Source organism: Protopterus annectens, chromosome 7.part0 (assembly GCF_019279795.1).
Source record: "Protopterus annectens isolate FY-2018-M chromosome 7.part0, PAN1.0, whole genome shotgun sequence".
NCBI classification, from domain to species: Eukaryota; Metazoa; Chordata; order Ceratodontiformes; family Protopteridae; genus Protopterus; species Protopterus annectens.
Genome location: NC_056739.1, coordinates 263,958,144 through 264,030,232, shown reverse-complemented (window position 1 = coordinate 264,030,232; position 72,089 = coordinate 263,958,144).

The window sequence follows — 72,089 nt, the reverse complement described above, 5'->3', positions numbered from 1 at the left end:
AAAACAGCGTAAGAAAGAAGTATGGCAGATTATCTGGAAAAAAACACCTAATTCTCTAATATTCCTGTTATGGCATGAATATAGCAGAACTGAGTCATACAAGAAAAAATGATCACCCTTTTTATACTAACCCCTGAAAATATCTAAGCACTTCTCAAGCAGCATTTATTTCAAGTTAAAAGCATGGAGGACGTTGACCTAACTAAAGGTTCATTTTTTTCTTCAAAACCAAAGTTGTAAAGTTAATTACTTTTGAATGTCATTGTTGTATAGAACTAGGGTAATTGTGATAAAATTTCACTGTAAGTGAATCAAGATTTTTGTTGTTCAACTGCACAAGCTATTATTATTAGTAGTATAACCATAAAGGGGGCACTTCCTTGGTCAAGTCATCATTTTAGCTTAATTATCCACAACTAATTAATAACATTTGTCATTGTACTTTAAAGACAAGATTTTGACTCACTTTCACAGTATTGATTAGAATAAGACTGCATGAACAGTAAGTGAATGTTTCTGCCTCACTAACATTTGAAGAAAAAACTTAGTTTGCTCAGATTATCACCACAAGATTTACTATTGGAACTAAGTTTAATCTAGGCATCAAAACTCACACTAGGTGATTGTTACAACTGGTCTGCATAACAAGTGAAATTCTCAATTGAAATCTTGCACCATAATAAAGTGCAGTTAAGGAAAATTGATTATGGCTGTGAGATGGTAGCCAGCTGCTCCTTGTAGTTCTGGACTGATTGCCTCAGTCTTCATTTTCCTGCTGTGACTCTGAGAAAGGTCAATAACTGGGTAGTGCTTCTAGTTTGCACCTGAAAAGGGATACTTGTTTCCCGTGGTTTACCTGGTTACAGATAATTACAAAACATCCCAGTATGCACTATATTTATAAATTTTCCTGCAGAAAACTTCATAGGATCATAGGAGGTTACTAGGCTAATGGCCCTAGGTCCATTACAAGCCTAGCCAAGTTCAACCTGTGTTCCTAAGGGTGTTTGGTTCAAACAGACACCAAAATCATCACCTATTGTCCCTGTCCAAGAGGGACACAGGTGGAACCCCTGGGGAGAATTTCTGTTTACCCATCTAATCCTCCAAATTACCCAGGGCCAATGAGGGGCTTTTTTTAACATGAATAGGAAGCTTGTTCTAAAGGTGGAGCAACCTCTGAGACAAATCAGTCTCTCCAGAATGTTCTGTTGATGTTACATACCAGGTTAAGGTCCACTGAACAAGTGACTCATTTGCCATTTGACTTGCGAATGTACAGAATTTCCATTAAAGCTGGGTCAGAGTTTGCTCTATATGCAAGGCATAGGTCACCTCTGGGCAGTCTGCATGACACAGTAAAGTAACAATGATTTATGTCTGTCCACATAATGCAGATCTTGAAGACCCTGACTTTTCTTTGTAAGAAACCTTTGTGGTCTCTCCAATTGCTGCAGGTGACCTTTGTGGTCTCTCCAATTGCTGCAGGTGTTTGGAAAGGAACATATCAAAGTGAGTGTTGTACTTTATTATTGGCCTAATGAGGGAAGAGTACAGGGGAGGGGGTTATAACCTCTTTTGGCTGGAGGCAATGCCCTTATGAGATGACCAATATAAAATGCCCTTATCACTGTGGAGACATGGTGATCAAAGTTAAGGTTGCTGTCAGTCTGTGTGCCCAGATCTGTCACCACTGGCAGTGTGCTTAGGATATTGCTATAGATGATATTGTCTGTAGGAAATCACCTTTGCCAAAGGGGATGCATTTTTTTGTATTAAGTTTAAGACCATGACTTTGGCACCAGTCATTATTCTGTGTAAGACCTTCTTGTAGGATGTTGGCATCACTAGGGGGTTCAATGATCACTCCCAATTTGCAGTCATCCACAGCTAGAGGGTGTGGCTTTATTGGCCTGAAATTGCCCATAAATAAGCTTAAAAGTAAAGGTCATGGACATTCAGAATTGCCATTTAGCTGAAACACCTGATAGCCTTAAAGGGTAATTTGCGTATATCCCATGTTGCCTCTGATGCAAGAGGTTTAAGGTATCACACGGTGGAAAGTCTAGCTTTGCTAGATTTTTCTTTTTGTGTTTCTAACCAATTAATTTTCCTGTGTGACCTTTTTACTCGTCTATTAGTTGGGATATTTTGTAGACACCCTAATGTTTATGGATATCAGATGGGTATAACAACCCTGTGTTTTCAAAAGTCAAGCATTCCTCTTATACTGTACTGAACATACTAGAAGAAGGCAGAAATAAGCATGTCCCCCAGCTAGAGGGTTTGGATTTATTGTCCATAAATAGACTTAAAAGAAAAACTCATGGACATTCAGAGTTGTCATGTAGTTGAAATACTTCAAATTCTTAAAGGGTAATTTTCATATATCCCATGTTGCTTGTGCGACAAGAGGTTTAATTTAGCATAGAGTGGAAACTCTAGCTTTGCTAGATTTTTCTTTTTGTGCTTTTTAACCAATTAGTTTGCAGTTATTAGCAAACTTTGTCAGCCACAGCCCTTTAGTTGTAGCCTGTATGTACTTAAACCGATCCCTGTGGAACACCACTGGTTACAAGTCTGCTGGAGGAGGTACAGTCCCCTATTCTGTGACTGTATGACTTCTATCAGTGAGTGAATTTGCAACCCACCTGACAATGTATGGGTTGATGTGCACCTGGGTGTGTTTATCAATGATGCCTGATTGGTGAATTGTCAAAGGCCTTGGTTAAGTCTAGGTAGGCCATATGCACAGATTTGCCCTCATCTAGGGATCTGGTGACTGTCTTGAAAAAAGTCCACCAAGCTTAACAGACATCTCCCCTTGACAAAGCCAAACTGGGTGGATCAATTATAAGATACCTATTTATAAAGGAAACTAGAAGTTATCCAAGCCATGATTCTACACAGTGAGATGCTAAATGATGTATAGTGAAAGCCCAATAAGATCATCTGCATAAAACAGCATAAAACTAGTGTGTTAAGACAAAGGTGACAAAAGCCCACTTAGGAGAAATGGCACCATGCTTAAATATCACACATTAGACCTTACATTACACCTTAGTGTACTGTTTGTTATAAGTATGAATGACATTTCCAGGTTTTGTATTAAAAGATTGATGTTGCACTGTCTGAGATTTATTCTTTCCCTGATCACATTCTCAGGTTTTGCAAAAAGTTGCAGAGGTTACATAGATAGAATGTTAACTGCATTTGGAAAGAGGGCTGCTACCCCATCCCCCAAAGTATGTCAGATCTCAGTACAAACAAAAGCCTGATGTAATGTATTTTATTAATTGTTGCTGTGAAACTGCTACTCTGCCGGTTGCTGACATCTATAAAATAAAGAACACTCAACGTTTTCAGATTTTTTTACATAATACATACAAAACTGCAAAATCCTACACTACAAAGTGCCTTATTTTTAATAAATAAATAAATAAATAAAACTACATCTACAAATGCCAACCTGCTTTATTGTGACTACAAAACACCAGGAGATGGAACATCCTCAAAAACAAAATAAAAAAAAAAATAACTGTACATACAAGTCAACTCTTCAACAAATTAAAGTTCTAAGTATTTCATTTTCAGCTGTAGATGGCCATGTCTTTCTCTGTAGGTAGATTGTAGAAATCGCATACTATTTTCATATTTATTTCTTCTTTTCATGTCTTCTTTATTCTATACCAGCTTTACACTGATTACCTTTTTTACACGAGTGCTCTAGTACTTCTGTACATATAGTAAAATAAAAAATGAGAAGAAAATGCTGCTATTACTGTTGACCAAGATATGACTAGCTTCTGCCTTGTTTGGGACATAAGTTCATAGGTAAGTAGTAGACAGTCATTCTGGTAGAAATTACAAGCCTCGCCACAAAAAAGAAATACAAGTTCCTTTCAGCCTCAAAGAGGGAAAGACGAGAAGTTAGACTGCCCATCCAATTATCTAGGTTTATCATTTAGTGGAAGCTTGTTCCAGAACTGAAGGATGCTTTGGGATATCGCTCTCATGCCAGCATGTCTTAATCTGTGGTGTAAGGTATAGCTCCTTTAACAGAACATTTGAGGTACCATTACTTCTGCAAAGGAATAGGAGTTCAGATAGAGTTGGACCTTTCAAGGTTCCAAAGGCTAGACAAAGCTCTCCACAGAGTAGTCTGTCAGAGACCAAGTACAGAGAAATGGCTGCCAAAGGTTTTTGAGGCCACTGATCTTTTCAGGTATGAATTGCTGCGGTCTCTCATGTTGTGTGATGTGTCTACAAATACATATCAAAAGAAGAATTGTATTCAATAATAGGTCTCCTAACATATGAGTAAAGTGGAACTGAGACTTTAGATCTAGTACAAATGCCTTTAGAAAAGAGAGGAGCCGGATAAAAGGCTTTTCTAACAACACTGGAGACATGATGGTCAAATAGTTGGAAATGCTGGACAAAAGTCCCTAGATCCCTTACAGCTGTGTCTGATTAGAGGAGTGCAATGCCTGTATGGTAAGGGAAATTTTGTTTACCAAAATGAACTATGCTACATATTTTTTAGATTTACTTTTAGACTATTTTGACTGTGCTGGTTCTTAACAGGGTCTAACCCATGCTGGAAAAATTGTGAATCAAATGAAGATTGAAAACGGCACCCAATTTACAGTCTTCTGCAAACTTAAACATAGACTTGGAGTGCTGGTTTGAAAGTTTAAAAAATAGTTGCCAACTAGGAGAGGACCCAAAACTGAGCCCTGTGGTATACCGCTGGCAACTTTTTACCTCTCAGAAGTGGCATATGATACCTAAGCACATGCATTCTGTCTGATAACCAGTTGGCTATCCACTGTACAGTGCAAGGATTTATATTCAGATTTACAGGTCTATTAGTGATGCAGCATGGGCAATAGTGCCAAAGGCCCTGGCCAGGTCTAGATGTGCTGTATGCACTGCATAACCACTATCCACTGCTTCTGTAACTTTTTTCAAAGAAATTAATGAAATTAAAGAGGCAAGACCTTCCTTTGACAAATCTGAATTGATGAGGATCCAGGATTAACATATGTCCAGCAGAGTTACTGATGCAACAGGTAGCATAATTCCCTTTGGTGCAGAAGGCAGTTAGTTCTATTCCCACACCAAGTAGGTATATTGCTGATACTACAGTGCAGCATGGGGGGGGGGGGTGCTACACTCCTGAGTTTCTTTCCAACAGTCAACATGGTTTCAGACCTTCACACAGCACTACCACTGCCCTCCTTTCCTTTACTGATTGCATAAACAGTAACCGTAACCTTAATCTTTCCTCTGCACTATTTATCGACCTGTCTAAAGCATTTGATATGGTAAATCACCAGATTCCTATAAACATACTAAAATTCCTGTCATTAGATGCCCTTTCCATAAAATGGTTCCAGTCCTACCTAGATAAAAGACAACAGGCTCTATTATGGCGTAACACTCTATCCACCCACTCACCCATTACCCTTGGTGTCCCTCAAGGTTCCATACTAGGACCTCTCCTCTTCTCCATATTTATTAATGACCTTCATCTAGCCATCTCCCAAGCCACATGCATACAATATGCTGATGGCTCCACACTGATATGCTCAGCCACATCCACCTCTGACCTTCAGTCTCTTACCCAGAAGGTATTTAACACAATTGAACAATGGTTCACACAGCGTTGCCTTCTCCTGAACCCCCAAAAAAACAAACTCCTCCTCTTCAATCCTACTCACAAATCCTCTCCTTTTGATTTCTCTGTTACATCCACCAATGGTACCATTATATCACCAAGACCCTACTACCAAACTATTTGGTATCACCATTGACAACAATCTGAACTTTGCCATCCATATCAACCATACTATAAAAACTGTCAACAAAAAACTTGGCACTCTCTATAGGATTAAACCCTTCCTTTCACCTACAGCCAAAACAACTATAGCTCACACTCATCTAATCTCTACACTCCTCTATGCTTCACCCATTTTTACTAATCTATCTAAGAATAACCTCAGCAAATTGGAAATGTCCTACAATAACATTGCCAGATTTGCTACAGGCCACCCATATAGAACCCACCATTGCATTAAGCAGCTAGGATGGCTAGAACTACAAAACCTGATTAAATTCCACTAACTAACCACTGCCCATAACACTCTTTATAAAACTTCCAATGCTCCTATTCTATCTACCCTCATCACCCCCTATAAAAATCTGAAGTCCTTACGTTTATAACACAGACTTCTTGTACACACATCTAAACCTAACAACAGGGCTGGGGATTCTCTCTTCTCTAATGCTGTTGGAAAATCCTGGAATCTTCTCCCCAGTGACCTTTCCTCACTTGCCTCTTTATCACTCTTCAAAAACAGATTGAAACTTTTCCTCAAAACACACTGGCTATGCCCCTGTACTAAACCTGACTAGTCATCTATCTCTTGAAACTTAGCTCTGCCTACCCCATACTTCTCAATAACTGTTATACCTTCCTAGTAACTATAAAGTTCATCTCTCTCTAAATTACATTATTTCCAACCTCTGTGGATACTTATCAAGAGAACCCTTTATTAATTTTACTATACAATTAACTCCCTTCCTTTTTTATTATGTACTGTACCTGTATGATGTATTGTACCTGCATTTTGCACTGTTATGATTCCTGCCCTCACTGAACTTTCTGTTTTAACCTGTATGATGCATTGTATTGACTGTTATTTGCTATTTGTTGTTTTATTTTTTGTTGTTCCCGGGCCTCTACTGAAAATGGACATATATCCAGTCAGACTAGCCTGGTCATCAAATGTAAAATAAAATAATTGTCATCCTTCAGATAAGTACATGGGATTTTGATTTATCGTCTCAAGTTAGTGGTAGCTTGGGTGGATGTAAAAGATTCCATAGCACCTATTTATTTAGCATTTTCAACCAAAGTCTTCATCAGAATAAAAAAAAATCCTTTCCATCCACACCTAAATTCTATTTCAATTAACAATACCCAATGAAAACCTTCATAAACAATTCAGGGAACATCTTAAAATTCACGTGTCACCCTGCACAGATAACATTTATAAAAGCATTTATTAAAAAACATTTAATACATATGGTTTCATTTAAACCAGGATTGTTATCAGCCTGTATTCTTAATTGCTATAAGGTCTCCCTTGTTAACATAGATTTCTTGTAATCACCGCCACACAAATTTGTAGGCACTTTGTAATGCAGAAAACAATTTTTTTTTGTAAACATCACATGTTAAAGTATACTTATAGGTTCATAGGCGTGTACTAGGCTAATAGCCTTGGAGCCTTTACAAGCCTATAAACTGCATTATTGCTGTCTTTACTTCCTGTAGAACATTGAAGTGGCCTTCGAGTCGAATAAACGTGATGGACTTCCTGTGAGATTCTGACTGCGTCTTTCTTGTCTTCATCTTTGTGTTCAATTAGTTTTTTGGGCAGAATCCACGTTTTCTGAGCAAGGGTTGGCGTGGGCACTTCTGAGAGTTCGTTCTACAGCTGAGTAGTGTGGGTTTGGTCCTGAGTTTGCTGTTTGGAAACAATAATCTGTGTCTAATAAGCACACTCTCTGGTGCACCACATTTTAAAAGCCCTGTTACACTGCAGTACCACCACAGCACTGCTTCCAAAGGGGTATTACTAGTGGCATTCCTGTAGAACATAAACGTTCTTTAATTCTAGTTTTTAATTTTCTTGTGACCATGCCTACATAAAATGAAGAACATCCTGAGCATATAGCAATGTAAATAACCCCTAACGAGTCAGTTATAATGCCCTTTCACTTCCAACACACGTTCAGGACTGTGAAAAAATATACTAGGACCAAAAAAATGTAGGTACACACATCACAAAATCCATATGGAACCATCCCTTTATTTTTGTTTCCACATTGCATATATACTCCAGAATGGTCTCACACAGACCAGTGACTGCTGTATTAGTCACAGTCTCAAACTGAATGCAAAGAAATGCATCATCATTCCCTTTGGCACAAACAATGTCCCTTCACACTATCAGATCAATAACAATAACCTAAGAACCCACAGGCTGACAGCTACCTTCACTTCGACCACCACATGTCTACCATTGTAAGGAAAGCATTCAACTTAGCTCACTTGACAAAGTTATGACCCCCCTATCATATAGACTTCTTAGGGGAGACTTATGCCTGGCCTAAAGAGCAACCCAAGACCCAAACCTAATGAACTTACTGCATATGCATAAATCAAATGATTCTAGGGCTACCAGTTCCAGGAATTTGAATATGGCCTGCGACTTAAATAGGACAAGCTGGAGGGACAAATTTATCTCCCAGTGACTGCCACTTCTTTGGAACAGGCATACCAACTCATGTGAAACAGAGCACCTCTATGACACAGTTGAAGAGAAACCTGGATAAGTGGATGGGGCACTGCAAATTATTACTGGGGATAGTGCCCACAACCCTCCTGGACATAGGCAGTCAGCACTAAATGCAACCTTGGGTATTGACTAGTACCTGTATGGTATTGCATGGGTTTGAAACGGCTAGGATTAAAATGACCTCTGGATCAATAACCTATTAATCTCCTGTGATCCTATGATGTGAGTGTTATCTGTCTAAAAATATTGTTTTTATAGATGTGGCCTTTTTTACTATAAACTGTGAAGGATTTCATTGGATATTGTTAACTGAAATGGGTATTGTGGCTAGAAAAGATGTTTTTTTTATTTTGATGAAGACTTTAGTCAAAAGCACTAAATAGATATTTCTTCACTGCATGATTGTCTTTGGATGTTTTTGGTTGGGATCTGTACTTTATGCATCCATGGGATTTGGTGCTTTTAAGTCTTGATAATCCAATAGCACCTACTGAAGAGAGTAGTGAAATTTCTCTCCCTGTCCAAATTTGCTCTAGTACAAATATCACCTCAGGTGTCCCCTGAAAAGCTGGCAGTAGTGTAATGAAAACCTGGTCAACAAAGGATAAATAAAAATACATAAAAACAAATAAGCTGTGGATCTTATCTCAGACCACATTATTCTTTACATATGTGGCTAGTGAGACTAATGGGATTAGCTATCCCGGTCTGTGGTTGGCCCACACTTGAGTAAGCATTACAGTTTTTGTTTTCCAGGCTTAAAGTATACAGCCAATGCAAAGGCTTAGATTAATGAGGTTTAGTAAGGGTTCAAAATATTTGCCACTGATAATCAGGCAACCTGGTGTGTTATCAGGGCCCAGGAATGAAGTATTTTTTTTCAGTTTTTGAGACGGCTGAGGGAACCTGTTCCATAGTAATGAAAGGGTTGGCTGGGACTGTAGAACCTGTTGAATAGCTATAACTGTGGCTGAATTAAATTTGCACTAAATTTTTAGCTAGGATATTGGCAATTTTCTTTGGGTTAGAGTGCAATATTATTGTGGGCTATCTCTGTACATTGTTGGTTGTTACTTTAACTATGTCAGGAAATTAAGAAGGATTTGTATCTATTGTAAGTTAATAAGCAGCTTTCAGCATCCTAATGGTTCCTTTAAGATCTTTTTAGTTTAACTGTGCTTAGCTGTATGTCCCTTCCAGGTTATAGACATTGTTTCAATTTATAAACAACTGATATGTTTTTAATGATCCTCCCTGCTCAATGCCAAAAATTCTTCTTGGGTATACATCCTCTCCATGTTTAAACCTGTTATTAGAATTGCTCTATTTATCTAGAAACCATTTTATTGTATTTTTTGTCTGTGCATATTTAAGACAAACACATCTAGCTTTTGTACCTTTTAATTAATGATCTCTAAACTGTAATGAGAAGGAGACACAGTGAATGTTTTACTGCATAGACCTGTATCAACCAAATGGACATTGAAATATATGTGTATTCAAGTAAAATTGAGGCACATTAATGCATGCTACATAATTTGTTCCAATACATAACAATACTAATATTTAAAATTGCCTAAACAGCACATACAAAACCACGTATTGGTTCAGCATATTTAATCCTGCATTATGGTTTATTTAGTTTTAAATAACAAGATGAAAGCACAGGACACACTGGCCGTTTTAATTATGATTACAAGGTACCTTTAGCCACATTGCTGCTACTAAATGCGTAGTACAATATATAGGTAATGACAAATGAATACTACAATGTGCAAGTAAGAGCATTAAACAGATCACACTGAACATGCTCTCCATGCAAACCACTGTTCCTACTATACAGGAAACAGAAAATTAATTGCATGTATGTATGCTCCACTATTCTCGGCATAAATTTTAGTCAACACAAAACTAATCCAAAGTATGTAACTGCCAACATGAATATCTGCCTCATTGCCAATGTTACAACTTAGCAACACAATGGGTGTATTCAAGTGTGTCCTAGCATGTCTCCACATAGTTGCATCAGTCTGATAAATGAGTAACAGCTCTGTAAATTCACTTGGCAGCTGTATGAGACCTCCCAATTTGAAATTTACAGTAAATATTGGAACCTGCATTTGCAAGGTTTTTGTGCTTGTATACAGCTCAGCAAGCTCCTGCCTGGTGCCCTGCAGAGTTCTACAGCAGCAGCAGAGAGACAAAAGAGAGACTTTGGAGTGATTAAGTATCATTTTTCTGCATTTTCTTGCTGCCTTTGGTGAATTCTGCCTAAAACGCCAATTTTTTTTAGAGTTTCTGTGATTTAAAAAGCTTGTTTTAGCTACATATTGAACTTATTTTACTGCCAGCACTTTAACAAAGTTGTTTTGTGTTTAAATTACCTGTTTAACTGTTGTAGGCTACACACTCAAGTGTGATAGCCATTTCTGTGCATTTAAAGTGTTTTTTTTATTATTGTATCTGCTTTATTTTCTGATAAAACAAAAAAAAATACTTGTTTTCCCACCTTTCTAAGCTAGTATAGTCCAGTTTTCAGGTTAGTGCCAAATTCAGGGCTGTGTTACAAGTTTTTGTGTTTGCCCATACCTTACTTGGATAGAAGGAAGTTTCTCTGTTCACCTGTGAGAGGAGTGCTTTGAGCAGCCTATCTGTCCCTGGAGGAGTGGTTTCAGCCCAGAAATTATCAGTTGGCCATTTTGGGCTAATTTCTATCTCTTTCATTTCCCTGCTATAAAACCCATATTAGTGTGGTTTTGCATGCCGGTTAACTAGGGTATAACTATTCCTGGCTCCACAAAGTCTAATCTTCAATTTTTCCCTTAAGACAAACTTTGAACTTAAGCACTCAAACCATTCACTTCTTAGCCCAGCACTTGCTCAAAACTCATAGCAAGCATTAATAAACCTTGGCACTAGACCCCCCCCCCCTATACTGTAAAGAAGGACAAGACTCTCTATTTGACCTTATCAGCCAATCAGTAAAACAGCTCACTGTACATATCCAGGCATGTCCAAAGGGGAGTTTCAGGTGTACTCTCCGGTCCATCAAACACAAATCCCCTGAATCTGGATAAAGTAACCAATGATAAAAGTATAATGTTCCAAAAAAGCCACCAACTCATTGGAATACACACGGCAAAACAATACTTTAATAAAAAATAGTAAAGATATATAAAACATGTGAGCACTTTCACAGAGCCCTCTCGGCTTCCTTAGACATACTACAGTAACCGCTGCTCTTGTTTAAATAATGATACATCTATGTCAAATCCAATCAGTTGACAGTATCTTGAAAATAAAAATTAAAAAGACATACACTATATAAACAATCAAATCATATAAATAATGGACTAAAAATGTATGTAAAAAAATTGTAAAAGCTTGCTCTATAGAGTTAGATAGTGTTAAAACTGTAGAATATATGCATAGAAGTTAAAAGATGTGACTAAACATAATAATCAATGTTTCAAAGCCCAGTTCCTGAGAAAAGTTTTCAGTGAAACCTTACTATTTAGTCCAGGTGGTCTGTCAGCCTAAAATCTAATTATCCATTCTTGTTCTGAGGCTTCGGTCTTATTGTTCATGTTCCCACCTTTTATTTTCTTGTATAATGTGTAACGCTAGAAATTTGAAGATGTGTGTGGCTCCCTCCTTTATTACATGCATCACTAATGCACTTGTCTCTCTCCTTTATTTTTAATATCCCTTACATGTTCTAGGACCCTATCTTTGAGTAGCCGATTAGTTTTGCCTACATAGTAGGCTGGGCATTTTGTACAGAGACCAAAATATATGACATTCTTACTATGACAGTCTGTATAAAAGTGTGTATCAATGCTGAACTTTCTAGTCGGGTGTGTATACTTCCCCCCTCCAAATATGAAGGGTCCAACTGGTGAATCTGGGCATTTTGGGGCAATATTAGAACTGCCTCAAGTACACAGACAACCCTCTCCTACCACCAAACACTAATACATGCGAGAGATGCAATTATACAGCCAAACTGGAGGCTAAGCTCTCTCAACTCAAGACTGAACCAGACAGTCAAGAGGAGAAGGGAATTACTTGCATAACACCACCAGTCTCACATAGACATATGAAACTAGCAGCAGCAAAAAACACACACAAATATGCAAAACATACTTGGAGGCTCTAAATAAAAAAAAAGCAGACATTCAAGCAACCTCCACACCCCCAACACAAACCATGAAACACATACTTCACAAAACCAGTGTGCCACACAATCACAGCCCTTAAGGCAAAATAACATACCCAACACACTAGTAATAGGTGACTCTATAGTCAGGCACACTGACGTCCCACTCACTAGGCTGAACAAGGAGAAGGTTACTGTTAGCTGCCTGTCAGGTGCCAGGATCCTCCACATAACACAAGCACTCAGGTCACTCCAGAACAAGTACAAATACGACTTTGTCATTGTCCATGTTGGTGTGAATGACCTGAGCCATACCTCCCTGGACTACATGAAAAGAGACATGGAAGAGCTCTCTGATCACATAGCCCAGGCCGGTATGACCCTGACCCTGAGTATCATCCTGCCCTCACCAAGAATGATACCATGGTATAAAGAAAAAAATATCAATTTCAACAATTGGCTAAGCTTCTGGTGTCATTCAAAGGGGATCCAGTGTCTGTCAGCCTGGGATGACATGCTCGACAAGCCATGCTGCTTCGCTAGAGATGGCTTGCACCAGTTACCCTTAGGCTTTTGAATACTGGCCAAGGCTCTTGCCACCCCCATAGTGCCTTTTTTAGGCAAGGCTCAAAAGATGAACCCACCACCGTAAATAGCACAAGTAACAAAAAACTGAGAGTAATGCTACTCAATACCAGAAGTCTAAACCTCAAAATGCATGCATTCGAGGCACTCCTCGGTATGGACAAAATCGATATATTTGCAGTAACAGAAACCTGGTTTAAGGCTCCAGAGAGTACCCCAGCACTACCGGGCTACAACTCATTCCATACATTTTGGCCACAAAACCCGGACCGAAATACAAAAGGTGGAGGTGTATCCATATTCATCAAGGATACCCACTCCTCCAGGTTAGTGGCACAGCACGATACTTCAGAGATCATCCACATGCAACTAACAACTGGCAGAACTGCAATTCAAATTTTAGCTTGCTACATATCACCCACCATGTCCCAGGACCCCCATTCCGCATTTCTGGAAACACTGGGAAACAAAGGTCCTACCAAACACCCTGATATCGGGTGATTTAAATTACCCAAACATTAACTGGGAGAACTACTCAAGTACTAACTCCCTTGCCCAACATTTTCTAGAATTTATAAACTCACCCTGGATCAACTGGTCAACACCCCCACCAGAGGTGACAACATATTGGACCTGGTCATCACCAACATGGGCGACTGGTGTTCCACACCGGAGGTCAACCCCCTCACTGGTTAGACCTGACCATAAACTAATCACTCTGGATAGCCACATTCCACCCCCACCCCTTGTCAAAGAAACCACCGTGAAAGACTTTTTCAAAAGCAAACTTCACGTTACTTAAGACTGAGGTGGAAAGTTTAAAATCCCCCATTCTAAAGGATAAAGTTGCCCAAGCTGCAAAATCATTTACTAATGCACTCTATGGGCACTTACAAGAATGCATGGATCATGCAATCCCAAGAAAAAACAAGACTCTCACTCCTCCAAGAAAAGGAAACCAGTCTGGTGGACCCCTGCCATAAACAAGCTATACTATAGAAGGAGGAAACTAAATCCAAGAGGGGAAGACATCCCTGATCAGTATCAGAAAGTAACTACGATCCCTCATAAAATCATCCAAGGCTAGCTTCGAAAGAAAAATTGCCAAGGACTCCAAAGATAACCACAAGGCATTATTTAGCTATGTCAAGAATCTAAGTGGCAATTCTCAGATCTGCTCGGAGTTTGTGGAGAATGGCACAAAATACACTGAACTGACTGATATCACCAACATCCTGGCAGACAGGTTCATTGCAAACTTCACCCCAAAAGAGTCCATAACCATAACAGAAGAATGTAGTGCCCTTGAAATCACAGACACTCTGGTTAAAACAGCCCTCTCCAAAGCCAAAACCACAGCATCAATGGGACCAGATGGTGTCCTAGGCTGCATCCTACATGAGTTCAAAGATGAACTAACCCCTCACCTAAAAACACTGTTCAAACTCAGCCTCTCCACAGGCTACATGCCCATAGAGTGGTGCACAGCAACGGTTATTCTGCTCCGCAAAGGTGGAGCCACAACAGACCCCGGGAACTATAACCCTATAAGCCTGACTAGCTAGGTTTGCAAGGCTATGGAGTGCATCATCATGGATATCATTAACAGAGACCTTGGGAATCTCCAAACACTGGACCCTACCCAGTTCGGCTTTGTTAAGGGCAGATCATGTCTCCTAAACCTGGTGGACTTCTTTGAGACAGTTACCAAGGCTATAGATGAGGGAAAGGTGGTCCACACAGCCTACCTAGAACTCGCAAAGGCCTTTGACACCATTCCCCATGCTGGTATAGACAAGCTCACCAGCCTGAACATAAACCCCTACATCACGAGATGGGTTGCCAACTGGCTCACAGACAGAGCCCACATGGTAAGAGTTGTGAGAGCTAGGTCTGACTCTAAACCAGTTACAAATGGCACTCCCCAGGGCTCAGTCCTAGGACCCCTCCTGTTCTGCATATACTTCTTAGAGGTACAGGCAAGCACAGAAGGACTATGGCTGACCAAGTTCACAGACGACTGCAAACAAGGGGCTAGAATTGACTCTGACTGACATGGACATCCTCCAAAAGGGTCTCACTGAGACAGATACCTGGTGTCAAAACCATGGTCTCAAGCTAAATGCTAAAAAGTGCATAGTCATCCCCTTTGGAAAAAAACAAAGTACCCATAGATTACCACATAGGTGGTAGCCTCCTAAATACAGACGATGAAATAAGGGATCTGGGGACCCAAGTAGATAGTAATCTCTCCTTTGATAATCACATTGCCAAAGTGGTTAGAAAATCCTTCTATGTGGCCCACCTAATCACAAAAGGGTTTGCATCCATATCAAAAGAGGTCATTGTGCCCCTATATGCATCACTCATCAGACCCATCATAGAGTAAAATGCCCCATTTGGGATGTACCTTACAAAACACCTGCAACAGCTGGAAAGACCACAGAAGTATCTCACCAAAAGGATCACTGGCCTCACAGATGCTTTATGCAGCTCGACTGAAGAAACTCCAGCTGTACTCGGTTGCATACCGCCTATTCAGAGGTGATCTCTGCCTGACATACAAGGCCATGTCCAACCCAGAATTGATGGACATGCTCCACCTAAAAAAACCATATCCCCTCAAGCCACACACTCTAGGAATCTAAACCTCACCACAGCAATAAATAGGACGTGCTGGAGGGATAGATTCCTGTCCCAGAGAAGATTCCAATCTACATTAGGCAGAGCTCCTTACTAACACTCAAGAGAAACCTTGAAGAGTGGATGAGAAACTGGAAGTTTACCCTGTGGATCACTTCAGTGGCTCTGCTGGACAGAGGCACAGGGAACTAATCTAAGGGGGCAGCGAAAGCCGACACATTCTGGCTAGGCTCATAAATGCCTTTGGGCAGATAGCCTAGTAGATACCTATGAACCTATATTAAATAGAAAAGAAGATTAAATGCGCTTTGCTGCCTTCCTTGACAAGCACACTATTTTACAATGTTTAAACAATTCTCTGTTTCATTCAATTGGTAATGACATGACTAATCTACATTTATATTTGTGTTTACAACTAAGACTTTACCTGTGATTAAAAGTGAAAAAGTATTTTGTGATAAGCATTTTCTTATCAGTAGTACCCCGGTTAGTTACCTAAAGTATATAAAAATGGTATTTTTCCATTCTAGAATACTGGCTAGATTTTTAGATTTTTGAGTGCTTTTATGCATTCTATGCATCATCTTATGACATACCTAAGTGCCCCATTCATTGCCAGGTCTGCCAGCACTTTCTACCCCTACACTAAATGCAGTATAGGCTGAGGCATATGTGGAACCTAAGAGTACCTTCGGGGAAGTTGCACCATTTTTTTTCTTTAAAGCTAAACCTATTTTTCCCCACCCCCTGAAACTGTTGGTTGCATCTGAGGGGCAGATATATTATGGGGGCATGTGGTGTATCATCTCACCTCTGCAGCAGGTCAGCCAGCCAATCCACACTTTCCTCTCTTTGGTTCAAGTACCTCCTTCAATGTCTCCAGCCACCACCAGTGACTGTCAAGGGGAATACCTGTACAACCGTTCTACCTAAGATGGGTGCACCCATCTCACCCTGCCAAACACAAGTGCCTGAGCTACTACGTGAGCCTGTGTCACCTGTGTCATACAGCTTTATCCCACTAAACAAAGGTGCTGGCCTAGATTTTTGTTGCAACAATTATCCTTTCCTGATTGTCTCTTTAGGCAAGAGATAGCGCCACTCCATATAGGTTCATAGATTTGTACTAGTCTTAACTGTCCTTGTCAGCCATTTTAAGCCTAGCCAATTACCTCATGTGTGTTTGTAAGGTAATCACCTTAACCATTATGCCAAACTCCCACCGAAATGTAATGGCATGGCACACGCATAGGCAACAAATACACACAGCTGCAAGGTGATATACTTACACACATGCACACACATTCACTGAGTTGCTGTTGCTGGGATTAGAACCACTACCTAACCATTATGCCAGTCCTTCCATGGGGAGGGACTACCAAAATTCCAATTATCGAAATAAATGTTATAGTTTCTAAGATGTTAAATGTTTTGGCATAATTTTGAAGAAACAGTTTAATTTTTATCAGATAAATATAATATAAAATGTCATGGTATTCTTCTCTGATACTTTATCCAAGGTTCATGAAGCCTTTCTTTTACACAGACACACACACACAAACACACACACACACACACACACACACATATACATTATTTTCCCAAAGTCATTACTAAATCTAATTGCATTTTAGCCAGTGTTGACAGGAGAGCTAACCCAAGCAGTTTTCAAAACATATCCCTTGTCTAGATATGCCATAAATCTTGCAATGACAGACCTGGGAGAAATCAAGCTTTCTGAAGGGTTTTATAATGTGCTCTCCTATGCTATTAGGAAAGAATCTTGTATAAAAGCAATCATAGGAAGTTCAAGGATAAAGAGTCTTGAGACTATAATGTCTTGTCTGTTACCACCCTTGTTTGCATCTACCCTCTGGAGGCAGGCTAGGCCAGTCAAGGCCCTGTTAAATTTAAGAATAACCATTCAAGTATCATGGTCCCATGTGAAAGAAGATGGTGTATCACACTGCTATATCTGCAGGAGTAATCCTATTCCAAAAAATGAGAGATGCACTGAAAAATGAAACTGTCTGTCCGCCTTGTTTTATTGATTTGGTGAATCAGGTTTTGACCCCTTGTTCTGTTATGTGTAGGGCTGTTTGATTTTTGAAGATACAAGAGATCCTGGACTACTTGTGTCCCTGATTGCTCAAACAGACAAGGCTTGCAGGCACACAGTTCTTTTGAGGAGCCTATAAAACACAGGAAAGAAGGATGGTGCTTCTGGTCTTTTCTGGTAGCTTAGAGATGTTAAGCCTGTGATCTGCTTTCTTAAGGACCTCTGGGGTCTTTCCAACTGTTTGATATGTCTGGTGTGATACATCCCCAAAAAGGTGTTGTATTCTATAACTGTTCTGATTAGTGCTGAGTACAAGGGGACAGTAACATTTTAGATCTGATTGATATTCCCTTCGCAATTAGCTGCACCAGGTAAAAGGATTTCCTGAAAACTGATGCTACATGGAGATCACTAGAGAGGAAATGATCAACTCAAGTTCCCAGGTCTACAACTACAATTTTATTTTGAAGTGGAGTGTTGTGAATATTTTTGTTGGTGGATGGCTTGTCTGCCAAATGCAGCAATATTGCATTTTTTAGTATTTAATTTAAGCCCGTTTTAAATTCACCAGGCATTTTTGTGTTTTTGTTCTGGCAGGCTTTAGTGTCAATCAGGGATTTGACAAAGACTCCCAGATCGCTGTCATCTTAACATTTGATATACAGCTGCTTTGCTTTTGCCACCAGACATTCATAATAACCAGTAGGTCCTTTTTGTGTTCTACATTTTTTACTGTGACTTCTTTAGCTATATGTTTAGCCCTTGGGTGGTCACTCTCCAAGTATTTTGGAAAAGTGAAATAAAGCTGTCACTTTTTTTAAACCACAACACCAGTCCCCTTATATGTTCTTTCATGAGTGGTGCTTCTGCCACCACCCTCCTGACTAAGTTTCACATGTAAAGAGATTAGCCCGGTTCTCATTGTCAAGCTAAATAGGAATGGATTGCAAGTCTGGCCCCTGTAGGAAATTTCTTGTTACTCCTTTATAATTTGTCATCTGTAAAGTTTGTCACTGACTTCTAAACACTCTGACTTTTTCAGAAGTCTACAATTTGGGGCTAGCTCAAAGGCAGCTCACATCGTCATGTGTAGCTGTTATTTCCAAGGTGACCATGTCAAAGAAGTGGATTAGGTTAGGTTAACAGGTTTTGCCTGCAGTGAATACATTCTAAGTTCCCAACATTTGGTGATCAGCCCATTCTAATCTAGGAATCTTGAAAGACTTGTGTACCTCTTCCATTATTTTGTCCACCACTGACGTTAGGATCACAAGTCTGTACTTGCTCTGTCACTCTACATTGTTACATCTGCTGCCATTTCCAATACCAAGTGACCATCCCTTCTCACAGAGGCCTATGAGTACCTCTTGTGAAGTACTATTAAAACTCTAATAAACCTTTTAGGATCCTTGATGCGATCCTCTTGGTGCCTTTTTCTGATTCAGGCCACTCAGTGACCTTCTCACCTTGCCTCTGTCTGCCCATTTTGCCATGCTTCTAACTTACTGTCCTTGACAGCTACTCCCCCTTTAGCTTCTTCAGGATTTTCTATCCTGTGTGGAGGCTCAGCATTTTGTACTACTGCCCATTTCTCTGTGAACATTTTGGTATGTCCTTCTCCATTTCTTCCCTAAAGAACACTGCCACCCTCCCCTGTTATCTATTCTTCCCAAACACCCTAGGCTGGTACCACGGTGCTCTATCATTTTATGTCACTGGTCTCTCATGTCTGTTAATCTAAACACATAAGCCTAGCCCTCAACAGTTAAGCACTTCCAGCTCAGGCATCTTCTTTCCTAGGTTTCTGGTTTTGCTGAGCACCATGACAGGTATATTCTCTCTATCCTCACTTTCCTGGTGCAATACTGTGCTGCTCTTTCGAAACAATAGGAAAAGGTAGTAATAGAACATTTTCCCTCTCCTGACCTTTGAAATAGTACCTTTCATTTTATTCCCTCACATATTTAGTGCATTCCATTTGCATCTACCTTTCTGAATGTCACCTTCCCGATGCTCACTTTTCCTCCTTCCATCACACACAGGGATAGGGCTTTGAAGTGGTCTGAGTAGGACATGTTGTTTCATCCTGTATTCTTTCCATGAGGAACCTCTGTGGATACTCTAGTTGCATATGCCTGTTCAGGTACACACTGAAGGAGGTGTTGTAGTCAATTATTGGTCTGGGAAAGGCTAAGTATAGTAGAACAATGACATCCTTGAACCTAGAAGCTAAACCTTTGCTTATAAGTTGCACAATATAGAATAATTTTCTTACTACTGAAGACACATGATGGTCAAAGGCCAGATCACTGTTTAAATGCATTCCCAGATCCCTGACTACTGGGTCTGCACTTAGGGATGCATTATCAATGTGGTAGTTTTCAGTGGTAGCTGTCTTCCCAAAGGATACTGTTCATTTTTTTTCTATTATTTTTAGACCATGGCTCTGGCACCAGTTGTTCATCTGTGGCAGACCATTTTTGAGGGTATTTGTGTCTTTGGGGATTCTGTGATTGGGCCTAGTTTGTATTTGTCAGCTATAGACCCTTGATGTTGGCCTTGACTTCAGAGAAGTAGATGCCCAAAAGGAGCAGCCCCAGCACTGAGCCTTAAAGGACTCCACCAGTGATTAACCTTTTTGTGGAGCCAGTCTCCCCTTTTTGTGTATGTAGATTCCCCTGCCCTATCTTTCAGCCAGCTGACTCTCCAATGGATGATATAGCAGTTTATGCCTAATTTCATGGTTTTGTCTACAGTGCCTGAGTGGGTATTGTCGAATGCTTTGGCCAAGTCAAGGTTGGCACTATACACTATTTTGGCCACATCCATTGCTTTGGTGACCTTCTCAAAGAAATGCACCAGGGTGATTAGGCATGACCTGTCCTTGACGAATCCAAACTGCGTTGGATCCTGTGTCTGTAGGTTTCCTATATCATTATCATTTATGTGATAACTCTTTCCATGGCTTTGCAAATGTGACTAGTCAAACCTTTATGGGTCTGTAGTTACCTTGGTCCATAGATGGCCCACCCTTGTATGAATCCATCCTGTTACACATGAAGTTCTGTTGTCATCCTATTACACATGATTTCACTGGGTCTGCTATGAGAAGTTAATTCAACCTACCAAAAGCAAATGATTAGTCAGATATATTAAAGAGCACACCTTCTGAAATTGCATCATAACAAGACCAAAGCACCCACATGTGAGGGCACTTGCCTCATATCCCCCTTCCTTCTACATAAGTGCATCATCATACAACCAAGGTGAAAATGTCTTGTCCAACTACAATATTACAGTGGAGACAATTAACTGAAAATGGTCAGGGACTAATTCAGACACCATTTGTCATATAGTAGGTATTTTAACTTCAACATTTGGGTTGAGAAGTTGGTGGCTCATACCAAAGATTCTCTCTTCTGAAGGGATTCTGGGCACTCCATGGAATTTGGTCATCTAACAACATATCACAAATTTTGACTTGTGGTCAAAATAAGAGACAGAACTCACCTTGTAATCCCATTTGCATTTCAGGTCTGTATATATTATCACATAATTGTGAGCTAGTGGAATATAGGTACATAGGTAATGGTATGCACAAAGAACTGATGCCTTCTCTCTTCTTGCTGCTACTGGCATACAGTGCAGATCATTCCACTAATGGATGTGGCACATATCTTATAAAATGACTAGATTCTTTAGGGAGATGTCAGCCACATCTAATTGACTGTCCATGCTTCTCCTTATGGTTAACGTGCTGTGGTGAGTGTGTTCGTTGGGCTGGTAGTGTTTTCTGCTTCATGCAGTTGATTGCAGTCCCCCTTTAAAGTACTGCTGATTAGAAAGGGTGTAACTTAGCTGATTTAGGTGCACTGACATATTAACATTACACAGTGCAACTTGTGGTGTGGACCTTCACTTAATCAAACTTGCATGGTCTTGCAAGGAAGCATTAGGTCTAGTATTTTAAAGGTTAATTGGGGCTTCCCTTAGGACTGTTTTTGCCTTTACTCAAGGCACCCTTATGGATTTTAGCCCTTAAGACCTTTGAATTCTGACTTTATTGATAACAATCACCCACCTCAAACCTTCCATTCGTAGGTAAATGAAGGGGCAACTAATTTTTATGTATCTTGACTATCCTTCCTAGTGCAGATTTTGGACTTACAATTATCAGCATGGTAAGCAACTTGTTAGTGGTGTCATTCTATCTGAGTTGCCCTTGATAGCTCCACAACACATAATCCATGGTGTCTTTGTAAAACAATAGTCTATAATGTATTTCATAACTGATTTGTCTCCTGGCTTTTTGGACAGTCTGAGAAAGGATACCTGTACGAGTATCTCTCTGCCACACTCCCTGTCTTGCAGAACACTACAGCATTTCCTGTTGGGTCCACTGTTATGAATATATGCTTTCACATGGACAGCTATTGCTGCACCAGTGTGTTAATGCAGGTAATGCAAAGATTAAACAATGACCACTCAGTGAAGGTGGGTGTCCCTACAGCAGCAACAAAGTTCAAAAGAATAAAAGACCCCTTCCAAACACAGTTGTACAAATGATTCACACTCTGAATCCAAAAAGCTTTTATTGACTAAAACAGGTCAGCGCTTTCACAAAACATATTCTGCTTCTTCAGACCATTAACTCTAACTAATGCAGGTAATGCCCAGCTGTTCCTTGCCTTCACTCAGGACCATATGAAGCACAATGATTTATCGGCAGATTGATAGATTAATACTAGGATAACTGCCTTTGTGAGCCATTTTAAACCTAGCCAATTACCCCATGTGAGAATCAAACCCTGCCTGGTCCTTGCAAGGTAAACACCTTAACCATTATGCCAACCTGGTCTCGAATATTTTGGGCCTGCAGACCTCAAACTCACATACCTGTACTTGGGAGTCTGGCACTCTACCACTAGACCACACCAGCCCGAAACAAAAATAAAAAAAGGAAAACCCAGCCAAGCTAGATTTTCCACTGGGTGATACCTTAAAACCTCTTGTTAGAGGTAATATGGGATATATGCAAATAACCCCTTAAGGACATCAGGTGTTTCAGCTATATGACAGTTCTAAATGCCCAGCTCTGTTTTTTTTTTAATTTCCTTCCAGGTTAATAAAGCCAAACCTCACTAGCTGTGGGCATGCATGTTTCAGCCTTATTATGGCCTTGTCAGCACAGCAGAAGTGGATTGTTTTGCCTGGATATTGTTCATCTCTAGATGAAGAGATCACCATGTCAGTTTAAGGCCTGCCATATCTTTCAGGGGTTGTAACCTGGATATTTTGTCAAAGCTGAATTTTTGATCCTTGGAGACAGCCTGGCATTTGTGTATTAGGTGATATGATAGCTGTTTTCAAAGTTCATGCCTCTATCTGAAGACTATTACCTGAAATAATTACCTTATTCCAAATGAAGACCTTTCTATGGTGATTTCAGTACTCATTTCCTCATGCCAGGAGTACCTCTGTGCTCATACCTCTCAACCTTTTAACACTAGAAATCTGGACAAAGCCTAAAATAATGGGGGGCGGGGCAACGGCCCAAAAATAGGGACAGATTTTAAATATTTCTCTTATAAACTTAGAAAGCTGCTAGAATAACAGGCTTTATGTTGTGCATTTTCTGAAGAATATGAAGTCCGAAACTCAAATATGTCATTATCTGGTAATTTTTTAATGACTTCCATCCTCAATTATTTGACAGAAAACACAGATTTTATGAGAAACAGACTAAATGTTTCAGGCAAAAATTTGGACATTCTGCGAAAATCTGTACAGTTGAGAGGTATGTCTGTGCTCCCTACATGAGTGCCTTCAGCTGGTATAGGTACCTCACTTGTCATGGCCAAGGTTATGCTGTTTTTAGCTCTGAATGAGATGAGTCCTTCTTATCTAAAACTGCTTTTGCCAGTCCAGACTCCTAGATGGCCTGTAACAGTTCTGTTGGTGATGTTTTTATACATCCATGGAATGTTTTGCTTACAAAGCACTAACTTTGGAAACTTTTATAGGTTCATAGTGACACTGAGGTAATCCATGGTATATCTGCGATCTCCATCCCATGGGTCAGATTTCTCTTGAACTGAACCAGGCCAGTGCCTCTGCCCTCACATATACCGATTTTTTATTCCACAGCAAGTAGGGAGTCTTTGGTGAATCTATCCTCCCCAGCACGTCCTATTAATAGCCGCGTCGGGGGTTTAAGTCTCCCCCCTTGGCTCTCTCGGATCTAGATTTTTTGAGGTGAAGCATATTCATCAAATCTGGGTTTGACATGGCCTTGTATGTTAGGCAAAGGTCACCTCTGAGCAAGCGGTAAGCGACTGAATAGAGCTGGAGTTCTTTCAGTCGGGCAGCATAGGACAGATGTTTGAGACCCTTTATCCTTTTGGTGAGGAACTTTTGTGGCCTCTCCTTATATCAGCAGATATGGGGGGTTTCTAATTTGGCTTACTTTACCAGGGCCCTCCATATTTTCTTGCAAATCTGGATTCACATGCCTGTGATTTACTATTTTAAATACTACAGCTATTTATTCTGGCTTCTAGCCATATGCGTGTGTCTGTTTCTGGTCTTGTATTTTTTTAAGCTTTATTTGTAGTATTCATATGATATGGAAACAGAAATTAACTTGACTTGCATTTTATATAGGCTATAGCCACAGCTCCAGTATGGCTAATTATTGTTCTCACCCACTCAAAAAATGAATTTCCTATGATCTAGCGTTTCTATTGTGTGCTTGAATTGTCTTGCATCCTGTACATAACTGATTACAAGATGCTTAGCATTTCTTTCCATTGGCAGGATGATCTCCATGCAGCTATGCTTTAGTTTGGTACTTGCTCTATTCATTGTGATTCTCTGTCCTGCCTTCTTCAGGCTCTGTTCCCCACCTGTGACTTGTGGTAATTATCTGTATAGAATATCTGCTGCTGGATAGAGAGCCAAAGGCCTCACTCAACAAAATTTTTAAGACATTCAATGTACTTGTATTGCTTAGATTGTGTATTTCTTTCTTTAATGCTAAAAACTTTTGTTTCACTGTCCTTCTCACCCTCCCTAAACAGCTTCATTAAGCCATAATATTGCTGTTTTTGACTCTCTGTTTTCAAATGAAAGCATATAGAATTTTTTTAACCATTCCTAAAAACATTAATAACTGATTGTACTAATCCATGTGAGCTTTGGTTTCCCTGTCCTTTTTTTCCTTATTGTTAAAATATTCTGCTGAAAATTTATTGGAAACAGAAGGTACAGTGTACCCTAGGTATTCAGTGTTACAGGAATATTTATCTCTCCTGAAGTATTTCAATCAGACCAATAATATTAACCAAAAATAGCATTTTACATATTCCACCAAAGATACCAGAAGGAAAACCTGCAACATTTCTACTTCTGTTACTTCTGACTAGGCTAGGTGCGTGTTCTCTGTGATATCATAGTAAGTTCATCACCAGAAAAACTGATATCCCAACCAGAACACATACCCTTGGAGCCAGTTTATTTGTACTAAGTATAAGAAGAAACATAACCAGGTCATAACATTTCCAATCAGGGGTGCATTGTTTGAGAGCTCACAAAATGAGAAATGCATTTTTTATTTTGCAGCCAGAAACAGTCTTTTTAAATAACCATTTACTCAAGACTCTGGTGACCACCTCATAACATCGCTTTGACATTCATGCAGAAATTCCGCTGATGTTGGCTCGGACTTTGAAAGGTGAAGAGCTGATGGCCTTAGAAGTGTGCAGCAGCCATGTACTGCATATTTAACTTTCCACTTCATAAATTCCAAAATATTTCTAGTATATCATGTACGTTTTAACATGATGCTTAGTTAATCTGTGTAAGTTCTCCACTTTTGGGGTGCTGTTGTGCTGACTACAGTTTTATACTATATCTGAGACCTGTAATCAGTAAAATGCTATTGGTTTATTCTGCTTAATGCACATCCTGCGCTGATTAGAAACACGGGGCTGTTTGGCCAATTAGCTGAAACACCTGATGTTCATAAGGATCATTTGCATATATCCCATGTGCCTCTGATACGAGAGGTTTGGGAGGTCACTCTGTGGAAGTTCTAGCTTTGCTGGAGTTTTCATTTTGTTTTTACTGATTGGTTTTTCAGTGACCTTCTCACTCATTGTTTTAATTTGAGAAAGTAGAGAAAATGTATACCTCCTAAAATACGAGGGCATCACATTACACAAAGGAATGTAACAGAATGGAAAGAAGGGGAAACACCAGATGTGAAGGTTCTAAGGGACAAGAGAATGTATACCAGTAGGAAAGCAGTTGAAGGAGATTAGAGTGGTCTAGTGAGCAGTTTTCTATCAATTTCATATATTTGGGGGTTGGCAGATCCCTGAAAACCTGGAACCAGCTTCCTAGTGAACTTTCTACCCTTGCTTCCACACTGCTTTTTAAAAAACATCTTAAAGAATATCTTACAACTCACTGGCTTTGCCCCTGCTCTACCCCTGACTGATATCTCATTTCCCCTTCTTGCTCTCCCAATACTTCTCTGCTCCACTGTCCTATGTTGCCTACCTGTAATAATTATTTCTTCCAAAAAAAAAAAAAAATTAATTTTTTTTGGAATCTCCATATATTTTCTTTAGCTCTCAAATGTTGTTTGTTTGTTTCTCTATATTTGATCTTGGCTTAAACACACTAAAGAACTCTGTACAAGTTTATCATACCTACAATTTAAACAATGTACTATAACTCATTTTACTATTGATATATATTGTATGTTATGTCACTGCCGATGCTTGGAGCTTTTCTCCCCGGGCCTCTACTGAAAATGGACATATATCCAGTTAGACCAGCCCGGTCAACAAATGTAAAATAAATAAAAATAGTAAAGACTTGATGAAAAAGGCAAGCAGCAGAGGGGTCAGGGGTACTCAGCAGTGCCACAAGACTTGCAAGGATGATGACCAAATAGACTCTGTTCAGACACTACCTGGTTACATAAAGAGTGGGCATAAAGGATGAAATAAAAATATGGTATGTAAAATACAGAATAATAGATTCAGAAGTACAGAGACTGGGATAGAGGCAAGATAGAGTTGAGAAGGAGGAATGGTGGTAAGTGAAGAAAAGTGGACAGAGAAAGTATTATAATGGTGGAATAAGCAAAGTAGAATGCAGACAGAGAAATGAAAAAAAACATGATATATAACTCTAGGAAGGGTGGGAAGTTTATTGGGTAATGCGCATGTCCTGTACCATGTCTTACTGATTCTGCCTTTTGAACAGAGTTCCTCTTGTATGCCTTTATTTTAATAAATCATCCATACCTATGTGAGATCACTGCTGTCAATCATTACCATTCATTTTTAAACCATTAACCCTATTGCTGTTAAATATTTACTTGAACAGTAGTTGTCAGGCTACATGGTACTGATCTGTAATAATCTTGTCCATGTTTTCCAAGAGTTTACTTGTGAGCTGTTTTCCATCAATTTCATATATTTGGGGGTTGGCAGATCCCTGAAAACCAACCTAACTAATCATAGAATGGCGCACGGCAATGGTGGTCCCACTACACAAGGGTGGGGCCACAACTGACCCTGGGAACTACCGACCAATAAGCCTGACCAGTCTGATCTGTAAGGCTATGGAGCGAATCATTATGGAACTCATAAATGGAGAGATTGGGAACCTCCAGTCACTGGACCCCACACATCAAGGGCAGATCATGCCTCCTGAACCTGGTGGATTTCTTTGAGACAATTACTCAGGCTATAGATGAAGGAAAGGAGGTACACACGGCTTACCTTGACCTTGCTAAAGCATTTGACACCATTCCCCATTCAGGTATTATTGATAAGCTCACCAGCCTGGGCATGAACCCTTACGTCACAAGATGGATCATAAACTGGCTCTCAGACAGATCCCATAAAGTAAGAGTAGCGGGATCTATGTCTGAATCCAGACCAGTAACGAGTGGTGTGCCTCAGGGCTCTGTCCTGGGGCCCCTCCTGTTTGGCATAAGTAGTACAGGCAAGCACAGAAGGGCTGTGGCTGACTACGTTTGTGGAAGACTGCAAACTGGGTGCTATAACAGAGTCTCTGGCCGACATGGAGATCCTCCAGAAAGGCCTAAATGAGACTGATGCATGGTGTCAAAGCCATGGTCTCAAGCTAAATGCAATAAAATGCGTAGTAATCCCCTTTGGAAAAAACAGAGTACCCGCAAACTACAACATAGGAGGTAATCCCCTGAAATCTGAAGAAGAAATAAGGGATCTAGGGACCCAAGTAGATAGTCAGCTTTCATTTGATAACCATGTTGCCAAAGTGGTTAGAAAATCCTTCTATGTGACCCATCTGATCACAAAAGGGTTCACATCAAGATCTAAGGATGTAATGGTGCCCCTCTACTCTTCCCTCATCAGACCCATTATTGAGTACAATGCACCAACTGGAATGTACCTGGCTAGAAATCTCCAGCAGCTGGAGAGACCACAAAGGTACCTAACCAAGAGGATTACTGGTGTCAAACAGTTGTCCTATGCAGCACGATTGAAAAAGCTAAGACTGTTCTCTGTTGCATACTGCTTTCTCAGAGGCGATCTCTGTCTAACGTACAGAGCTATATCCAACCCAGAATTGTTGAACATGCTCCATCTTAGCAAAACCAAATCTACTCGAGCTACACACTCTAGGGATATAAATCTCAACACAACAATGAATAGAACATGCTGGAGGGATAGATTCCCTTCGCAGAGACTTCCCTTACTATGGTACAGGGTCCTGATCTACATAAGACAGAGCCCCTCACTATTACTCTTCAAGAGGAACCTTGATGAGTGGATGGGTAACAGAAAGTTCACACCGGGGATCACACCAACAGCACTACTAGATAGGGGCCAAGGGTACTAGCTGCTAGTACAAGGGTCTAGGGAACTACTAAAGGGGCAGTGAATACCGCACAATGTGACTGGGCTAATATATGCCTTCGGGCAGATAGCCCAGTACCAACCTATGAACCTATAAAGGGGTCAGTAAAACTCCCTTACAAACAGAATACATGTAAAACAGTTTGCTGATCTCACCAACTTAATATTTTTAAGAAGCTATGCAAAATAGACTAAATTATATTCTCAAATGCACCTTGTGGGTAGGAAGAGTAAACCATGACCAGAAATTGTTGTGATTTCCATCTCCACAGTATACAGCACTTCTTATCTGGTACTAAGTGGCAATTTATGTTTTCAGGGTATAAATGTATAGCTGATAGGACTGTGGTTAACGTCGTGCTATGCTTGCTTAGTTTGCCTGCTGCTCTCATTATGATATCTACAAATTGTGCAAGGATACATGATGTTGCTTTCTTTAATACACCAATGGTATCATTCACTAGTGACTGTGTTATCAAATTCAATAGGATACAAGGTATCAAACATACTTTCATTTCTACTGGTGCGGGGAATCATACGATTATAATGTGGTTATTTGTGGTCTGCACATATTGTAATATCAGCTTAAAAGGTGATATTTCACATGGTACAGATCTGTAATTTCCTTCTCTATAGACTCGGAAAGGAAGAGCATATAAAATGTTGCCTATACCTTAAATTGCATTTCTTGAATCAGACAGTTCTAAACAAACTGTTGTGAAAAGCTTATCTTGATATTTCAAAGTTGCCAGATTAGAAGATACTGACCTTTCGTATTCCCAGTGTGTTTTTTTTTTTTTGAGCTTGCAGTTATTTTTATTGGCCTTAAGTTTTTTTCATACCACATTCCTGTCCCCCTTATTTATCACTCTCTAAAGGTTTGTGTATCCTTTTTTGAGGTTTTTCTATCCTATCTGTGCAACCTATGAAACTCTGTTGCATTCTTGGAGCTTCTGCCATGTACCCTCACCGAACAGATACCAGATGTTTAGCTAGATGTTTGCTTGTGCAGGCTGATAGTAAGTAGGTGGGTCTGGTTTCCTTCAGACTACATTACTGTAGTATATAGAATGAACCAGGATTTTATTTTACTGATATCTGAGAGTAATAATGGCAGAGCTACTATAACACAATACCTGACCTTAACACTTAGAAGGGTGCTTAACAATTGTTAAGCACGGCCTTTGCTATTAACATAGCATCTGCTGCTATAGCGCAGCAGATCCAGGATGTCATTTAACAGATATTTGTCTGCAAATAGCAGCAGCAGAACATGAAATGAGTTCATTTCAACTCTTTCTGTCTGCTCTCTACATTGCTAATATAACGTATTTTGGATCCAGCTGCTTCCCTTATACAGGGAGTACATAAAGCAGTTTCCAACTCTAATATCATTGTTCAAAAGCAGCACACTTACTGTGTGTTTAATTTTTCTTTAACTAGTAGGACATGGAGCAGAGATACCTCTGTACAGCAAAGAATTAAGATTGGACATGCAATCCTAAGTTCACACTCACGGTGAATTTCTTAGCATACATGCCTGAAACACACAATAAGTAAGTTACGATCAGTGACCTAATCATAATCCTCTATGTTGTATAGTTTGACGTAAACCAGCAATTAGATATGCTCATCTGGATTCCTGGAAATGCTCCTGGTTCCCAATATAAGCATTTTTTTAAATACTTGCAATAATAATTTAATTTACTAAGTGATATAGTAAGCCTTGCGGCAGTGTGAACTCCTCAGGCTACTAATGAAAAATAGGCTGTTACATGTGTAGATGTCATATGAGATGTTTTCCCCAAGCATATTGCAAATCGCAACTAATGTATTATGACAAAGTATGGCTGCCATATGGCATTCCAGTAATGTCCATATGTGTTAACTGTTCTTCCCAAGGTTCCACACAGTTGAGCTACATATATCCGTGATACTTGTAGACAGAAACGGAGAGAGACAAGTCAGCCTGAGTCCAATAGTTTTATGAATAAAAATATTCCAACAATAGAAATGCCAACCAGAGTAAATATTCCATTGTTAAAGAAAAAATAAGATATACAGCATGTAAAGGCAACGGAATAAAGCATGAACCAGAGGAGCATAAATTAAAATAAAAACTTTAATGAAACAGTTAAATCCAATCAATTTATACATTTAGTAAAACCTAATTAACCTATCAAATTAGATAAGGGGTGGTTCATCCAAAACAACTACTCAATCATAGTACATCATTCAAAAACACGTGTACATTATCTAAACCCACAAATCAGAGTAAATCAATACAAACAGAAGCAAGGTAAAATATAATTACTTAAATAACAAAAAATACAGTGAAATGTATATAATATATATATATATATATATATATATATATATATATATATATATATATATATATATATATATATATATATATATATATATATACTAAAAAAGAAAAATGAAATAAAGGTGGGGGTTGTGGGAGGAGGGGGAGAAGAGAATAGAACAACACCTCATTTCCTCAAACCATATCCTATAGGTTTCAAAGGAACTTTCGGTACTTGCATACTATCGCAACCACATTCACAGCAGGAGAAGCGGCTCATTCCCAAGCCCTTGTCCTGCCGAAATATGTAGTGCAAGTTACTGGGGAGGTGTGTGTCACTGTTAAAAGTCTGCTAATGATTTCTTGATACAAAACCACCAAGTAACTAAACTGGGAGAATGTAGTTTTCCTCGTATGTATTAAGCTAGTCATTCTTACAAAACTTGGGGAAAGTGCTTCAACAGACTGTGAAAACAAGATTCGGAAAGGAACATTTTCAGGTTGTTCAAGGGTCAGCAACCTTTCAAGGACTTGTTTGATTGATGCACATGAGAAATATTTGGCTTTTTTTGTATTCATGGGTGGCACCATAATGCCGCGGTCGGCATTGTGAACTTGTTCTGCCAGTAAATGTACTATGAATGTCCTCACTAGGTGTAATTGTTTTTTTTTTGGCCAGGTTTGTTACTTCCTGTCACATCCCAAACACACGCAGATAGGAGAATGATGCCGTGTGTACCTCTCTATTTTGTGTATCTGTATGTTATTTTGTTGCAGCGGACTGGGGTGTCATCCCGGAATTTGTTCTCTCCCTCTTGCCCATTGCTGCCACACTAGCGGGCCAACTGCTGCAGGATACATACGAGACAACGAACACCCATATGAAAAAAATGTATCACCAGTAATGTACAAACATAACATCTTTCAAACCCAAAACATATGGCTTTATAAACAAATTGACCACATTCCCATAACATGACGAACCCTGACAGGTTGGAAATGTGGTTGCGATAATACGCAAGTACTGAACTTTCTTGTTTAGACCTCTACCCTGGTCTGCCCTCAGTCAGATTATCCATCTGTCTCTAAGGTCTCAGTTATATTTCTAATATCACCTTCCCGCCTATTAGGTTTTATCAAATAAATAACCAAAAATTTAAACTTATGTTGTTCACTAGTTTCCTTAACATGTTTGGATAGAGCATTAATTCCACCTATACGCATGCTCTATAAATGTTCCCTTATTCAATCCTTGAACATTCTAGCCATCTTGCCTACATAGAAGACTTTGCATTGTAGGCAATAACACAAGTAAACAACGTGGGATGTTCTACAATCCGTTTCAACCTTAAAATTGAATCTCCATCCAGTGTCAGGATGTACAAAGAACCACTTTTGTCAATATATTGGCAAAAATTGCATTCTCCAAGATTGTGTTACATGTATCCCATTATCCACATGATGTGGAATAAATTTGGGGTAGCAAAGTAATTTCTTCGGACAATTTCTGTTTTTAAAAGTAAAAGGAATCTCACCTAGACTCCTGCTTATCTTTGGGTCAGTAGTTAGAGTTCCCCAGTGCTTTCTTATTACATCAGTAAAATCCTTCCATACTGAGCTAGGTCACCTAACATCCCCTCTTAAAGTATTTCCAGGAAAATAAGGTTTCACTACCGTGTCCCTCAGAGTGGGAATAGTGTCCAAGATCCCATCAACCACATTGGGTTCATACCCTCTTGACATCAACCTACCCCTTAGGTCAGAGAGCTCATCTAAGAATCTCTCCTCAGAGGCATTTAACATAGAAGCCCTCAATCCTTGTCCTTTGATAATGTTCCTAAAAATATATGTAGGGTGCATACTACATCTGTGCAGTGAAGTATTCTCATAATAGGGTTTCCTGTATACCCCCTGTGTTCACACAACCTGATCCAATTTCTGAATAAACAGATCTAAAAAATCCAGCCTGGTGTCAGAATAGTTCATAGAAAACTTAAGAAAAGGTGTAGAATTGTTCAGTATATCATGAAATTCACTTAAAACATTTGCGTTGCCCATCCAAACAAAAAATCAACAAGACACCTATAGATTGGAATAAAACATTGAAACAAGATTGACCTACAGAGATGATCCTCCTCCCATTTTGAAATCACCATATTGACGTAGCTATTGGTGCTTGAAGTGCCCATAGCTATGCCGTCCTTTTGTAAATAAGTACCATCAAACAAAAATATTGTTCTCTAGTACTATTTGCATACAGTGACAAAGTAACTCAATCAAAGAGTCACTATACTCACTATATTCAGTCAGATATAACTTCAGACTTTTGAGACCAAACCTCTTGGGTATTACCATAAATAAAGATTGTACATCCATGGTTACAAAAAATCTAACATCAAAATTTAGTCTGTAAATGCTCAAAAAGGTCATTCAGGCACTGCTTAGAGTCCATTAGAATCCTATCATTCTTATTTAACACCAGACGTAAATGCTTCTCCACATATAGTGACAAGGGTTCAGTACTCCAATTGCGGCCTGCTACATTTGGTCTTAATGGTGGTTTATGACTAGTTTTATGCACCTTAGGGAGTCATTGAATGATGGGAATCAAGGATTACTCTACCAAAAAAATACTTGTACAAATCAAAATGAATAACTTTCCTTAGTAGAAAATCATGCAATATAGACCGTATTCTCATCTTCATTCTATTAATAGCAGCCAGGTCAATCCTTGTATAAGATGCATAATCACTCAATATATATCTCATAGAATCACAATATTCATTCCTGTCCATGACCACTATTGAACCACCTTTATCTGCTGGTCTCACTACTACTGTATCATCATTCCGAAGTCCAGACAGTGCCAGATGTTCATTGTACATAAAGTTATAACCACCCCTCCCAGGTCTCTTATTCATTCTACTTTCATACAACTTATAAAAAATCATTCTCAACAAACCTAGACAAAACATCAATTTCTGGATATGGAGATGGCACATACAAACTAGGTCTTTTTAAAGGAACATAATTATTCAGAGTATAAGCCGTGGTGGTGCAGCGGTAGCATTGTTGCCTCACAGCAAGAGGTTCTCCCGTTTGATTCTCGCCTGGAGCACCTTCTGTGTGGAGTCTGCATGTCCCCCCCATGGTCAAGTGGCATTTGAAAGACATGCATGAATGGGCGTGCCTTCGTTATAGGTTGGGCATTGGGCTGGCACCTTGGCACCGTAAAAATCTACTGCCATTCATTAGCAGACTGGAGTTCCACTGTTGCGACCCCTAGCCGGGAAAAGCTGAAAGAAGAAAAACACCATAATTCAGAGTATCTATGATCAAACTTCAACTTCAAACAGACATTTCTTAAAAACATTTTAATATCTAAAGAACATCTGTTATATCACTATTCTGGGCTGGAATAAAGGATAGACTTACTCCAGCACTTTACATTCATCTAAAGTAAATACTCTACTAGACAAATTACAAACAAGTCTCTGTTTCCACATTTTCTTCAGACAAGTAATTATATTTTACGTTGCTTCTGTTTTTTATTTATTTACTCTGATTTGTGGGTTTAGATAATGCACATGAGTTTTTGAATGATGGACTATGATTGAGTGGTTGTTTTGGATGAACCACCCATTATCTAATGTGATAGGTTAATTAGGTTTTACTAAATGTATAAATTGATTGGAGTTAGCTGTCAGGTTTATGGTCTGAAGAAGCAGTTGTGAAAGTGCTTACCATTTGTATGTTTTGTATGTTTTACTTTACGTTCCATTAAAGTTTTTGTTTTACTTTATGCTCCTCTGGTTCGTGCTTTACTCCATTGCCTTTACGTGCTGTATGTCTTATGAATAAAAATGTTCATTGTATTAATTTTTTATCTTTATTTCCTTTCATTCTGAATTAGTGTTCAGCTCAGCTGACATTGTTGCCTTGTGGTGGCGGAACCCTACTTAAAATTATTTACATTTATTTATGTATTTATTTTTTTTGCATTTTTAGCTTTTGTTCTGTACGTACTGTAAAATCACTGCTGTTGGCTGTATTAACTTGATTTGGACTTATTTTGTTTTGTTCTGCCTTGTCATGAGATGCATGAACAACCAAGCTTTATACAAATTAACACCTAAAGTTGAAGCACTCTAACCTATTTAGCTAAAACTGCTTTTGCTGCACTAGTCATGAATGCTGTGAACTATAGTAAGAGTGCTTTTAACCACATGGAAAATGATGGTAGCTAGCAGTACATGTCAGATCTCAATACAGAAGAGCATTGCCTTAACTGGTGTTCCACTTTTGTTGACAATTGTTACTTTATCTGTGAAACAAAAATTCATTAAGTCCAGACTTAGCATCATATGATCAGCTTTAGTCATTTCTACTCACAAACACTGAAAATTGGATACCTGTTCACTTGCCTCTGTTTCTTTCACCCTAGTTAGGTGACAGATGTACGTAGTAAGGGCATGCAAATACTTCCAGCAAGAAATTTGGAACCTTGCCCCATTTTAGAAGCCTCTCTGTGATGTTTTTTCTTAATTTGCAGACTGTACATGCAGAAAGATTATTTCAGATGTGGTCTTCCACTAGTTTGAGTAGTGACACTGCCACAGTCCACTTTTGCTGGCAATATAAGTAAAAGCTTATCATTCTCTGCTGCTTTGCCATACAGACGGGTCGCCTTTATCTTGATATGATCTTCCTACAGCTCCTTCCTTTTCAGTGATCACAAGTATATGTGCATCCCTTTTACACTGAATTCCCATGTTGCTATATCACAACAAGCTTCTGCACTCTTTCTCATTAGGGGGTAGCTGCTATCTGAGTTTCTAGATTCTGCTCCTTCACCATGTTTACCCCTATGGCACATCTTCGGGTCTTTAATCACCTGCATGCAGAAGTCACATTGCAGATTATTGTTACTAGTGGCTCTAACTGCCTGCATTTTCAGTTATGTCCTACTTGGCAAGAAACTTTTAACACTCATATTCTGATGGTGAAATATATATATATATATATATATAAATGGAGAACGGTTTAAATGCTAAATCTATAAATATGATTTTTGTCATTATATTGATATTCAAGAATAGCCTTAGAGTTGATTTGCCATAGTAATTTCATTCATAGGTGAAAAAAAAACTGCAGCAATCACTTTTCTTTATTCCTTATGCTTTGCATGAAGCATCTTATCCAAAGATAAATAGTTGCCTCTTCAAAATACAGGTATATGACCACTAACTTTCTTATCTGCCACTTATTGGCATGGTTAGTGAGCACATTTTTCATACTTTAATGACTGTGAGATATCCATGTAGTATAGAAATAAAGAAAAATGAATACTATACAATTCAAATAATATAGGTTAGGAGGTATGCAAATAAAAATAATTTAAAACAAATGTTTAAAACTTCTAAGATGAGCACTTTCAAGCCTTTGCACTTTATCAGCCAACCACACGTAATGAAAAAAATGTATTTATCCTTTGTTTACCAGAATAGCCACTCTAGGCTAATGGCCTCTTTTCAGGAAGGAAACTTGATGGTATTTATTTTACCAGTGGAAATTTGGTGAGGGGAGTTGGGAACTTCCCATCGTGTTTTTAATAGGTGTGGTGGGATCTTTTACATCCATCAGAGCTACAACCAACTCAAACAAATAGGACTCTGGTTTAACACCTGATCTGAAAGACAGCAGAAAGACAGCAGACGGAGGAGTGAAGCACTCCCTGAATACGTCACTGCAGTTTATGCAATTTGAAAATTTGTACAAATAGAAACTAAAGACTTCTGATCTTCAACAAAGGTAACCATGATACCTGCTAAGCTAGTGATAATGACAAAACAAGATGAATATAGACAGCATAATCCAATATTTACTATCCACACATCAAAATTTCTATTGAAGAGGGCCAGTGAAGTGCTATGCTTGATATGTATCGGAAGTCTATTCAAGAGCATGGGCAGTCTCTGGGTTATGAACCTGTCCCTCCTAGGGTTGCCACCTTTTCAAATGCCCAAAGTGGGACATTTTTGGTACAAACGTCAGATTTTGCAGGGCAAAACATACTCATGGCCAGTACAAAGGACGGAACATCAGTTTTTTGCCTAAATAAAAGCTTTTTCTTGTAGCATTTTAGTTGCTTATTCTGTTTCTTACAACATTTAAGTCTTTCAGATACAGAATAACTGTTTTATGCAACTATTACATAAAATATAGGAAGTAATTTTGTCCTACAATCTTAGGACATTTGTCATTTTTTCAATTTTTTTGCAGGACACAACTGCCCAAAGAGGTACTGTCCCTCGCAAAGTGGGACAGGTGGTAACCCTAGTCCCTCCAGCATGTTCTTATTGTGGTAATGAGGCTGAGGTCTCTGGAGTATATGGTGTGGAGGGATTGGGATTTCTTTAGATGTAGCGTTTCTAACAGAACTGGGTCAGACATGGCTTTGTAAGTCAAGCAGACATTGCCTCTTAATAGACGATATGAGATGGAGAATAGCTGGAATTTTTTGAGTCTGTCCATGTAGGACATGTTTAAGGCCTAGGATCTTCTTCATGAGGTACTTTTGTGGCCTTTCCAGCTGTTGCATGTTTTTAGTGAGGTACATGTCAAATGGGACATTATACTCTATGATTGGCTTAATGAGGGAAGAGTGCAGAGAGATGACCTCTTTCTTCCTGGATGCAAAACCCTTGGTAATGAGATATGCCACATAGAAGGACTTTCTGGCCACAATGGCAGTATGGTATTCGAAGGAGTGATTGCTGTCAATCTGTGTCCCCAGATCTCTTATAACACCTTCAGTGTTCAGTGGGCTCCCATCAATGTGGTAATTAGTGGAACTGAGTTTTTCCCAAATGATGACGCAGTTTTTGGCAATAAGTTTAAGGCCATGGTTTCGACACTAGTCATTGGTCTCAGTGAAGCCTTTCTGTAGGATGTCTACATCACTTGGGGAGTTAATAATGGCTCCCAGCTTGCAGTCGTCTGTGAACCTGGTCAGCCAGAGTCCCTCCATGTTGGCCTGGACTTCTGAGAAGTAGATGCCAAACAGGAGATGACCCTGGACTGATGCCTGTGGTACTCCATTTGTGACTGGTCGGCAGTCTGCCTTGGAGTCCGCTACTTTCAGACTGTGGGTTCTATCTGTAAGCTAGTTTGCAACCCACCTAGTGATATAGGGGTTGTTGCCTAGTCTGATAAGTTTATCAATAATTTGTGAGTGGGGAATGGTATCAAAGGCCTTGGCCAGATTGAGGTTGGCTGTGTAAATTGCCTTGCCCTCATCCACAGCTCTAGTGATTTGACTCAAAGAAGTCAACCAGGTTGAGCAGGCATGATCTACCTTTCACAAAACCAAATTGCATGGGATCTAGAGTTTGGAGATTCCCTATATCCTTGTTAATTAGGTCCATGATGATGTGCTCCATAGCCTTACATATCAGACTCATCAGGCTAATGGGGCGATAATTTCCACGGTCTGTAGTCACTCCCCCTTTATGGAGAGGGATGACTGTAGCAGTGCACCATTTGGTAGGGACAAAGCCTGAGGCAAGGCTGTGCTTGAACAGGGGACACAGATGTGGTGCCAATTCACTTTGTAGTTCATGTAGAACACATCCAGGGATATTGTCAAGTCCCATGGAAGCTGTATACTTGGCCTTGGACAATGCAGCTTTAACCTGTGCTACAGTGATGCTGGGTGCCTGGCATTCCTCCGGTATTGATTGGTCATTTGGGGGGTGAGAGGGGTAAAGTTGGCACGGAATCTCACAGCCAGTATGTTGGAATATTTGCTCTCTCAGTATAGGAGGGACCATTGTGCAGTAACTCGGGGCAAACATGGGTATTGCTGTGGAGATTCTTGATATAACTATAGATGGCTTTGTGTTGTTTAGTGTCTGCTGCAATTCTGTCTTCATAGCTGGCTTTAGAGGTTTTGATGAGGGATCTCAACTTTTTGTTGAGGCTAATAAAGGAGTTTTTTCCAGTCTTGGGACTTCGCCTTCTTCTGCAATAGTTTCTCCCTTCTGTTGTAGAGTTTAATAATGGCAAGGGACAACCAGATTGGATTCCTTTTTTTGGAGGATAGCGTCTTGGTTCTGTTGGGTATGGCTCATTCCATGTGTTTATGTACATGTTCATACAGTGCATTGGTGTGTGATTCAGCAATCATGCATCTATTTTCCATTGACATGGGTGCCGTGAAGTTAGCCACCTCTGTTTTTAGGAGCCCAAAGTCAGCTTTGGAGTTTTTCATGGTGGTTACCTATGTGGGAGGTCTGGGTCAGATGTGGATTTCCATGGTGATTTAGTTTGTGGTTGGATCTAACCAGGGAGAAGTTGACTACTGATGTAGAGCAATGGTTACCCATGTTTGTAATAACCAGGTTTTATTTATTTATTTATTATTATCAGTTTGATTACCGAGGAAGTCCACTGGGCCAAGAAGTGCCCATTTTCAGTGGTGACCCGGGGAGAAAAGCTCCATAAGCAATACAATACAATAAAGGTTAAAATACAAGGGGAGAAAAGCTCCATCAGCAATTCAATACAATAAAGGTTAAAGTACAAATCAGGTTACAAAGTGACATACAATACAATAAAGGTTAAAATACAAGGTGAGAAAAAGCTCCATCAGCAATACAATACAATAGAAGTTACAAAGTTAAAATGTATTTATTTATTTATTTATTCCCCAGATGATTACAATATTTACATGCTTGGAGTCTGCTAGTTCTGGATCTTTGGAGCAATAAGAATAAGTAAGAGAGTATAGTGGAGTGGGAGTTAGGAGAGCCTAGTGGGATACCAGTATTTTATGTGGAGTGAAAGCAGGAACATTTCCATTTGGAAGATAGGTGAAGGAAAAGTTGGGTCTTGAAGGATTCAGTATGGGGTATAGTCCTAAGTGAAGGAGGCAGAGAGTTTAATTTTTTACCTAGGGAGAAGGAGAGTAGAAGCTGGCCAGCGGGATGTTTGGGTTTGTGGATGGAGATTAGGTTTTGGTGTTCAGATCTCAGTGATCTGTTTGGGATGTATGGAGGAAGGATGTTTTTTAGGGCTGGGCATTTATCAGGGGAGAATATTAACTTGTGAGCAGTGGTTAGTTGTAGATAGTCTAGGTGGTTGGGGAGTTCTAACCAGTTCAGAGATTGTAGGCTGAGGCAGTGGTGAGTTGATGTTTTGGATTTGGTGGCAAATTTAGAGATCTTATTTTAGCAAGCTTCGAGCTTAGAGGTGTTGGTAGCAGACAGATTGGTTAGAAGAGGGGTTCCATATAGCAGGGAAGGTGGGCGGTAGGTGATTGCCAGGGTATGCCTAGAGGAGTTGGAAAGAAAGTGGTTGTTCCTACATAGCATACCTAGCTTTTGGTGGGTTTTCTTTATGTTTTGTTGTATGTGAAGATCGAATTTGAGGTGTTCATCTAAGGGAATGCCAATGAGTTTTGCAGAGGGGACCACTTCATTGGCAGTGTTAGTTTGGCTTAGGACATTGAAAGTGTTTTTGTCCAAGGAGGAAACCTTGGAGGGGAGGAAAATTAGTATTTTAGATTTATTGGAGTTGAGGGAAAGGTGGTTTTGGTGCATCCAGTTCTCTGTAGTGGAAAAGGCTAATTGAGTTTTGGTCAGTAGTTCAGAAACGTTGGGGGTGGCACAGACCAAGGTAGAGTCATCAGTGTATTGGATGACTGTGGTGTCAGGGATGACGGTGTGAAGGTTATTTATAAAGATGTTGAAAAGCATGGGTCCAAGGATGGACCCCTGAGGAACGCCAGTAGGTGTAGGCAAGAAGGAAGAGGAGGAGTTCTTCCATTTGACAGCTTGTGATCTGTCAGATAGGTAACTGGAGAACCAGAATAGAGTATTAGCAGAGAGATTAAGGTTAGTGAGATGATGGGAAAGGTGAGTGTGGGAGATGGTGTCAAAGGCTTTTGAAAGATCTAGCAGTACTGTGGATACAATGAGTCCAGAGTCTCGGGCTTGATTGACAGTTTCTAGGAAGGATAGTAAGGTGGTTATGGTACTGTGGCCAGGACGGAAGCCATGCTGGGTGGGTGTTAGGAGGTGATTCTGAATTAGATAAGGCAAAAGTTGGTGGTGGACACATTTTTCTAGAATTTTAGATATTGGAGAGAGTAGGGCAATGGGGCAGAAGTTAGAAATAGTGGTGTTCTTGCCTCCTTTGTGAAGAGATAGAATGTAGGCTGAACGCCAGAGTTTTGGTACGCACGACTCATTTAATGATCTGTTAATGATCTGTTAATCAGAATACTAATTGGGAGAGCAATACCTTCAGCTGCATGTTTGAGGAAGGAGGAGGGAATGTTGTCAGGGGCATTAGAGCATGGCTTTAGCTTGGATAGAAGCTTTTTTATAAAAATGGTGGAAACAGGTATGAGATGGAAATTAAAGGGATTGTTATTTGGGTTGCTGGGTGTTGTGAAGAGGGAGTTAGGTGGATTCTTATTTGGGAATGTTTTAGTTAGCTTAGCTAAGGATTCAGTAAAGAAGATGTTGAAATGGGATTCAGTTCACTGTCAGTTAAACTAGGGTCAGGGCAGGAATTGTTCCGTGATCTGGGATGGAGAAAGGAGTTGACCGATTTCCATAATTGCTTTGGGTTCTTATTGTTGTTGGACTGAAGTTTATTACAGTAGTTTTTTTTTGTCCTTGGTAATAAGTTTTTTTTACTTGGTTGCAGAGTTGGGTGTATTAGAGCAAGCAGAGGATTGTTTATTTTTCTGATAGAGCTTCCAGGATTTGTCTCTGTGATGCATAATTTGTTTAGTTTCTTTGGTCAGCCAAGGAGCAGAATTAGCTTTGATTCGTTTATTTCTTAGAGGGGCTAGGGAGTTAAGAGTGTTTATGAAGATAGATTTAAAATGCTCAAAAGTGTTGTCAAGTGGGAGAGTGTTTAGGGGTTGCCAGTTAATTTGTTTAAAGATGTTAGAAAAAATTAAGGGGTTGAAGTTGCTGAGGTTGCGAGTTTGAACATAGAGATGTTGGTGTTGGACGGAGGTAGCTGATCGATGTATGAAGGCAGGGAGATGGTCACTGAAGGTGTCAGGGATAGTGCCACATAGAGTGATTTTGTTTGGATGGAAGACTAGAATCCAATCTATGATGGACCCTGGGGGGTGATTTTTGTTAGGGCGAGTTGTTGAAAGGACTACTTGGGTGAAGTTGAAAAGGTTAATGGATAGTGAGGGAGATGGCGTGTTGATTTTATTCCAGTCGATATTGATATCGCCTAGAATATAGGTTTCGTATTTTATTTCAGTTGAGGCCCAGTATAGAATATCTTCAAGGGTGGAGATATTGTTGCCAGGGGAGATATCGAAAGAAATAAAGCAGATATGTTTATCTTTATTTAAACAGAGAAGGCTTGCAGTGATTTTAGAATTTTTGAATTTGGGGGTAGGGATTTGAAGAGGAATTAGAGAGAGAAGATTGGAGTAGATTAGAGCAGAGCCTCCACCTTTTTTGTTTAAACAATCACTTCTGAGGATGTGGTAACCAGGAGGTAAGATTTCAGAGTCAGTAATATGGGGTTTTAGCCATGTTTCAGAGATGGCTAGGATATCGGGTTGATTGTGATTAATCCAGGCTTGTACATGGTGAGATTTGTTGTTAAGGCTCTGGGCATTGATAGTGAAGATCTTGAGAGTGCTGAGAGGGGAAGTGGGAGGAGAAGAGAAAGGGGGGACGTGTTACTTGTTGTGGGAGAAGAAGAGGGTGGAGGGAAAGGGTAGTTTGTGCTGAGGCAAGGGCCAGGGTTAGGATGAATGTCTCCAGATAAGGCAAGGACATTAGAGGTGATAAGTTTTAGTCTATAAGGTTTGTATAGTAGATGTTTGTCTGGGGTTAGTAGAGGTTTCAGAGAGAGAGTTTTGGTTGAGGTAGAGAATAGTTTGGGATGAAAGATGTGTAGTGGGTTAGGTGGAATAAGGGAGGAGGATATGGAGTGAAAGTGAGAGAGTTGGAGAGATTGTATTTGGGTGTTAGGGATAGTTTGAGTAGGAGGGAGGAATGGAGGAGCTTTATGGGAGTAAGAAGTAGCAAGATACAGAGGTATTAGTAAGATGAGAAGTGAGCTGGGGGATTGGATAGTAAAAGGGATTTGGTATGGCATGTTAGGACAGAGTAGGTTAATGTATAGTGGAGAGAGAAATAATGTGGTATGCTAATTGAGAAGGGATGGTCTAAGTGAATAGAGAGAGTTAGATATTGTAGAAAAGGACAGTGGAAAAATGAGAGTGTGGAGGTATAGGAATTGGAGTAGGAGGAGTTGTAGTGGGAGAGGTAAAAAAGGAGGAGTATACTTTGAAGAGAGAATAAGGGGGAGGGTAATAGTAAGAGGAGTATGACTGGATAGTAGATTGATGAAAGAATAAGGGGAGGGGAATAGGAAGAGGACTATGATTGGATAGTAGATTTGGTAGGAGGAGTCTGTTTAGGAATAAATGTAGAGGTGCTGGGGGTAGGTGGGAATTGAGGGCAGGGTGGAGGAGTGGAGTGAGCCCACAGGGCGAACGGAGCGGGAAGAGCCGAAGGAGGAGAGAGTGAGGAAGACTATCAGCAAGAGAGATAGTCAAGGTAAGTTTTGCAGAGAAGTGTAGAGAGAAGGAGGACTGCTCAGAGAAAGTGAAGAGGTAAGTATATATGTAGATGAAGGACAGCGATAGAAGATAGGGGCTTTATAAAAAAAAGGGCAGAGAAAGGGTGTTTGAAAGTAAAGAGTGGTAGGTAGTCCTGGGACAGTGGAGGAAGTAGATGAAAGATATCGAGGGGCAGTATAGGGGAGACAGGAGAGTGTGGATACAGAAGTGGAGACAGTAAGAAGGTAGGGGAGTGCCACCAGGTCTGAAAGGGGGATATCAGGTAAAGAGAGGTAACATCAGTCAGGATAGGAGAAAATTGTAGTGAGAAGTTGGAAAATCAAGCAGCAGAGAGGGGGGAGTTGAGGCTGCTGGCTGTCCTAGCAGGGAAGCGTACTGTGACCTAGTTATAGTCAATTTAACTACTACCAAGTGTTAGAGCAGTACACATACTTTTATGTTTTAAAAAAAAATCCTTGTAATGGAAGTTATTCAGGGAGCAGTAGGCCTTTTCAGATAGGTTGGAATTGTCTGTTTATTGGTGGTACTTAGCCCGGGTGTCCAGGTGGGTACTTTCAATAGATTTATGCAGGGAAAGCAGGAGCACAAGCTAGAACATACAAGGAGAGAGAAGAAAAGTTAAGCAGGCAATGCTGACATCCTGAGGGTACAAGCAGACAATTGTAAAATTCAGCGTAACCAAACGTGTAACTGAGATAACCGGCAGCTATGAAAAGAAATAGGTTTGCAGGCAATGCAGGCATCCAGAGGTTACGAGCAGACAATGTTATATATTGTATTTCACGTAATTAATCTTGCAACTAAGGTAACAGGCAGCTAGCCAAGCACAGAAAGGAAACAGAGATAACAGTACCTAAATGCGCTAGGTGATTTCAGTGACTAGACAGTTAGAAGTAATTTAAATGTGCGGTTAACAGCTAAGGTAAAAATCGACTGCATCAGGGTTCATGTAGAACCATACATAGGAAGGAGTCGACAGTTACAGTGACGAGTGCAACATTAGTGTACCAGCAAACCAAAAAAAAAGAACATCAAGCTTGGAGATAGTTTGAGAGACAAAGCAAGTTCCAGGTGGTCTATCTACCGCGAGTTGCACACTACAATAATCTAAACACTTACAGTCTCAAACAAGTCTCAAACAGTTATTACAACTGCATGTTACCCGCTAAAGTAACCCAAACATTAGCAGGTTACATTGGGTAGAACTCACAAAAATACAGCTGTGTGTTACACGCTAAAGTAACCCAAACATTAGCAAGTTGCAATTAGGTAGAACTCACAAAAAATATAGGTGACTATACAATGTGCGCTACTTTACCGTAACATCATGGACTATCTCAGTTATACTGATTAGGTAATACTGTAGCTTACAAGAGAAGTTTCAGAGAAGCGACTATAAAAAAAATAAATCCAAATGCAATTTCCGCTAGCAGAGCGTTTTCTAAAGTAAGCGTTAGTAATGGGGAAACAAGAAGTGCTATCTTTCAGAACAGTCTATATAGTAGTGGCATGCACATATCTCTGGATAGCATTTCCAAATCACAGTAGATAACAATACAGATGCATACACAAATAAATGACTATCGAACAAGCCCCAGGTGGGGCTAAAGCAATTTCCGCGTACAAGCACTTACTTGAGTAAGTGTTTGAGGTGCGAAAATCAGTTGATGAGTATCACCAATTCAAACAGGTACAAAACAAGAGCGAAACACTGAAAACCATTAGATGAATATCACAAATGCAAGGCAGTTAATTTAGCAGTCAGAGACTTTGAATTAGCAGAATAGTCCAACAAACTTACTATTAGGTGCAGACACTGGAGCAAGGGAGCACAGCAGCCGGGGGAGGACAAGGTAAATTAAGATGGCGTCAGTTTAGGAGAGGGAACTATATAGAGTAGAAGAGGAAGTGGGCTGTGTGGGAGGAGTGATGTGGGCTAGGGGGAAGGAGGGAATGCAAGGGGAGCAGGTTCAAACCGGAAGTCACAGGGAGAAAAACCTTGTCAGGTGAGATAGCACAGAAAGGAATAGATTGAGGAAAAAGTGGGGAGAGTATGAGCTAGAGGAAAGGAGAGGTCAGGGGAATAAGAAGGGTGAAATAGATAGTAGATAGTAGATAACCACTGAGAAGACAAGATCAGACCAGAGGTGCTCTGTGAAAAGAGTAGTTAAGGGGGCGAAGAGTAGAATAGAAAGGGAGCAGTAGGGATATGGTTAAAGGGGTGAAGGGTAGAATAGAAAGGGACCAGTAGAGATGAGATCCGAAGGAGGAGAAAGTGAGGAAGGCTATCAGTAAGAGAGATAGTCAAGGTAAGTTTTGCAGAGAAGTGTAGAGAGAAGGAGGACTGCTCAGAGAAAGTGAAGAAGTAAGTGTATATGTAGATGAAGGACAGAGATAGAAGATAGGAGCTTTATAAAAAAAAAGGGCAGAGAAAGGGTGTTTGAAAGTAAAGAGTGGTAGGTAGTCCTGGGACAGTGGAGGGAGTAGATGAAAGATGTCGAGGGGCAGTATAGGGGAGACAGGAGAGTGTGGATACAGAAGTGGAGACAGTAAGAAGGTAGGGTAGTGCCACCTAGAGGCCAGTCAGTTTCATGCAGTAGATGTCTGAAAGGGGGATATCAGGTAAAGAGAGGTAACATCAGTCTGGATAGGAGAAAATTCTAGTGAAAAGTTGGAAAATCAAGCAGCAGAGAGGGGGGAGTTGAGGCTGCTGGCTGTCCTAGCAGGGAAGCATACTGCGACCTAGTTATAGTCAATTTAACTACTACCAAATGTTAGAGCAGTACACATACTTTTATGTTTTAAAAAAAAATATCAAGGATGTTGCTTCCTCTAGTGGGGGTAAGAATGAGCTGGTCCAGGGCATTGGAACCAATGAATTCCAGGAAGCATTGAGACTGGGTATTGGTGCATGAGTAGTTTTCCCAGTTGATGGAGGGGTAGCTGAGGTCACCTAGTATGAGAGTGCATGGTTGGACCATAATAGTTTCCAGGGTGCTTAGGAATGTGGAGTGAGAGTCTTGGGATATGGTTGGGGACCCATAGCAGGCTATGACCTGAATCGCCATCTTACCAAATGTTAGTTGTACCCGAAGTATCTCAGATGCGTTATGCTGGGCTACTAGTCTGGAGGTGTGCATATCCTTTATGAATATGGAGACACCACCGCCTTTGGAGCTTCAGTCCATGTTCTGGGGCTGAAAGATGTGGAATGAGTTATAGCCTGGTAGTGCAGGGGTGCTTTCTGCTGCTTTGAACCATGTCTGTGTTACAGCACAAATGTCGATGTTCTCTATTTTGAGGAGTGCTTCGAGCAAGTGCATCTTGAGATTTAGATTTCTAGCATTGAGCAGGATGACCCTCCAATTGTATTTATTTATAGCTGTAACTATAATTTGGTCTTTGGAACATCGCCTAAAATAGGCCCTAATAGGGGTGGCAAGAGCCTTAGCCAGTATCCAGAAACCTAGGGGTGATTGATCTAGGTCATCTCTGGCAAAGCATCAAGGTCTGTCAATCATGTCATCCCAAGCAGACAGATACTGGAGCCCCTTAGAAAGGCACCAGAAACTTAGCCAATTGTTGAAGTCAATCATTTTCTGCTTATACTGCGGTATCATTCTGGGCGATGGTATGATGCTGCTCGGGGCTAGGGTTATACCTGCCTGGGCCACATAATCCAAGAGCTCCTCCATGTCTCTCTTCATGTAGTCCAGGGAGGTGGATCTCAGTCATTCACACCCACATGGACAGTGACAGAGTCATACTTGTACTTGTTGTGGAGTGACCTGAGTGTGTGTGTTGTGTCAGATTCTGGCACTTGATTGATAGCTGACTGTTACCTTCTCCTTATTCAACCTAGTGAGTGGAACATCGGTGTGCCTCACTATTGAGTCACCTATGATTAGTGTATTGGGCAAGCTGTTTTGCCTTAGGGGCTTAGGTTGAGGGGCACACTGTGTAGGTGAGCTGTGTGTCTTGTGGTTTGTGCTGTGTTGTGGTGGTCGTGTGTGTTTCTGCCTTGGAGGTCTCTTCTGTTTGGGTAGATTTCTATTGAGAGCCTCCGTGAAGGTGGATGTGTGGTTTGTGTTTTTATGTGAGAGCTGTGATGGTGGGTGTTCTGGAGGGCTATGTGTTGCATGCGCTGTGGTGCAGGTGTTGACTTTCTCCTCTTGACCAGCTATTCCGGTCTTGGCTTGAGAGTGCATGGCTTCCAATTTGGATATATAAGTGCATCTCTCACAAGTCTGGGTGTTGGGAGGTAAGAGGAGAGGGTAGTCTGTGTACATGAGGCAGCTGCTACACTGCCTCAGAATGCCCAAGTTTACCAGGTTAATACTAGAAAGCAAAGGGGACTGACCATTAGACATGCCAGAAGGGATGGTCATTATTACCAAGTACTTGAACAGTTTTCTTATATATTCCTTTTACAGGAAAAATGTCACTCAAGGTGTCTGAGTCTATACAGAGCACTGCCAAACACTTGAGGGGAAACTAATACGTAGACCCTGAAAATTTAAGGATGAAGTATTTAGGCAGATATTCTGAAGTTAGAAAGAAATCAAGCAGTGCTTACTGAAAATAAAGAATTAGCTTGACAAGAATGATGAAATGAGGGGAGTTGCATGAATGGCTACTGCCTGGATACTAGGATACTACTAATGCTGGTCTCAGCACAGCTTCACTTTGTTGGGATACAATACTCCTTTGCTTCTTCTCTCACCAGAAGCAAAATGTTAGCACCAGTCCCAAGAAGAGAAGCAGGCCATGGCCTGTTTGATGATCCAGTCTTGTCTCAGATGATGCAAGGGTCTGCAGGCTTGTAGCCTTTTTCTGGTAGATGCCTCGAATAGCAACCAGACCAATCAGGTATGTTAGCACAGGGGCACACTTTCCAACCAGAAAGAGTCCAGAATCAATGCACTCTGCTCCTACTCTCACCAGGATCAGAATATAAGCATAGATTCCAAGCTGTCACCTATAAAGCAGTTGTTATTAAGCTTTCTGGTGATCAGCAATCTCCAGGAAATAATGTAACTGTACTCCTTCTCTCACCAGGAGAAAACAGAAACGCTAATCCCAAGATAAATACTCTTCAAGAAAATCTCTTGTACGTGTGAGCATACATATACCATAAACAGATCACCAAATACCTAATGGAGACTTAGCAATAAATGGTCAGTATTTCCTGTTTCAATGAATATAGCTTTTTAGTCATCTGACTTGCAGTAGATACACACACAGGGTAATGGACTGATATGTAATATTATAGTGTAGTGATGCCTGCGTATGAGTTTATAGTAAGTATTTAGTTTGAGACAGTTTTCTGAGCTCCAGGATTATGCTTAGTCCAACCCCTGCTAGGGAAATAGAAGCAAAGAACAAGCAAATATCACATCTGTTAAATTGTCCACTTACAAAGACATTTTTCAATGAGTGTTAACCAGTCAGGCTAACTTGGTGTTTAAATGGGTTTACAATGAAATGCTCAACAACTGCAAACTTTATTCCCATATTCAAGACATGATCACACCAAAAGGGAACAGTGTATACAAAGAAGAATGGAAACAAATGCTGAAGCTCTTTACCAATGCAGTGCCAGAAAGAAATACCAATGAGGGTTCTACTGGGGGAGGTTAAGTCCGTAGGTTTGATTAACAATTGTATGCTTCTGGTGTGATCATTTCTTGCATATGGCAATCGAGTTTGCAGATGTCAAGCTTCAATCATTTATATGCTGTGCAACAAACGTGAATTCTATCCAATCTATCAATGAGCTAATATTGGTACTTAAATAGGTAACAAATATTCAGTCATTAACTAATATGAGTTTAGTGACTAATATCGCATCAGGAATAAATAATCTTCATTGTTATACATAAATAGCAAGCCACAAGGTCAAATGTGTAATAAATCCACAGCTAATACAGGACTTGTCATGTTATGTTCTCTTGCATCCTCACTAATTTGTAAAAATTATTGTAATACAATGGCACAGTAGAAAAGATGCAACCAAGTTTGACATCTCTTTTGCTATAGTCTTTTGGGAAATGATTGCATGGGCTCTCGATATTTAAAAAGTGCTGTTCATGTCTGTCGAGGACCTGTAGATTCCTGATGATGATTGATTTTGGAACATTTCGGTCACACTGCCCTATTTACCAAAGAACAACAATTTGCACATTGATTTACTTTCCATTTCAAAATACGATGATTCAGCAGTGTTTTGTCATAATTTGTGTAATGTTTGTCAGTATAGCTTATGTCAGACTAGCACTTAAATTCTTGCCTTATTAGAAGCAAACTCTCCATCCTTTGTAGAAATCACATTTCCCCTTATGATATGCTTAACTTTGCTTGTGGGTTTTCAAGTGCTTTGAATCTGCAGAAACACTCATGTTTAATCTTCCAAGGTTGTTGCAAAACTCCCCACTTAAGAGTTCTCTGGACCATTTCTAACAGGAAATATATTCACGCCTTCCAAAAGACGCTGCGTATAATGTAACAATTGTCAAAGTACATCCCCCACAGACTGAGATGGTAGATTATTTCTGTTACCTGCAGTTTTTCTTAGTTCTGCATACAGGTTTCACTTGTTAAGATGGCCCCAAAATAATTTCTCTGGTGCAACAGCTCTCGGTGAAACATTTCCAAGCTCCATTGCTTGTGAAGTTTACAGACTAATTGGACTTTATACAACAGTTATGAATGCACACTTTTCAGATGCCTTGTTATACCAGTAAGGTTGGAATCATGCTGATTCACTGACAGCAATTTCAGCAAAGCCAAATAAAACTTAAATGTTTGAAGTCACTTTTTTTGCAAATCTCAGAATCAGTTCCCTGAAGGTAGTGATACCCCCACACCCTCAAACTTAAATATACCTTCTCTGAGATCACACTACCATGGAGAAAAGGGAGTTATCCACTACTGCCAAAGATGCTTCTTGTGAAACATTGTCACAGAAATCTCATTAAAACCAAAACGAAGGAAAAAGTGTTTAAACAAAACCAATAATTCAAAAAGAACACACATATGAGCCAAGTCCACCAAAACACACCACAGTTTATTAGAATAGCATTCCAGTCCAGCAGCCACAGTTTTTACTGTGGCCATTGGAGTGAAATGCTAATAAACTGCAATGTGTTTTGGTGGACACGGCTCATCTGAGTATTCTTTTTGCGGTTAAACAAGGTTAAACTTTTTCTGGCTCCGCCAAGTCTGCTCTTCAATTTTTCCCTTAGAACTGTTCTACTTGCAATCTAAACAGCCTATACTCTATCTGAAAAGCTCAGCACTTGCTCCTAAAGCATTTTGTATACAGGTAAAGCACTCTTAAACAAACGAAAGTACTTCATTCACCTAAATTCTGTTGAGTACCCATTTCCCTATAGGTCCTTTCTGATTCAGTTACACAGCAATCTTTTTCACTATTTCTAGCATGTCGAAGGGTCAGTTGCTGGCGTCCTCTCCTGTTCAGCTGGTGAATCTGTGAATCTTGAGGCAATGTTACAATTGCCTCATGTACACAGACAACCCTCTCCTCCTCCCAACAAATACAAATATATGTGAGAGATGCAACTATATAGCCAAACTGGAGGCTGAGCTCTCTCAATTCAGTACTGGCAAGACCAGTCAGGAGGAGAAGGTAACCACGCACACCACAAACCCAGTCTCACATAGAACTATCACAACTGCAAACCAAACATATAAACACACAAAAACATACTCAGAGGCGCTGATTAAAAATCTAACAAAACAACAGAGGCCTCCAAAGCAGACACCCAAGCAACCACCACCTCAAGACATAGCACATGCAACACATAGTTCACAAAGTCAGTGTGCTAAACAGTCGCAGCCCTTAAGGCCAAACAACATGCCAGACACTCTTGTAATAGGTGACTCCATAGTCAGGCACACTGAAGTCCCGCTCACCAGACTGAACAAGGAGAGGGTCACAGTAAGCTGCCTGTCGGGAGCTAGAATCCGCCACATAACACAAGCACTCAGGTCACTCCACAGCAAGTACAAATATGACTCAGTCATTGTACATGCCGGTGTGAACGACCTGAGACGTACCTCCCTGGACTACATGAAAAGAGACATAGAGGAGCTCTCTGATTATGTAGCCCAGGCCGGTATGACCCTGACCCTGAGCAGCATCTTACCCTCACCAAGAATGATGCCACAGTACAAAGACAAAATGATCAGTTTTAACAATTGGCTTAATTACTGGTGTCATTCTAAGGGGATCCAGTGTCTGTCTGCTTGGGATGACATGCTTGACAAGCCACGCTGCTTCGCAAGGGATGGCTTGCACCTGTCACCCCTGGGCTTCCGGATATTGGCCAAGGCTCTTGCCACCCCATAGTGCCTTTTTAGGCAAGGCTCAAATGACAAACCTACCTCCCTAGAAAACACAAGTGGAAAAAAACTAAGGGTAATGCTGCTCAATGCCAGAAGTCTAAACCTCAAGATGCATGCCTCAAGCCCTCCTCAGTATGGAGAACATCGATGTCTGTGCAGTGACTGAAACCTGGTTCAAGGCTCCTGAGAGCACCCCAGCACTATCAGGTTTTACCTCATATCATGCTTTCCGGCCCCAAAACTTGGACCGAACCACAAAAGGAGGGGAGTATCCATTTTCATCAAAGATACCCACACCTCCAGGTTAGTGGCAACGCACAAGCATCGGAGACTATCCAGGTGCAACTAACCATAGGCAAAACTGCCTTACAGTTTGTAGCATGCTACAGACCACCCTCTCAAACTCAGGAACCCCACACAGCCTTCCTGAAGACACTGGAGAGTATGAATGTCTCTCCAAATACCATCATTTTGGGAGACTTCAACTACCCAAACATAGACTGGGAACATTACTCAAGCCCCAACACCCTAGCCCAAAGGTTCCTAGAATTCATAAACTCAAATGCAATGGAACAACTAGTCACCATTCCCACAAGAGGAGACAATATTCTAGACCTGATCATCACAAACATGGGGACAAAATGCTCCACATCCGAAGTACATCCCTCTTTGGTAAGATCAGACCATAAATTAATCTCACTGGAAATCCAGATCCCGCCCACCCCTGCACAAAAGACCACAGTAAAGAACTTCTCAAAAGCAAACTTCACACTTCTTAAGACTGAAGTGGTATCTTTCAAGGCCCCTGGGCCAGTGGAAACCACAACCCACACTGCTGAATCCTTTGCAAATGCCTTCTATGGGCACCTTCAAGAATGCATGGATCATGCAATCCCAAATAAAACCAAGACCCATTCCCCAAAGGCAGGTGCCCAGTCTGGTGGACCCCAGCCATAAACAAACTTTACAACAGGAGGAGGAAGCTACTACATGACAGAGCAAAATCCCTAAAAGGGAAGGCATCTCTGATCAGTACTAGCAAAAAACTACGATCACTCATAAAATCATCCAAGGCCAACTTTGAGAGAAAAATCGCAAAAGACACAAAAGATAATCACAAGGCCTTCTTTAGCTATGTTAGAAACCTGGGTGGAAACTCCCAGATATGCTCAGAGTTAGTCCAAAATGACACAAAATACACTGAACCCACTGACATTGCCAACATTCTGGCAGACAGGTTCAGTGCAAATTTCTCCTCCCCCCCCCAAAAGGAGAAATAACTATCCCAGCAGAGTGTAGCCTCCTAACATCTCAGATGCCCAGGTGAGAGCCGCCTCTCTAAAGCTAAAACACAGCATCAATGGGACCGGATGGTGTCCCAGGCTGTGTGCTACATGAACTCCAAGAGGAACTAAACCCACACATAAGGCTGCTGTTTAATCTTAGCCTTACTACAGGATATGTACCCAAAGAGTGGCGACGGCAACAGTGGTCCCACTTCACAAAGGCGGTGCTTCTACGGACCCTGAAATTACCGCCCCATAAGCTTGACGAGCCTGGTCTGCAAAGCTATGGAGAGGATCATTATGGAACTCATAAACAAAGACATTGGGGACCTACAGACATTGGATCCTACCCAATTTGGCTTTGTCAAGGGCAGATCTTGCCTTTTGAACTTGGTCGACTTTTTTGAAACAGTCACTAAGGCCATTGATGAGGGTAAGGCAGTTCACACAGCCTACCTTGACTTTGCAAAAGCCTTTGACACAGTACCCCACTCGGGCATCATAGACAAACTCACCAGCTTAAATGTAAACCCATATGTCACAAGATGGGTTGCAAACTGGCTCAAGGACAGAACCCACAGGGTCAGAGTTGCTGGAGCTATGTCAGACTCTAAGCCAGTCACAAGCGGTGTCCCACAGGGCTCAGTCCTGGGACCCTTCTTGTTCGGCATTTATTTTTCCGAGGTACAGGCAAACATAGGAGGATTGTGGCTGACAAAGTTCATAGATGACTGCAAACTGGGCCATAATTGATACTCCAGCGGACACAAACATCCTTCAGAGAGGCCTCATAGAAACGGATAATTGGTGCCAGAGCCATGGCCTTAAGCTGAACGCCAAAAAATGTATAGTCATACCCTTTGGGAAAAACAAGGTACCGACAAATTACCACATAGGCGGTAATCCATTAAGTATGGAAGAGGTAATCAGGGACCTAGGGACCCAGGTTGACAGTAACCTCTCATTTGACACTCACATTGCCAAAGTGGTTAGGAAGACCTTCTATATTGCCCACCTTATCATGAAGGGTTTCACATCTAGATCAAGAGAGGTCATTGTGCCCCTGTACTCTTCTCTTATCAGGCCAATGATTGAGTACAATGCCCCATTTGGGATGTATCTCACCCAACACCTGCAGCAGTTGGAAAGACCCCAAAAGTTCCTCACCAAGAGGATAAAGGGTCTTAAACATATGTCATATGCTGCCCGACTGAAAAAACTCCAGCTCTATTCAGTCGCATACGCCTACTCAGAGGTGATCTGTGCCTGACGTACAAGGCCATGTCCAATCCTGAATTAATGGACATGCTCCACCTCAGAAAATCCAAATCCATCAGAGCCACGAGAACAAGTGACTTAATCTTCAACACAGAAATAAATAGAACATGCTGGAGGGACAGATTCATAACCCAGAGGCTCCCTACACTCTGGAACAGAATCCCAGTCCATGTTAGGCAGAGCCCCTCACTGACTCTATTCAAGAGAAATCTCGACGAGTGGATGGGAGATCGTAGGTTTACCCCGGGGGTCATCTCTGTGTCACTACTAGACAGAGGCATAGTAAACTAAACCCTAAAAGGGCATAGTATTCTCATCCTAAGGGGTGGTGTAAGCCACATACACTCTGGCTAGGCTTATAAATGCCCTAGGGCAGATAGCCTAGTACGAACCTATGAACCTATGAACCAATTACAGAAATCTCATTTACGGACACTGCCATCAGTGAATTAGCTCATTCCTGTTACTTTGCTTACTTGTGTTATTAAAAGCCTACCTGCATTTTTTTAATGTATTGTAATAAAACTATTCATGCATTAAGAGTATGCAGTTTGGAAGTACCATGGGTAATAGTCCTTTAAAAATAGTTGCTTGGACTGTGTGTGTTTTGCTGAGAAGGTCATTTTCTCTCCTCCTAAACATTCTCGACCTTTGTGTTACCTGAATGAGAATGGAAAGGGGATTTCGGTAGGAATGACATTATCTGTGGATGAATCTATGAAACTCTATGGTCAGTTAGTGGTGACAATACTGTTAACAGAGATTGAGTTTACACTGTGGTTTCTAAAACATTCTCTTTGGGTTGTATATCAGTATTCAGTGGGCAAAAACAGTTCATTACAGGTAAAAATAAGTTCCACAAATACTGTCAATCTATCTTTCCTTATACAATGCCACAGTCTTTACTCTGCCAACTGGATTTTGCAGTCTCTATTGTAGGTGGAAGGGAGAATCGGTCTTGTATCACTGGAGACCTTTAAGAAATAACCCACAAATTGCATTCAACTCCTATTGGTGGTGATACGGGCAATCCTTCTAATGAAGTCTGCTTTATGTTGAGGACTACTGAAAATACTCTGTTCACTCATGCTCTGCTTGGCCTTGGTGGTGGTGGATTGTTAATCTGAGGATTGTATGTAGAGGAAGTGAGATATCTCACCATGGACTAAATCTGTTGGTGTAGATTAACAGCTTTTGTACAATTAAGATGCTGCTGTTCCTGCTAAGGTATACGTGTTCAACCAGGGCTGGTTCCTTCATAGCATGAAAGGCCAGGCAGAAGGGACTACAAAGGAACTGATAGGTGACGGACCACAAGGCTAGTTTATCTAAATGGTCAGTGAAGTTGAAGTTTATAAAACCCTTGATTTTCTTAGAAACATGTAGGTAATGTGCTTTTTGTACAACCTGAAATAAGTCAAATAAAGGAGGAGTACTGTGGAATAATGACATCTTTAGAGCTGGGAAATTGTACAAATCAAAGGTTTTCTTAACTGCAGTGAAGTCACAGTAGTCAAATGTGTGCAAGTTGTGTAATTTGAATGTATTTTTTAAGATAATTGATTTTTTTATCATGTGACTGATTAATGAATGTTGATCATGTGCTTTTAAATGTATACAACTACTTACTTGTTTTTAGTTCTTGTGTTATGAAGCCTGATGAAGCGTACCTGCAAAATTTTTAACTTGCATTATTAAACTTGGTGGATGCCGCGGTGCTACGGCGGTAGCATTGTTACCTCACAGCAAGAGGTTCTCCCATTCAATTCTCAGCTGGGCTTGGGAGTGCCTTCTGTGTGGAGTCTGCATGTCTTCCCTGCAGTTGGGTAGCGTTCGAAAGACATGCGTGCGTAAATGGGCATGCCTTCGCTGAAGGTTGAGTGTTGAGCTGGCACCATGTTTCGTAAAAATCTACTGACAATCATTAGCGGACCGGAGTTCTGCTGTGGCAACCCCCCTTACCGGGAAAAGCCGAAAGACAAACAACAACATTATTAAACTTGGTGATTTTAAGAGACTCATCATGGTTCTTGGTGACTTCTTTTTTATTGTTTGACTTTTAAAGTCACTAGACTTGTCGCTACACTGTTCATTTTCTCTACATCTTGCTATTTGTTTTGTTAGTGTAGCGAACATGAGTGTCTCAGGAGTTCTACTTTCTATGAGTAATGTATCTGATAAAAGTGTAATATCTATACATTAACTAATATAAAATTGATCCCTCTTTTCATGGAGATAACATCTGATGTACAAACAAATGCTCACCTATGTTCTAATGAGGCATTGTTGCATCAATATCAAGTGAAAGCTGAACTGTTTGGGCAGAAAGTTTTGTTCAAGTGTCTACAATGGCAGCGACTCAGTTTCACTATTTACAATACAGTATTGTTTTCAGGGGTCTTCAGATTTTAAAGATTTCCACCTATTGAATAAAGTATCCAGAACTTTTAAAACTGTGGCGAGATAAAAATCTGAACTGTACACATGAGTACATGAAAATCAGGAATTTTTTTTTTGGGGAACAATTGAGACCACACTTAAGACTGAAATTGAACAGCTTTATAATGAAATACTTGAGAATGTGGAAATTTGTTTATTTTTATTTTATTTTACATTTGTTGACCGGGAAAGTCTGACTGGATGAGGTCCATTTACAGTGGAGGCCTGGGTAGAAAAGCTCCACATTAGTTAAACAATAATTGCAAAAGGTCATAAGACAAGCAAAAATCACACAAGAAATAATACACATCTACAATGGATTTGTTCCTAGCAGGCTTAAATTGCAGAAAATTAGGCCCCAGATGGCAGTCAACTCTGGAGTTTCCAACACTGTAACATGTAGACAGTAAGAAGAAGTAGAGAGGAAGGTAAGAAGGAGTGGAAGAGAGAAGGAAAGTATTTATGTAATGCATGGACAGAGCGAGGGATCGATAAGATGTGACTTAAGTGAGTTTTTGAACTGTTCTAGATGATGCAGAAGACACATTATGGCGGAGGTTATTCCACTTTCTGTGGAATGAGAGAATAGAGCTTTATCTGCAGTGTTACCATTAGAGATACAGAGGAGAGTTTTTTTGTTGGTAGAACAGAGAAGATGATTTGCTGAGTATTGGGTCAGTAGTTGGTTTAATGCTGGAGTTTTGTGAGGATTTCTTAGAATGTTGTAGGCAAGAACTAGTTGGTGATAACTAATTAAGTGAGGAAGTTCTAGCCACTGTAGTTCCCTTAGGGCCAGACGGTGATGGCTTCTAAAAACAGAGTTATTGGCAAATTTAGCAATTTTATTATAACATGACTCAAGTTTGTCTAGGTCCAATTTCCTGTACAAGCTTTTGAGAAGGCTGAAGAACTGAGATTTATGAGTTGTATAAAAAGAAAGTGTGAGGGGCTCTTAGATGCTCACTCTACACTGTTGCATGAAGCTATCGATTGAGCTTTACTTTCCTTTCTTAAAAGCATCTCATGAGATGCAAACTGAGAAGAGACCTTAATTGTAAACATGGTTGGGGTTTTCTTGTGGTCCAATAGAAATGATCAAAATACAACACATGACTGCTTCCATTCTTGCTGTTCCTCACTTTGTGGCTCCTGATACTCAGTCTTCTGAACAACAGTGTGTTTTAATTCATCCACAGGTTGTAGCAGCTTTAGATCCAGTGGATTTTTCCATCCCACAATGACAATGCTTGGTGTTTAATTTATCAAACATGTTTTGACTGAATGAACTGGAGCTATCTTTTGTTTCAGTACAGTTAACTGATATTTTTCAAATGACTTTAAATGCTTTGTTAGGTCTTTAAATTTGAAAGTGTTCTTTGGTCAATAGAATGGACACAACCCCTGTATTAAGTGTAAAAGTAAATTTATACCACCTAGTAATACACTTATACAAGCTTTTGAGAAGACTTGAACTGAGGTTTATGAGTTGTATAAAAAGAAAAAGTGTGAGGGGCTCTTAGATGATTTTTATTTGTATCAACTGTTAGAGACAGATGACTATGTTGAAATTAATAGGTCTGAGTGTCTGAATATAGCTAAGCGTGTCACACACAATTGCTGGAGGATATGCTTATTCAAGAACAGTTAAACTTTGAGCTGTTACGCTGTTTTTACAATACAGCTCCTAGGATTCCCCAACTGTATTGTATATCCAAAAATACACAAGTCTTTAGTTAAACCCCATATGAGACCCATCATGTCAGCACATGGCTGGGTCACAGAACCACTTTCAAAATATCTGGATTTAAAATTGAAAAAGTTTGAAGAGTATTAATACAATAATTAATGATATGCCTGATTTTTTTATTACAACTGTTTGAATGGTCCACTGATAAGAATTTAACCAAAACTTCATTACACTGGCTGTAGATTCCCTCTTTACTATAATACCCAATATACTGAGGGGATTAAAATGATTAGAATGAATTTATTGTATACACTAAACTTTGACAAGAAGTAACATTTATCTTATTTGTGAATTGCTACTTATTGTATTAAAAAACAATATTTTCATTTTTCATGAGAAATTATATAGGCAACAAAAGGGGGTTGCAATGGGCACTTTGATTGCAAACACGTATGAGAACATTGTTATGCATACTTGGGAAAGACAATTGATTCGAATGTAGATACAAACCCATATTTTAATAACATTTTATTTTATTGGAGGTTTGTAAATTACCTTTTCCTCATTTGGGAAGGTGATTTAAATTCATTTGAAAAGTTCCTTGGTTACATATCCAGAGCTACGTTTTTGTGTTTTAAGAAATGTGCTGGCATGCATTCTATTAATTTGTTAGACATCAGTTAAAAAAAAACAGCACAGCTAAAATTGATACAACGTTATATAAAAAAGATGTTAGATGCAATAACTTTTTACACAGGTGAAGTATGCATCCAGCCTTCATGTTTAAAATGTGTCAAATCAAATGCATAGAGTGGCTTTTTTAAATACTAATCACAAGGTAATGTTTGACCAATTGCTAAATCTCATCAGATTTCATAGGGAGAGGTTATGGTTCTGAAATTTTTAAACATAGTTTGAATAATGTTGAAAATCAATGTAACATTAATCTTGCACCAATTCTTTCTGTGATTTTATGACCCCTGTCAGATCACCCAGAGTAGATAATGGAAGTAGATTTATGCTAACTTTCAGTTTAAACATTAGCAATGTTCAGCATATAATCAGGACATCCCAGATTGTGCTAATGGAAGGCAGAAATTAAGTTTTGTTATAAGACAAGTGCAAACTTAAATAAAATAGTCTTTGTTGTAAGGAACAACCTAAAGTTATAGGCACTTTGTCTTCCAAATTTGCCACTTTTCAGTGCCATAGATGTGTATATTGCAAACATCTGTATACTGAGTTTTTTACTAAATCCCGTGTTTAAAAACACTTCACTTTTGCACTACGAGTAACTGATACCTGTGACAAAAAAATTGTAATATGCATAGCTATGTGTACATCTGCATGTAATACATACTATACAGGAAAGACTAATCAAAAGAACAAATTAGTAGTCATCGTTCAGAAAAAAAATAGACACGTTACTACTAACGCACTCTATAAGCATATTAATTTGACTGACACACACGCTTTTCAGAATTTGCATATTACCAGTGAGACAGACAACCATAAGAGGTGGGAATTTAATAAATTTAACTGAGAAAGAGAACTTAAGTGGATAATGCACTTTCAAGTGCATATCCTGCCTGGTTTAAATGATTGTGCTAGTATTAAACCAGTATTAAATGAGATTCATAATAAAGTGTAATTTGAATATATTTAAGTTAATTTTTTTATCATGTGACTGAGTGTTGATCACATGCTTTTAAATGTATACAAGTAGCTGTTAGTTGTGTTATGAGGCCTGATGAAACCTACCTGAGAGTTTTAGCTTGCATTATTAAATTTATAGTTATTTTAAGAGACATATTGTGGTTCTTGGTGACTTTTATTATTTTATTTACAGAGTGTGAGTTGTATGTACTGAGGTGTCTCACTTTTATCACTGTATCTTGATGCCTGAAGCAGTTTTTTATCTGCAAAAGTTTCTCGCAAATAAGGATTACGGTACAGCTGCTCATGGTTTCAGAGCTCTGATTTCTACATAGTTTTATATTTATTGCTTATGGACTTGTATCTGAGGAATTTCTGTCAAGTCTCTCATAAAAGTGACAGCCAGTCGAACAGTAGCTTTTATTTTGTAACAGTCACTTCTGGTGATTCTTCTGTCCGCAAGTGAAATTAAAGTTCTACAAAGTTTATTTGGACTTCTTCAATGGCGTGTATGCTCACAAAGTTTTCCTTGTATTTTTCCAGGCTGTAACAGGTGTAGTTATTGTATTAGTTTTCATTAGAAGTGTGTATATATATATATATTGGTTTCATTTGGAGGGACACTGAAACTGCTGCCAATCCCACTGATCAGAAAAGGAAGGGGCAAATAGAAGATAGCTATCATTACCCATCTAAAATGACTATAAACATTGAAAGAAACCATGGCTACTGCCTATTAAAGATCAGGCTTTCAAGTGAGGTGGTGTTAATTCTTTGTTATTCTAATGGATTTAGCTGAACATCCTTTTCTCATTTTCAAGGAATCAGCAATGTTTAAAAATTCTTGGTTGGGTTAAGGGTTATTAAATGCTGCACTGGAGATTTTTATTGTGTGCTCCATTTCTCCGAATGTCAGAAGTTTGTCTATGTGGAATTGGAAAATAAGGCTACATTTAATGATACCAAAGCACTTTCTAACTACATTCTGTCTTCTCATCTCTCTATGCCAAGTGATTCTAAAATAATGTAGAGTTTGAATTTCATACTCATCTAAAGTTCTCCATAACTTGCCTAGCAACCATGGACGTACTGATGTGAATAGAAGGGTGCACTGCATGTGGGAAAACAGACAAGGGCTGCATGAAAGGAAACATGGAATGGTTGTCCTTGGAGAGGGATATACAGTAGGTGAGAAGAGAGTACATCTCTTCCACACCACATCACTGCGATCCAGGGAATGTGCTGTTGAGGTTCAAGCTGCCCTCTGATGTAACAGGCCAAAATTTAAGTGATATGATAATATTTTTTGAGTTATGACTTGTAAAGGTATCTGTGTCCTCAAAGCTCCCAGAACATGTATGTAAATATACTCTATAAATATAAAAGCAGGTTTAGTTCAGGCAATGCAAAATAACATAGGCCTGAATGGTAAAGGGAAGTATTGATGTTTAGATGTGGTAGCAGCTGCTGCTTGTTACTTTTGTATATGTAGCACTAGCACCTTTGATGTAGGACTTAATAAAGCCAACATGCTAATAAAATTAAATTTACAAGAGGTTTTTGTAATGTCCTTCAAGTCTATCCACAGATATTGATAAACATTTAGAATGGCACTGGAAGTGATAGTATTTCATGGTGGTTAAATTAAGTGCCCTAGTGTTGCGTAACTATAGTGCATTACTTTTAGGTGGGATCAGACAAAATGTAGCAGGGATAACATTCAATGAATAAATGTATTTTATTGCAAATCACTAAAAAAAATAATACTCTAATAAGCCCGCTACTGATTAGTTCAAATCTGTTACATTACAGCATATCCTTTAGCAATATATACACTCACAAATATACTTTGGTTGGAGATGGTACTGGAAAGGTGGTTAGGTACCTGGTTGTGGTCCTGGTAGTTACAGAAGAGGGAGATGGAGGACAGAAGATTTAAGATGCATTTAAATTATGACGCTGATAGGATCCTGTCAGGAAGGGAGTTGTATGTAAAAGGGATGGGTTGTGAAACTGACAGAACTATATTTATAAGTCTAGGCTTATAACAGCTTTAGTACTGACAGCGGTTGTTCATGTCATTATACCCTCACAGTGCCCACAGGGAACAGTGCTTGGATGTATTGCCTTTTACTCAGCCTTGGACCAAAGGTAAGTGTACTGGGTGTTCCTTGGCATTGGGTAAGTTTGGTTCTTGTTTGGGTGGTATGTTAGGGGATGTTGGAGTTTAAGGCAAGGTCTGAGCATATTATGTTTGGTTTGGCTGCCTAATTCATAAGGCACCCCATGTCCATTTCAGGGGGGATGTTGAAGCACTTAGGGGTATAGTGGCAGTGGCAGAGCTACATGCAAATGCATAAATATGTATGCTTGGATAATTTGTGGAAGAGAAGAGGGGTCAGTTTGCCTAGTTCCTTCACAAGATGGCCTTTGCTAGTATTAGATAAATAGACATTAGTATTGGTTTGGATTACCTGAAGCAGCAAGGACTTCCCTAGAGTACTCCTTGGCGTCTCTTTGCATAAGCTTTTTAGTAGGCATGGCTTCATGTCCCATTCTAACCTGGGACTATTCTTGAATGTGTATTTGAGCTGTCTTCTTTGGCAGCAGTGGGTTGCATGTAAATTTGGGACAGGTTTCCTTTCATCCAAAAAAAAAAATAAAATAAAATTTCAAAGCAGATTCATCTTCAGGGCTGATGAGAAGAGACTGATGGCTGCTGCATGGCCGAGTGATGTCATTGAGCCCAGGGATCATGGAACTGGGAGAAAGGGGACAGTGGCTATACATTTTTTAGACTAAAGTTTAAGAAATTACAATCATATTGTGGTAGTTATGGGGAAGGCAAAGTGTCTTGATGGGACAGTCATTTGCATTGCACCAATGTTTATTTCAGCTTAAATAAAAAGTAGTGGGGAAAGGGAAGTGAAAATGGTGTGCCAGCACAGGGCTGCACTGGCAGTTAGATATAGTAGTGTAAAAAATAAAAACACAGAAGTGATAATGAACATATTTGGTTAGTAAGGTTGTCCTTGTGTGAGGTGAAGCAGCAGGAAAGTGCTAGGGGTGGGCTGCCTGGTTTTGAAGTTGGTAGGTTATCACTTTATAGGTGGGGGGTGGAGATAGGCAGAAAAAAATGATGGGGTGTGTACATGGATTTACACAAGTACAGTAGCAAATCAGTAAGTGAGGAAGAGTACAAGGGGAGCTTTGGAGTTGTCTGCGGCTGGGAAACGGTATGGATTCACAAGGGTGTTCAACAAGGATAAAGTGGACAACCACATTGGGGAGAATCTGTAGCTAAGGCAAGTGGCTGGTTTGGGACAGTGAGATGGTGTGGGTGGGGGGACAGTGTCTTCTTATGATGCAGGTAGCAACTGGTGTTTTTCCTTTCTAGGATGGTGCATGTCTCTGAGCTCACCCAGTGTTGGCAGGAGGTAGTGCCACAGGCAGAAGAACTCTCTGAGGGTGCAGAATCAAACAACCTGAGGAGGTCATCTGGGGTGTACCACAGCAGGGAAGGTGCAAGAGAAATGGCATAGGAGAAAGCCAACCCACAGAGTCCTTCAGAGCAAGTTGAAAATCACCAGGATGATGGCAAATAGGGCCACTGCAAAAATGTAAGATGAGTCTCAGATGGTGCCAGGTAATGATTTTAATTCTCATGCAAGGGAGGAGGCACAGTATATGCAGTTGGAAGATAAGTTGTTACTTAGTTTTGTGCATGATCTCAAATGGAGAGTCTACTGCAGGCTACATCACTTCCTATATGAGTATGTATCTCTCCCTATATGAGTATATATCTCCCTATATGAGTGTATGTGGTGACTAGAGTAGTTTTTGCCTTAAGTTTGCCTGTGTTGGAACACTAGAATTTTAAGGACCCACTGTTTATGAATGACAGATTTCACCTCAATGATGTAAGGCTGGGTTACATTAGCATGCATCTTACTTATTTTGTACAACAGAATAATGTGTTGAAATTTGGCAGGAGAGGAGCATAGGTAATGGTCTGTTCCAAGGAGTAGAGGGAACAACCTGTCTGTGAAAGTGAAGTTGGCAGAAGGAGGGACCCCATTTTTAATAAGGAATGGAGGTCCTTCTATCCCCTTCTGGTTTAAAGCAAGAAGTGATTACACTGCTTGTGTAAGGGACCTGGCAGAATGATGCTGTTACCGCATATGTGAGCTGAGCATCTACCATACTGCCCAACATGATATAAAGTTCAAATTACATTTTGATTATAACAAATGTAGCTACAGAGATTATACTGATGTCATTGCAGAGTCAGAAATGATAGTTAGACATGTCAATAAATTAGATACAATGGGTTATATATGCATAAAGAAATGCATCAGTATTAGAAGAATGCGGGCATACTTGCATTTCATATATCCATATAGACATATGCATACTCACTCACACAGATTTTATATGCATAATGAAACAAGGAGATTATATACATGATGTAACAGGATATATACAGGAATACATTGGGAAATTGTGTGTACTCCGATAAATAGGCAGGTACTAAAGAGATAAATATTCATATAGGGAGAGTTCTATAGTTATATACTGAGTGATATAGATACACTCCTATAGGGAGAGAGAGAGACTCATATACAGGGAGATCATACCTCAAATCTCCAGATTTTCATCTCGTATTTTTGGTGTGTACCAAATTATTAAGTATTGAAGTTAATAAATGACAAACATTTGAGTTTCTGATTTCATACCCTTTGAACACTACATGCTAATGCAAAGCCTGTTATTCTCTCAACTTTCTAAGTTTAAATGATTAATACTTAAAAATTGTTCCTGTTTTGGGCCTTTGTCGCCTCTTTATTTGAGGCTGAGAAGTTTGTGAGAGATTTGGATATCTACACTCATATAGGAAGATATATATATCAATATTCACTCACATAGTTAGAGATACATACTTACATAGCGAAAAATATAGATGTATACACTCATATAGGGAGCAGTATATATATATATATATATATATAGATATATGGAGAGATACATACATGTATGGAGAGGGGTATATATAATTCACATATACATACATATACACTTAAATAGGGAGAGATACCTATACAGGGAGAGACCTAGATTATTCACTCATATAAGCAGAGACATATACACTCCTATATGGATAGATACATACTTGTATAAGGAGGGATATAGGTATGTATACTCATAGGGAGAGATATATACTTATATAGGGAGAGAGGTGTATACTCTCATGTATGGAGAGAGACATACTTGTATAGGGAAAGATATACACATATAGGGAGACATATAGATACATGCACTCATATAGAGAGACATGGATATATAAGCTCATATAGGGAGACATATAGATTTATAGATTTATACATACATACACAGAGATAAATACTTATATACTTATATAGGGAGAGTTGTAGATATATACAGTTTTTTATAGGGAGAGATACATACTTATACAGGAATAGATATAGATATATATACTTGTATAGAGAGGGATCCCTATTATATGATAGAAAACTCATTTTACTGAAACCATAAGACTTAAATTTCAAAAGACCGAAAAGTCACTTGATTAAAACCCATAAGACTGAAACCCATAATACTGAATTTCAACATACTAAATTGTAAACTGGACCATATAAAAGCAGACTAATGTGGGGGAGTGTGCCTCCCACACTCCCCCCTAACTATATATACTAACTCCAGGATTGCACTACAGTGGGGAAATATATATATATATATATATATATATATCTTTCACTTACAGCAGTCTACATACTGCCACTACTATGCCCATTTCCTCACTGTAGTGCAATCCTGGAGTTAGTATATATAGTTAGTGGGGGGGGGCACAGCCCCCCACATTGGGGTTATGGGCAACATTGCCCCCCCACCTAGTCTGGTTTTGTATGGTCCAGTTTAAAATGTAGTATGCTGAAATTAAGTATTATAGGTTTCAGTCAAGTGACTTTTCAGTCTTCTGAAATTTCAATCTTATGGTCTCAGTCAAATGAGGTTTCTATCATATGATAGGGATCCATAGGGAGAAATGCAGATATACATCCTCGTATAGGCTGATTTCTGCTGTTTTAAATGTTTCTTTTACAGTGTCTCAGTGCTATTTTTCTGCTGCGTTAAATATTCTCTAGTGTTTCCCACTGAAATGAGGGTAGCTAGAAGCTGTAGCATAGTCCAGATCCAGGCCTGCTGCTTCTGGAGCTGCTTGTAGTGGTTTCTTTGTTCTGAGCACGTTTTCCAAGCCATCTTGGACTGGAAGTAGCCTAGCTTCACTTTTGTGAAAGAACTGTTTGATTGGCACCTGACTGGTAAAGGGAGGCCAGTCTAGGGCTTAGAATAAGCATCTCCATTGGTCCTTTTTACTTTTTTTAGTTTTTTTTTTTCAGGTTTTAGCTTCTGGTATTTAGGACCTGCATCTAAGCAGGTTTCTGCTTGTTCGCTCATTGAGCACACTGTGCACTACCATGCAATTGTGCACCAAAACCGGACAGTTAAATTGATCAAATTTTCCCTTAAAACCCAGGCAGAAATATCCATTTACTAAGCTCCTCTGTGATCATTTCTGAAAAGCTGCCCCTAGTGACAACAGTCTTCAACCTAGCATTATGATCAGTTGGACAACCCTTGTTTCTCCTGCCAGCCTTGTTGATTTGGGTCTCTTGAGGTAGTAAAGCAATTGCCTCATTTACACAGACAACCATCTACTAATAACACAGTCCAGTACAGAGTGCGAGAGATGTATTTACACCAAGAATCTAGAATCCATGCTCTCTCTCACTCAAAACAGCAACACGGAGAAGGTTGTCTACTCACTCACCACTACATATTCACATAGTACCACTACTCATACGCATACTACTTCTCATGCACATAGTACACAATAAATACACAAATCCACATATGTGGAAGTTCTCTCAAACTTACTGAAACACCAAAGACCTCCAAAACACAAGTCTGCTACAGCCAACAGTCTCCACAGCACCCAAGACACACAGCAACACCAGTGTCTCCCCCACCAAGCCTTTAAGGCATAACACTCAAAAACCAACTTTTCTTGTCATTGGAAACACAATAGTGAGACAAATGGATGTCCCACTCACCAGGTTGGACAGGTAAAAAGTCACGGTCAGCTGCCTGTCCTGTGCCAGGATTTGCCAAATCACACATGCACCAAGGTCTCTCAGCAGCAAGTACCATTATGACTGTCATAGTTCTTGTTGGTGTGAATGACTTGAGGCATACCTCACTAGACTATATGAAGAGAGATATGGTCGAGCTCTCTGAGTATGAGTCCCAGGCAGGTTTGGCCCTAGCCTTGTGCAGCATACTACCCTCACCTAGAATGATGCCACAGTATAAACAGAAATATTTGATTTCAATAATTGGCTTAGTTTTTGGTGTCATTCCAAGGGGATCCAGTAACCTCACTGCTTTGCCAAAGACTGTTTGCACCTGGCACCCCTGTGCTTTCGGCTGGTGGCAACAGCTTTTGCCTCCCCCATAGTGCCTTTTTTAGGCAAGGTCTCAAACAACATTACCAATGTGAAATTAACCTATTAGAACAAAATAGGGGTTATGCTGCTAAATGCTAGGAGCTTAAACCAGAAACTTCACTCCCTGGAAGCACTTCTCTCACCAGAACATTTAGATGTCTGTGCAGTCACAGAAACCTGATTTAAGGCCTCAGAGTATCCTGGCCCTGCAAGGCTGCAATGCCTTCCACATCTTTAGACCACAGAAGAAATGTGTGAAAACCAAAGGAGGCGGTGTTTCAGTCTATATTGGAGATGAATTCACCTCGTGTTGAGTTATTCTAGACAACTCCATGGAGTTACTCCAGGGCCAGGTTACTGTGGGTAAGACCCCCCATTCAAGTCCTAGCCAGTTATAGATCCCCCTCCATGGGTCATGACACTCATGAAGCCTATTTAACCAAACTGAAACTATTCAAATTTTACTGAGCACACTGGTTATGGGGGATTTCAATTATCCCAAAATCAGCTGGGAAACCTACTCTAGCCCATACTCACTAGCACAAAAGTTCCTTGACTTTGTGAATTTAAATGCCATGAAGCAAATTGTCTATACCCCAACAAGAGGAACAAACATTCTAGATCTGGTCCTTACCAACATTTCAAACAAGTGCACAAATGCAGCTGTTGGATCCTCATTAGTTAAAACTGGCCACAAATCAGTCAACTTCAAACTGACACTAACACCAGAGCTCTTCTTCTTTAGGCTTTTCCCAGTTAGGGGTTGCCACAGCAGATCACCTGTCCGCTCATGATTGGCAGTAAAGTTTTATGGTGTCAAGTTGCCAGCCCGGCACCCAACCTTCCACAGAAGGCACACACACGCACGCACTCATGCCTAGAGCCAATTTAGAGTGTCCAGTCCACCTACAGCATGTCTTTGGGATGTGGGAGGAAACTGGAGCACCTGGAGGAAACCACACAAGCACAGGGAGGACATGCAGACTCTGCACAGAAGGCAGTTTAGCCTAGGACTGAACCGGTGAACCTCTTGCTGTGAGGCAGCAATGCTAACCACTGTCCCACTGTGACCGCCTCACTAACACCAGAACTCTCAAAGGGTGAAATCAGACTAAAAACTTCAAGGCAAACTATACCCTCCTAGGTGAAGGTATAAATGCATTCCAAGCCCTACCCCAAGCTGAAAGTGGTAACTAAGCTGAAGCTTACACTAAAGCCCTGTACAATCACTTGCATAAGTGTATAAACTCAGTTGTACCAGATAGAATCAAAGTCGCAGTCTCAATTAAAATCAAGCTGCCATGGTGGACTGTCAGCATCAACAAACTCTACAATAAATGCAAAAAGCTGCTGTCCAAGAAAACAGACACGGGCTCAGCAATAGAAAATCATCCTGGTCAGCCTTAACATGCAAATAAGACAACTTCTCAAATCGTCCAAGAGCTCCTTTGAGAGAAACCTATCAAGTACTGACAAGTATAAACCGTAAGGCCTTTAACAGCCATGTATGTAACCTAAAGGGTAGAACCCAAGCATGTGCAGAATTGGTGGCCAATGGTATGACACGCACTGACCCCAAAGCGAGAGTGAACCTGTTAGTAGATAGGATTGGTGAAAATATCACTCCCTTATCCCCTCCTAACGTGGAACAAACCCTAACCCCCTCAACTTGCATATCTGAAGAGCAGGTCCTCAAAACCCTGTCCAAGGCAAAGAAAACAACTTCTATGGGATCAGATAACATCCCAGTTACAGGCTAAAACATGAACTAGCATCACCACCAAGTACCCTTTTCAGTCTTAGCCTAACTACAGTATTTGTTCCTGTGGAATGGAGTACAGCAACAGTTATTCCCCTCCACAAAGGTGGCCTAGCAACAGACCCAAGGAATTGCAGACCAATAAGACTGATCAGCCTCATCTATAAGGCCATGGACTGTATCATTATGGACCTCATAAATACATAGGTCACTGCCAAACCCTGAACCCAACTCAGTTTGGCTTTGTGAAGGGCAGATCCTGCCTGTTAAATCTGGTGGATTTCTTTGAAAGTTTGACCAAGGCCATTGATGAGGGCAAATCTTTGCACACAGCATACCTCGACTTGGCAAAGGCTTTCAACACAATCCCACATTTCAGGCATTACTGATAAACTTTGCAAACTCAGTGTAAATCCCTTCATTGTGAGATGGGCTGCCAACTGTCTCACAAACCGGACACACACTACCAAAGTGGTTGACTCCACATCAACCAGCAGACATGTTACCAGCGTGGTGCCACAGGGGTCAATTCTGGAACCCCTACTGTTTCGTATGTACTTCTCAAAAGTTCAGGACAAAACTAAAAGATTGTGGCTGACCAAGTTTTCACCTAGTTTGCAGTAGTCTGCAATCATTGAATCCCCAAATGATGTCAGTATACTCCAGGATCGTCTCACACAGACCAACAACTGGTGCACTAGTCACGGCCTCAGATGGAATGCAAACAAATGCATAATCATCTTCAGCACAAACAATATCCCTTCACCCTATCAAATCAATAACAATACCCTCAGAGACACACACTCCAGGGATCTAAACCTTGTCATCACAATGAACAGAACATGCTGGAGGGATAGGTTCCTGACCCAGAGACTCCCCAGACTCTGGAATAGTCTGCCCATACATGTCAAGCAGAGCGCCTCTTTGGCCCTCTTCAAAAAGAACCTTGATTGGATGGGAGATGGGAAATTCACCCCGGGGATCACATCAGTCACTCAGATAGACAGGGGTCCAGGGAAGTAAATACTGTGGGAAGAAATATTGTTGTGGCTAGGCTTGCATAGGCCCTAGGGCTGATAGCCTAGTACCAACCTATGAACCCTAAGTATCCATGCAGTGGTAAGGGATCTGTGTTCACAGGTTGATTGTGATTTTAACTTTGACCACCACAATTCTACCATTGTAAAGAAAGCTTTCCATGTTGCCCACTTGATTAGTAAAGGCATCACCTCAACAGTAAAAATTATAATCCCCCTATACTCGGCACTTATCTGGCCCATAATTGAGTATAACACCCCATTTGGTATATACCATACTAAGCATCTACAGCAATTAGAGAGGCCTCAGTGGTTTCTAACAAAGAAGATAAAGGGCCTCCAGCATGTGCCTTACACAGATTGACTAAAATCCCCGTCATTATACTCCTTATATACCTGGCCTACAGAGCAACCCAAGACTCAAGCCTATCGGGCTTGCTGCATATCCATAAATCAGATGAGTCTAGAACTACCTGTTCCAGGCACTTGATATAGCCTGCAGCTTAAATAGGACATGCTGGAGGGACAGATTTACTGTATATCCCAGTGACTGCCATTTCATGTGAAACAGAGCACCTCCATGACACTGTTTAAGAGGAAGGAGGACAAGTGTGGATGGGGCACCATAAATTCTTACTGTGGATAGCACCCACAACCCTCCTTAACATGGGCAGTCATCAATAAATGCAATCTTGGGTATTGACTACTACCTCTACAGTATTACATTGGGTTGAAATGGCTAGGCTTAAAATGACTTCCAGGTTGATAGCCTAGTAATCTCCTATGCTCCTATGAAAGATATTTATACAGTCATATAAAGAAAGATGGATATATATTCTCTCATATAGGGAGAAATACATATTTGTATAGGGACAGATATAAATATATACTCCAATATAGAGAGAGATATATAGTTTTATAGGGAGAGATATAGATATATACATTTGTATATCGAGAGATGCGTTCTTGTATAGGGAGAGATACAGATATGTACACCCATATAGGGAGAGAGCTATCCTTGTATAGAGACAGGTACATACACTCCTAGGGAGAGATACCTTACCTGTGTAAGGTTAGATACATACTTATATAGATATACACTCATGTATGGTGAGAGATACTTGGGGACAGATATATACACTCATATAGGGAGAGAAAGAGAGAGAGAGATGCATGCACAAAATGGAAACTATCCTTGACTGGATTCTCATTCTACTCCACACTTTCCTATAGTTCTGGTACCCTCCCCGATTCACTCAGTGACCACCTCCCAACATACTTTATATATGCCATCTGGCAAATCTTACAAAAACCCATCTACTTACCAAATTCAAATACACCACAAATTTCAGGCCTCAAGATTTCATAA